The 72,089-nt window shown below is 37.4% G+C and overlaps 1 pseudogene; it reads left to right on the top strand.

Annotated features, from left to right (window-relative positions):
• Positions 1-25,432: 25,432 nt before the first annotated feature.
• On the top strand, positions 25,433-26,180 carry LOC122735326 (annotated as a pseudogene).
• Positions 26,181-72,089: the final 45,909 nt, after the last annotated feature.

The following is a 72,089-nucleotide window of genomic DNA, read 5'->3' as shown; positions in this document are numbered from 1 at the left end:
AAGTTTAAGTGAATTGGCTTTAGTCACATAGTGAATGAAATGCCTGAGGTGGGATTATGGTTTTGGATTCCATGTCCAACATCCTGTAGTATGTATGCTGCCTCAAAATTTCACCAAAATCCAATCACCAAGTGTTAATTAAGTGCTAACTATGTGCCAGGCATTGTGTTAGATGCTGAAGAAAGACACATATTCAACATGTAGTATACATTCACATTATAAAATCACAGGAATTGTAGGTTTTCAGTAAGATGTATTTTCATTTAGCCCATTATCCTATTTAGTTCAGTAGTCTAGAATGCCAGGTACCCAGTGGGTGCTCAATAAATATTAATTGATGGTAATGATGATGCCCATAACTGAGAACCACTGAATTTGCTCCAAGAAGTGATGCAAGATGTGAGCTATACTGAGTGTCAGCAGTGTTTGTTGTCTTTCACCTGAGGTGGGGGGGAAACTGGTGAGCAGAAGCAAGATGAGTTCTTTCTAGGTGAGCACCAGCTTCCACTGAGTCATAAGATGGTATTCTCTTTGGGCCATGGTGTTTTATATCTGGAGTCTCACACACTGCCCACCTCCTGTGTAAAATTTACACAAGCATTGAAAGATTGTGGAATACCCAAGGAAATCATTTTTCAGTCGATTGAGTTCTTAATGGAAAAAGCTCTCTGAATGCTATCTTACAAATTAGAAGATCCCCTGCTTTCTAAATAGTTCAATTGAAATCACCTTTGTATTTATCCTCCGGGTCATTCAGGCTGAAATGTGGTTAACTCCTGAGTCAAAAAGTCAGATTTTTAAAGGTAAAATGTCAAGTCCTTTTAGGCTTTGACTGACCTTTTAAACCAGATTAGGGATTTGAGGCATTACACGAGGATTTCTACATTTTATATCCCAGTATTTAACAAATGATCAAATACAACTCCCAAGAATACTATTTTTACAAGCTTGACATTTCAGGTCTTAAAGGAAGTAGGCTCTCTGGCTCCTCATACATAAATTTACTGATGAGGAATTCAGTGTGTGCTTTGGTCCATTCCACCACAGTTTCTTCAGGGACAGAAAGTTTTAAACTTCATGAATAATGTTATGCTGTATGCTGTGACTTTCTTCTTGATAATGATAGCCACTCACATTGACATAGAATATTACTCTCTATAAAGAGTTCTTACAAGAGCTCTATGAGATTGGTGATGTGGGTGTTATTGTTCCCATTTCACAGATGAAGGAACAGAGACTCATAGGGGTTAAATCTATGGTCACACATTTTGAAAGTCAGAACCAGATATCAAACCCAGGTCCTCCCGTTTTACATTCTTGTTCTTTCTATTATATCATGCTGTTTCTGCGAACAAGCTCTGAGAAGAGGAATGATATTGAGGAAGGGCAGGGTCTTATCATCTTCCCCAGTTAATCAACCAATCAACAGATTAACACTAGGTAATAAGGAATTTTTCCTAAAGCCTCATTATTCTTTAACTACTTAAATATTTAATTATTTAAATTTAAGACTTTTGCCTATTGGATGAGAAGCAGAAACATACTGTGATTGGTTGAGAAAATCAAGCCATACATTTTCAACTATACATAAAAGAGTAGTTAATCCAGTTTTGAGCTCAGTTAGCAGTAGGGCACTCAAGTGATTGAGAACTCCAGGCCAGGGAGGACCTTGAAAAGAATATACCTTCCACCTGTACTAGAGGGCAAAAAGATGGGGGTATAGGGAGTGAGTCCAGAGGAAATGTTCCTTCCCCATTCCATTAACCACTTAATTGAAGAAACTGGACCTGTAAGGGACAACAGAAAAACAAAAGAGAAAGACTACACCTCTGTTTTCCCATCTCTTATATGGAATGTTGTATGCCTTTGAAAGAGGAGGAAAGGTGAATTGCCTCCCATCTGGTCATGGGGGCTATGAGAATATAGCCATCTCTGCCCATTATGTTTGTTATTTCTGAATCTTAGGCAACCAGGTATCCAGAGATGGAGTCGAACAAGTTATAAACTTCTGACCTTTGCAAGGTTGGAAGATTTGGAGATGCCATCTGTATCTGTACCAGTGGCTTACAGAAGCATCTGTATTAGGAACTGAGTTGCTCTAAAGATGAATTAGACATGCTTATGAAAGGATGAGAAAAGAAGTGTTCCAGGCACTATAATAAATACTTTACAAATATTATCTCATTCGACCCTCAGAACAACCCTGCAGAGTAAATGCTACTATATCTGCCATTTTATAGTTGAAGAAACTGAGGCAAAAAAAGGTTAAGTGGCTTGCCCAGGGTCATACAGCTGGTAAATTCTTAGGTTGGATTAGGTCTTCCTGACTCCAGGCCCACCCATCTATCCATTAAGCCACTTATGATGGAGTAAAGTATTAACCATAGACTGACTCTGCGAGGTCATCGAACCTTGGAGTCTGGAAGAGAATTATACCTAAAGGGAATTGGATGAGAACTACTAAGAAAGAAAAGTACTTCTAGTAACCAGAAGCTCCCTGATACTGCTTTGACACATCTACTCATGTACATATCCACTTCACCACCTAGCTGCCCCTTCCTTCTGCATTTATCTAGAAAGCCTTTAAACTCTATGCCCTCTATGCCATCCCCTGAAGTACCTGATAAATTTTAGGCAACTCATGTCCCAACACATAACCTTTTCTGGAAAATAACTAGATATTAAACATGGGTTATAATTTCTGATTATAGACAGACCTGGGTTCAAATCCTATTCTGGCCCTTACTAGCTCTGTGCCTATGAGCAAGTCATTTAACTCGCTGAATCTCAGATTCTTCATCTTTACAATAAGGATAATGCTTAAGAGTATCTATGTGTGTCACCAGTTTGTGTTGAGCCTTAAATGAGATTAGGTAAAGTGCCTGACAAACATGAAAGTGCTATGTTAATACCAGTTAAGAAGATGAGGAGTTGAGAAGGATGAGCAGGAGGAGAGACTGAGATAATTGCAATAACTGAAATCACATTTTCTTACTCTTCACAAAACAAGACATGAAGATTTAACATGAAGTATAACTCCCTGAACAGTGTTATTGTAATAACACTATAATGTTAATTGTAATAATTGCACTTGTAGGGACCAGTTTTTAATTGTGGAGTGTTAGTTATGTGGCTCGCCGCAATATTGGGGCAAGGAAGGAAACTGACAGCCTCCCTCAAAACAGAACAGGATTTATTAACAAGAACGAACTTAAAAAACACAAGCAAAATCAGTAGAATTAGGGGAAAGGAAATAAAATGGGACAAGGGAAATGATACAACCTGACTAAACACCACTGTCCAGGAATCAGCTGAGAACACACAAGGCTGCGTCCTGTCTCCTTCCAGCTTCAAGCTAGAATGGTGAAGCTCTTCCCTTCTTCCTCCCAGCAGACCCCAGGCTGACCACACGCAGCTCCAAGACAAGTGGCTGCCAGCCATGACTGACAGTCACATGACTGCCCTCACTGGGCTTCCAGTCATTATAATTTTGCCAGGCTCATGTAGGCGTCAGAGAATGGTGATTACATGAGGTGCCAGTGCCATGGCAACGGCTACAACCAGTGGGTGGAGCATCCTGCCGTTTGCAGAGGTGCTGTGCTTCAGCCCCAGGCCAGTGCTTGCGCCGAGGTTTTTTGAATTCTCGCCAAAAGATGGGGTCATAAAAACCTCAAGTAACAATTAATTCTTTACACACTTTTTCTAGGATGTGTAATGAGGGTCTGACACATGGATAAATTCCATTAACTTGGTCAGATGACATCTCTCCACTTGGTGGATGCTGGGCACCTGGTTTGGAGAATAGTAATTATGTGTAAGGAAGGGCATTAGAAAGATTGTGAATCATGTGTGGACATTTGGTAACTGATTTGGGTTGAGTAATACATATGGAGAAGGTGAGGATCTTTGACTTTTCGGGCATTCAAAAATACCTTTCAGCTTCAGCAATTTCCTCTTAGCCCATCTTTTTCTGCACTTGAGTCTGGTAGAGTACCCTCTCCTTCTTATTTAGGTCATGGAGAAATGGAGCCTTACTGGCCATTTCATATGTTCTTTTCCATTCTAGGTGAAGGGAGTGGCATCTCAAACCTTGGTTAGGTACAAAAACCAGAGAAAGTTAGTAGTCAGAATTGCTGTTGTTGTTGTTGTTTGTCCTTTAGTCTCAAAGGGGACCATAACATCAAGGTGATGTCCTGACTTGCAGTGTATTGGATTTAAGTGAGGCAGGGCTATACAAAGACACCAGCCTCACTCCATCCTCCAAAGGTATCTGGGTCCAGTGTCAAGGTATACATTAGAATGACTGGAGATGTCCCTGGATGTTTAAGGCAATTGGGGTTAAGTGACTTACCCAGGGTCACATAGCTAGTAAGTGTCTGAGGTCAGATTTGAACTCAGGTCTTCCGAACTTCAGTGCCAGTGCTCTATCTACTGTGCCATCTAGCTGCCCCAGGAGTCAGAATCCAGGTTATACCTCAAGAAACAAACATGCAATGTATATTCTCTGATCCCACTCTCTAAGGCCAGGGAGTTACATCTATGTCTCAAAGTTTTAGGGAACTAGGTAGGTGTCTCTTTCTCTACTGCCATCCACTTGATCTCCCACCTACTATATTCCCTTCCCCTGTGATTTTAGGGCCCAGTGACCAGCAGCTCAGTTACATTTAACCACTTGACACAAATTGGATTTTAAGAGGAGATATTTACTTCACAGATCTAGCAAGAACCATTGTACAAATATTTCCCCAAATATTTTTAGGACATAATCTCTTCTATACCATGACAGTCTCTTGGTGAGTAGGCTTAAAATTTAGATCAGTTGGGGCATCCAGGTGGCACAGTGGATAGAGCACTGGCCCTGGAGTCAGGAGGAACTGAGTTTAAATTTGGCCTCAGACATTTGACACTTACTAGCTGTGTGACCTTGGGTAAGTCACTTAACCCTCATTGCCCTGAAAATTTTTTTAATGTAAACCCCTTAAGGGAAGATATAGTCCCTATGTTTATATCTGTATCTCCAAGAACTTAGTAGAATGCCTGGCACATAGGAAGAATCAAATAAATTACTTTTCATTCTTTCCTCCCTCCCCTGCTTCTTTCTCCTTCCTTCCTTCCTTCCTTCCTTCCTTCCTTCCTTCCTTCCTTCCTTCCTTCCTTCCTTCCTTCCTTCCTTCCTTCCTTCCTTCCTTCCTTCCTTCCTTCCTTCCTTCCTTCCTTCATCTTTCCCCTCTCAAACTGTGGAGCTGTTTCATTATCTTGTGGAAATAAGAGCACCTGCATGTTGTAGAATTCATTAATAACTAGGCCTGGGAAGTTCATTTAATTCTACTCTACCAGTTTGCCTACTATTAGGGGTAGGAGGCCCCAGATGGCTGGTGAATTCCATTTAACACCACATACATTCAGAGGTCAGGGGGATAACTGTAAGAGACAAAGATAGGAAATCTGATCTACTTATATGTGCTTTTATACAAATATATACTTTAAAAACAAGTAAAACAGCACATGTACAATATCTGTAATTTGACCAATTTAATATCCCAGTTAGAACAAGGGTTAAAAGCAAAACAAACTACTCCTGGTCGATTAAGCCACTCTTAACACTACTTAACTGTTCTGAGCAGCCTCTTGTGTAAACCCAAACTGCTTATCTTTCTCTCACCCACAGTGCTACCCTAGGCTTTTCTCACAGTCCAAATCTGGGCCTGTCCTGGAATATTTTTTCACAGTAAAGGTGTTAATTGCATCCTTAGCACTTTCTTAGTAATTTTTAAAACAATTATTGTTTCATAGTTTCTCCCAGGCTAGGAGGAGCCCTTGGCCAGGATAGTTGGTGGTACCTGTCTGTACAGAACAGCTTAATGACTCTCAACTCTCCTCGTGTTCTTTTTCTCAGAATCTTTCAGGTCTCATCTTAGGTCATATATAACTGAAACTTCCTCCTTTTTGGGCTCTCCCAAGCCTCCCCCCTTTTTAAATTTGCAAATGAGGACAAACTTAGATTTATTGCTATAAGACACTCTCAGGAAAACTTCCACTTCCTTCACCCTTCCTTTCCTCCCTCTGTTAGAGAGACAGAAATGGGAGGTGGGGGGAGAGACACAGAGGAGAGATGTGGAGGTGCTACCTTAACCCGTAGCTGCCTTAGCTGGCTGAACAACAGCTTCCAAGTCAAGAAATTCCAGGAAAAACACTTTTCTGTATGCATGTTGTATTGCCTAACTTCTACCCTCAAGTGGATGGAAAATTTATTTAGGGAAGGGTTGATTATTCCCAAGTAATAATAATAATAATAATAATAATAATAATAATAATAGTAATAGTAATAATTGCTAATATTTATATAGCACCTACTTGATGCCAAGCTCTGTGCTAAGTGCTTTGCAAATATTATCTCATTTGAATTGCCCAACACCCCTGGGAGGTAGGTGCTATTATTATTATTCCCATTTTACATATGAGGAAACTGAGGTAAAGAGAGGTTAAGTAACTTGTCCAGTGTCACACAGCTATTAAACATCTGAGGGTGGTTTTGAATTCCCATCTTTCTGACTCCAGCCCAGCACTCTATCTATCATGAGTTCTTTAAAACTGTTTTGGATTGTTGCACTGCTGAGAAGAGTCAAGTCTATCCCCATTGTTCATCACACAATGTTGCTGTTACTGTATACAATGTTCTCCTGGTTCTGCTCCTCTCAGTCATTATCACTTCATATAAGTCCTTCGGGATTTCTCTGAACTCCTCCTGCTCATCATTTCTTACAGCACAATAGTATTCCATTACATTCATATACCACAATTTGTTTAGCCATTCCCCTATTGATGGGCATTCCCTCGATTTCCAATTCTTTGCCACCACAAAGTGATCCAACCATTCTGGAGAGCAATTTGGAACTATGCCCCAAAGGCTATGGGACTGTTCATACCCTTTGACCCACTGGTACCACTGCTAGGTCTGTATCACAAAGAGACCATAGAAAAGGGAAAAGGACCCATATGTACAAAAATATTTATAGCAGCTCTCTTTGTGGGTGGCAAAGAATTGGAAATCAAAGTTATCTTTTAAGAAGCAGAAGACTCTCCCTTCCTGAAATTACTTTGCACATGCTTTGGTTTACTTATTAGTGTACATTCTATTAGGAAAATGTAAGCTTCTTGAGGGTAGGGGTGGTTTCCCATAGTCTGGCACCTGGTAAGCTCAATACAAATGCTTGCTTTAGTTCTATGAGCAATTATGTCTAAATGACAACAAAACCAACAAAACCAATCAGTCAATTCATTGAAGAAAAAAAAAAATGAAGACCCCCCCCACCTGCTTCCCAGCCAAATTCTTGTTTGAAGTCTTACTGAAAATAAATCTATCCAGCTATAAAATAAAATACTTTCCAACCTTCAGTATAGCCATTGTGTGAAGTTAATTAAATAATGTATGTAAAGCACCTTGAGATCCATAGATGAGAGATGTTTTAGAAGTAGTATTAATTATTTGTATTATTATCTTTGTGCAGGAGGACCTATGAGATTTTTTTTCTTGTTAATAATCCCCGTCCTTTCAAAATCATTATTGGTTCAAACATGGCGGCACCACAGGGAATGTCTCTGACCAGCTGGAAGCTCTGTTTGACTTTTCAATTCTTCTTTCTTTTAGTCTGTAAGTTTCAGTCTACACATTTCCTGCTGGTTTTGTCTGCAATTTAGTGATAAGAATTAAAAGCTTCCATTTTATTTCTCTCTTTGTTTTAATTAATGTCCTCTTTCACTTATTCTTGTGAATAGGGAGAGTAGCTATAATTAAAGTGTATTTTGTTAAATCTGTGGTATCTGCTCAGTGCTGAGAGAGTACCAGTATGGTTTCCAAAGTTCACGCTGTTTAGACCTGAAAACCTTGAACAAATTGTAACAAACTGAAGGGCAGAGCAGGGCCAGGTATGTTGGGATATCAGCCAAGCCTGATCATTAGAGAATAGAAGGTTATGCTGAAGTCAGAGAATCTTCTCTCTGCTATCTTTGCAAAATACATTTGCAAGAATCCATTTTGCAGTATACTTTCAGACAGTGACATTAAATTTGAGGTTCTTTTTGAATGAGATTATTTGTGTACTGCCAGGTATGAGGTATTCAGTGAAGTTTTGAACCCTGCAGTAAAAGGTAGCAAAATACAGTTCTAATTAGGATGGCCAGAATGGATAATTCTCAGATGATGGCTACAAGCCTCTCTTCTAATGGAATTTTAACAGCCCAGGCCCAGACTGGGAAAACTCACCCCAATTTTATTGAACACGGACATGATGCGACTAGCAAGTATTTTTGCAACCTAGTATGGATAAGGCAGGCTTATGTTAAACTTACCCAGGCTCTAACTTCATAAATGACAGTATCTCCATTCCTTGAATGCCTAAAGAATGCTCAGCTGGATTTTAGCTGCTAGCAAATTCTTATGATTTGAGAGTTTAACTATGATGGGATTTCCCTAAAACAAAGTGAGAAACATTCTTGAGGGGAAGATAGGTATAATTCAGTTGAAAATAAAAAGGGGTGGAGGCAGCTAGGTGGCACAGTGGATAAACCATCAGCCCTGGATTCAGGAGGACATGAGTTCAAATCCGGCCTCAGACACTTGACACTTAAAGCTGTGAGACCCTAGGCAAGTCACTTATCTCTCATTGCCCTGTAGAAGAAGAAGAAGAAGAAGAAGAAGAAGAAGAAGAAGAAGAAGAAGAAGAAGAAGAAGAAGAAGAAAGAGAAAGAAAGAAAGAAAGGAAAAGAAAAGGAAAAGGAATAAATAATCCAAGGCAAAGATTCCAATGCCCCATGGACTGGATCTCTACAAACCTTTTGAGTGAGCTCACTATGTCAAGGAAATGGGAAGGATTTGTATTACAAGATAACATTTATGAAACACTAAGCACTACTACACTGGTCTCAATAAATGCTTATCTCCACCTGCCCCTCCCCACTGAATTCCAGCATTCTTGGAACACAGTTTCTGCAATCATGAAATCTTGCCTCAAATGTAACTTCTGATGCTAATGGTCTTGGGTAAGTCACTTTTCTTCCCTAGGTCTCAGTTTCCCTACCTGTGAAATGGGGGAGGGGTTGGACTATATCACCTCTGAGGTCCCTTCTTTTATTTTTTTTTTACAAGTCAATGAGGGTTAAGTGACTTGCCCAAGCTCACACAGCTATTAAGTGTTAAGTGTCTGAGGCCAGATTTGGATTCAGGTACTCCTGACTCCAGGGCTGGTGCTCTATCCACTGTGCCACCTAGCTACCCCTTCTGAGGTCCTTTCTAACACTAAATGTATGACCTTTGTGGCTTTTATTCTTTATAGGGGCTAAGAATATTTTATTCTTCCTAAGGCTCTATATTGTACTATAGCTAGAAAAATATGGAAAGATAAATCCAGCGTTCGACCTACCCAGTTCTATGTAGTCATGGTGTCCATTAAAATAATGTAGAAAAGATAACAGCAAAAGATATGAAAACCTACTTTTGGGGGCAAAAGGATCAGAAGTCATGGGATCTGGGGGAAATAGAAATGGATTTGGAATCAAGAGATTTGCTTTTAAACCTTCGTTCTAATACTTAATAAATGCATGGTGTTGGGTAAATCATTTTGCCTCACTCTTCCCTCATCTGTAAAATGGGACTAATGATACTCAGATTAGACTACTCATCGCTCAAGGTTTTTGTGAGGAAAATACAGTATAAAAATTAAAGTGCTATAGAAATATGAGTTAGAGAATTTGCATTTTAAATCCTGCTTTTCCTTAATGATGCCCAAGTGCCAGATTATTATGATTGAATATGTAGCAGCTGAACATTAGGGAGATCCTGATATTTTTCTCCCTCTTTCTACTTTCTCCTGCTCTGGGCTCTCCTTATGGGGATACCCCTTGATGTCTTGATATCTTGATTTGGAGTAGACAAAGACTTGGATCTCTGATTTAATACTGTAAGTGTTGCCACTTGTTTAGGAATTCCTTCCACAGATGGAGATGTACAACTCTTAGTCTTGGTGAGCTGCTTGGACCATTGGAAGATGGTGATTTGCCCATGATCACATAGCCAGTATTTGTCAGAAGTGGAACCTGAACTTAGGTTTTCTGGCTCCAAGTCTCATTTTCTATGCACCAAGAAAAACTTCTCTCACTTCTTTGATATGCAAACAGAATACAAACATAAACCAAAGCATAAGGAAGCAATTAAACCTGGAAAATAAGGAGCTAGGGACAGGTTGAAAGGTCTTTTAAATGGGAAGACGGCCAGGAAAAAAGAAGGTGCTTTTGTACTACAGTGATAGTTATTACACTCCAGGTCAATACCTCATCCTTGTCTCTAAACTCGAGGACAAAGCTTGCTAAACCAAGTAGAAATGGTTCTTGTTACCAAGTGAATCCAGTAGCTATAGCCCACTGAGTTTTCAGATTAACTTCGAAATCCAGAATTGAAATATAAATTCTAAAAAATGCCTTAGTGTAGTCAAGCCTCAACATTACCATGGGAATCGAGAATACCATAAGAACACAGCTAACCCTATATACTTTGTCCTGGTAGGGATTAACATTCCTTAAACTTCCCTCTTCTAATATTTTCCACTATCCAACCCATCTGCCTTGATCATTCTTTCAAGTGTCTTCCTCCCCCAACAGTTCTAAGACAACCCTAATTCACAATAGCGATTGATAGATTATATTTTCAGTGGGCTCTTGTGTACCAATCCATCATGATGATGATGACAATGGTGATGATAATGAGGACAGGATGGTGGCTAAGGCTTATATAGCACGTGCCAAGCACTATGTTAAGCACTTTACAAATATTATCTCATTTGATACTCTGGGAGGTAGATGCTATTATTATTCTCTTTTTACAAATGATGATGGTAACAACCAACATTTATATAGTACTTAATATGTACCAGACATTATGCTGTGTTTTAAAAATAAATATTATCTCTTTTTTGGGGGGGGGCAATGGGGGTTAAGTGACTTGCCCAGGGTCACACAGCTAGTAAGTGTCAAGTGTCTGAGGCCAAATTTGAACTCAGGTCCTCCTGAATCCAGGGCTGGTGATTTATTCTCTGCGCCACATAGCTGCCTCCAATATTATGTCTTTTGATCCTTACAACAACCCTAGGAGGTAAGTGTTATTATTATCTGAATCTTACTGATGGAAAAACTGAAGCAGAGAGACATTGTGACTTGTCTAAGGTGATAATTTGAACTTAGGTCTTTCTAACTCCAGGCTCAATTCTTTATCCACTGTACTACCTAGCTGCCTCTAGATTTACCTATCTATCTGCTAGCTAATTACATTTATAAATGTTATCAATGTCATTTGATCTTCACAACAATCTTATGAGGTTGGTGCTATTATTAAACCCATTTTACAAATGAGGAAACTGAGGACAAAAGAAGTTAAATGACTTTGCCCAGAGTCACACAGCTAGTCCAATATCCAACAAGACAAGTTTAAACACAGGCCTTTCTGATTGCACATCCAACACAATCCACTGTTTTGAAAAGGGCTAGGTGGTTGGTCCACTAACTCAACAACTGTACCTTAAACCCTTCTCATCCTTTCAGTTTTCTAAGCAAGATCAACTCAACCTAATAGCTGTGGTCATTAAATCAGGCCACATTACATATGTATTTTCAGCTGCAGCCCATAAATCCAAATCCTATTCTCAGAGACCATCTTTTTAGAGTCAGCTATTCACTTCTAAAATCTATCTTTCTTTTCTAATCCTTTGAATGAAATGAGCAGCAATGATCAAAACATCCCTGGTGCTCCAAAGATCTTTTTGTTCTTGCCCCAAAACTTCATAATCTTTAACAGTGTTTTCTAGGTTAATGATAATACTGGCTAGCATTTATATAACACCTATTAGGTGCTGGGCACTGTGCTAAGTTATTGACAGATATTATCTCATTTAGCCCTCACAAAAACACTGGGAGGAAGGTACTATTATCATCTCCATTTTGCACATGAAGAAACTGAGGCAGATAGAGCTTACATGACTTGCTCTTGGTCACACAACTGGTAAGTGTCTGTAGATGGATGTGAACTCAGTTCTTCCTGATTTCAAGCCCACCCCTCTATCCACTACTACACCTCATACCTTGTAGCAGTATTATTTTGCCTATGTGAGTCACTGAAATTGGGTGACAGTCATCTGTTTTGACAAGTCTTAGGAGAGTCACTTTCAATCTTGGATACATTCCCCAGGAAGACAGTGTACCTCTCGTTAGTTATTATCAGTTTGACAAATAGTTGCCTCAGTTAGCAAACACCTTTGTTGGTCTCCTCTCTATAATTGGATGGCCACTCACTTGGCCTATACCATATCTCTCCTTCCAGTACAGGCAGTTGCTTTGTCTTCAGAGTGTCTTTCTTCCTTATTTCCTTCCTGAATACATGCCTCAGGAAGACAGCTGATTTCTCTATTGCTATTGTCAGGGCAATACATAGATGCCTCAGTACTCCTCCAAAGTTAAACTCTGTGATCAATATAATTACAAAAAAGCATTTATTTATCTAATTGAGTATGTATGCCTACTTCTGTGCTTGGCTCTGAACAAGTAGAGCTATGAAAATCTAACCTTTACCCTCAGGAAATTCTTACACTGACTTTTTTGGGTGACACATAAGGTTTATGTCCTTAATTAAACTATACTGTGACGAAGTTCTACTCCACTGGGTTTATCATCTGAATTTGTTAGACAAGCATATGGAAACAAGCCACAGGGGAACAAATGAGTTACAAAAAGCAAAGAGAATGAAAATTTTCAATGGGCAAGGTATTCTGCTCTTAATTGCCTCACTAGGTGGTCCCAAACCTGGATAGCCAAAGTAAAAACTATCTTTTATGAGACCTTTGCGTTTTGACACATAAGTAGCAATGTACCCTTAAAATGAATGGCAATTATGATAATTTAGCATCATACAAATAATTGTGGAAGTTCTATTCTGAGGAGATCTTCAACTGCATAGATTCTTTGGTAATCACCTGATTTCAAAATAAAAAGTCTGAAATCTATACTTATTTTTTAGGTTGGATCTGCCTGTCTCTCCCTGGCTGGAACTAGATGTACAGCACCTACTCGCAGGCTCTGTCCTCCTACTGATCTGCTCCATTTCTGAGTTGGGCCAGTTTGCCTCTTTTTAGGCAATCTGGTGGCTCCTGCTCCTGGGGGTTCACCATATTGATGTTGGGCTTAATGAAGATACCCTGTTAACTGAGCCCACTGCAGTTCACAACTGTTGTGAACAAGATATCCACTAGGCTCAACCTTCCCTAGTATCAGAGATTACAATCAGGTGCCACTATACTTAGCTGAAATCTATATGTAAAAACAGGAGTGGTCATCTGAATTTACTGCAGGCCAGAGAGTATTTTCCTTCCCTCCTACTCCTGATGCCCGTCCCCATTCTCATCTTTATGTGTAGCTTTGCCTTTATGATAATTTATTTTCTAAATTCCTAGATATAAGGTGAAAAGTACTTTTGTGGCTCAGTCATTTCAGTCATATTCAACTCTTTGTGACCCCATTTGGAGTTTTATTGGCACATGTATTGGAATGATTTGCTATTTCCTTCAGCTCATTTTATAGATGAAGAAACTGAGACAAACAGGGTTAAGTGACTTGTCCAGCATTACACAGATACTGTTGTCTGAGGTCACATTTTAATTCAGGTCTTCCTGACTCTAGGCCCTGAGCTCTATTCACTGACACCTAGCTGTCTAGAAACAGACTAAACTTAGAAGAAGAACTAATTTATTGTCTGAGCTACAGAATCAGCTAACACTAGGAAGGACTTGTATTCCTCTTTTCATGAAAAGCTGCAATGTACAAAGTTTAAATCAAGGACAGACTGTTCTTTGGAAAACACAACTCTGTAGCTGACACCAGAAAACAGCCTTCTCCATCATTTTGAAGCAAGCATAAACTCAGGTCAAACAGATCAACAGCATTCTCTTCTGAGGTATCAAGCACTATGGCAGATTTACATAAACCTGGATTTATTACCTTTCTGTCATTGAAATGAAAATGGAACAAGAAATACACAAATGATAGAAAATAGAACCCACACCACAAAATAGCATATATAGAAATCAGTAATGATGTCACCATAATTTTAACAGTAAGGAATTTAGACATTTTAAAAAGACACCTGGGGAAAAGTGCAGAAAAGGGAGAAGTCAATAGGTTCGCATCAAATTGAAATGCTCCATTCCTATTTTTCAAACTTTTCTGAAACCTTCAGCCTCAAGTTATGTACTGTCCCTTTTCCCAAAGGTTCAATCCTTGATTCCTTTCTTTCAGCAACTTCCATTCATTGAAGCTGACAAAATGGAAATGCCCTGGAGCTTCTGAACATATGGAAGGAAGTAGACAAACGCACATATACTTAGCTAAAGTCACACCCTGCATACAATTGTGGTCAACAGGGACAGTAAGAGGGAAGGGAGGCTTAAATACATGGCAGGTGAAAAGTAGTTGTACAGGAATTACAGCTGCGATTCTGAAATAGTTAACTTAAAACTATAGTAACCAGTATTGAGGATTGCCCTGATGATGGTGATCTGATGGGATCCCAGTCTTAGCCTCTTGAGAATGGTAGAATATGATCTCTACATGATTCCATGGTGGGAAGAATCATACAGAACCTTGTATTCTGAGAAATTCCATCCTGATTGTCTGGGATTTCGGAGTCTATTTCCTTGTGGGTTAAATCCTTCTGGATTGACATAAGCAAGATATTTCCTGTTCCTGTGTTACCATCAGTGTCATTCAAGACCCTTCAAAATCTATCACTGACTTCCTTTTGTAATCTTATGTAATAGCATTCCTCCATTTACTCTATGCTTCCACCAAAACCAACTATCCTCTGAACCTTAAATACTCCCTAAGCATTCTCCTCCCCTAAGCCCTTACTCATGTCCATCCCTATGGCTAGAATATTGGCCTCCTATCCCTCTTCACCTGTTAAATTCTTCTGTTCAGTTCAGTCATTTTAGACTCATGTCAGACTCTTCAGGACCCCATACAGTTTCCTTGGCAAAGATAATGAAGTAGTTTGCCATTTCCTTTACCTTATTTTTCAAATGAGGAAACTGAGGCAAAAAGGATTAAGTGACTTGCCCAGGGTTACAGAGCTAATAAGTATCTAACACCAGATTTGAATTCACAAAGAAGTTTTCCTGACTCCAAGCCTGATACTCTATTGGCTGCACCACCTAGCTGCCCTTGTCCCTTAAAGCCTATTTCAAATGCCTCAGCAAACAATACCTCAACAGCTGCTGCTTCTTGTTTCTGAAGCTAGATCTGCCTGCTATGTCTTTAATTTCCATCACAATGTCTTCTCTAAGTTATAAGTTTAGGCATAACCAAATTTTGTTCCAGAGTTTTATCAAAAAGACAACTATCACATTGCTATCACATGACAACACTTATCTTCATGACAACATTCAAAACAACTATTTGCTGATTTTTTAAAAATTCTGATCCATACACCAAGATTTTATGAACATTTTCATATATAAAACAGAACAGAAAAAGAAGATTTTATCTGAGATAGCAAATGCAAATTATGAACAGCTTACTTTTCCATTTAAGTCTATTAAAATTTCAACATGTAGCTTTCAGAGCTGTACCGTTTGACTGTGTGTCCATAGGTGTTTCCTTCTGTTCTTTTTTATTCATTTAAAAAACAATGCCTCAAAGACCCTTTTCTTTTATTTTTTTTGTTGCATCTTATGCCCTACATGTCCTCTCTATTTTAATTGAAAAAAGAAAAACAAACCCTTGTAACAAATATGCAGAGTCAAGCAAAAGAGATTCCCACCTTAACTGTGTCCAAATTGGAATCTCATTCTGAAGCATTCTGTCAGGAGTTGAGTAGTACACTTCATCATAAGTCCTCTGGAATCATAGCCAGTCAGTGATCAGAGTTCTTAAGTCTTTGAAAGGTTTTCTTTACAATGTTGTTCTTACTTTGTAAAAACTTTGGATCCCATTGGCTTGACTGTAGTTTTCAACTTCTGGCTTTTTCTATCCTGTTTGCTTGTCCCATTGGGATTTGTCTCATGGTATGCCACTTCAATTAACCTAGCTTGTTTGTTTGCTTTTTTTTTTTTGCTCCTTCCTGTTCTCTTGGATTTAATGTTTCAGCTCTCTCTTTCATTCCTTACTTTTTTCTGATCCTTTCATAGGCAGCTAGGTGGCACAAAGGATAACACGATCAACCTGGCATCAGGAAGACATTAGTTCAAATCCAACCCCAGACACTTACTAGCTGAGGGACCTTAGGCAAATCACCTCCACCTATCTCAGTTTCCTCATCTATAAAATGGGGATGATGATAATAGTACTTACCTCTCAGGATTTGTTGTAAGGATCAAATGGGATATTTGTAAAAGACATCACAAACCATAAAGCATTATATACATAAATGCTATCTATAATTATTGATGAAATGCCCACTGATCACATCTTCTCTTTGGGTGCTCCTTTAATTTTGTGAGAGTTAAATATCACCTATGTATCTATAGCAGGATATATAGGCACAGTATGGTATAGCATTATGGTAACATTACACTTGTCAAAATGATGCTCCGTCCACAATAGAGTTCATTTTGTATTTTATGGCAGCAGTAGAACATGAAATGTCTTAATATTTGGGAGCCAAATATAAAATATATACAAGTGCATATATATCTCTATATATACATATACATATATAAATCCTAATGTTATGGACCTAGGCAGATTTCAGACTTTATGAGCATATCTAATTTAGTTGTTATGAGTGAAAAGAAGTTAATTAAGTTTAACAGAAGGTCAATTTATGGAACTACATTTAAACTGTTAGATTCAAGCAGTGGCAAATGTCCATACAGATATAATTCTAGACAGTGTCCAAAATATTTGTATTGTTTTTATAGTACAGATGTTATTTTTGAATCATTTTCACTAATTCATATTATCTTGGAATGGTAGGCTTGAATCTTATACTCAACAAAGTCCTTGGTTATTTATTCACATTTAATCCAAATTTCCTCTGACTATTGTGTAGCAAGTTTTTCTGTGACATGACACTTTTGAAACATAATTTTGATGGACATGAAATATCTCATAGATGTAGGAGCTAACTATCCAATTATACTTTGGAATTTCAGTTATGACTATCCCGTCATCTACCTGGTATGCTTAGTGTGGTAACTGGGATAACTGAAAATCATAGTTTAATAGACCATTCATGAAAGAGCTGAATGGCAGCATAATACAAGGGAAGGTATACTGCCTCCAGAGGAAGGGTTCAAATCCTACCTCTGATGTTTCCTATGTCATAGGTAGGTCAAGTCATTTAACCTCTTTGGACATCAATTTCCTCATCTATAAAACAAGGAGGGTTGGACTCTCAGGCCCCTTCCAGTTCTAGATCTGTGAACCTGTGTGAATTCCAAAGTGCCCATTAGACTATTTTACACAAACTTTCCAAGCATGAAAATGCAACCGGTTTTATGCCCAACAGTGACATTTAACTGGTTATAACAACATGTGTGCCACATGGTGTAGTGGAAAGAGCATCACATTGGGAGTTAGAGGTTATGGGTTTGAATCCTGTCTCAGGCACTAAACTGTTATATAATGAGGGATAAGTTCCATCACACTTGGACCTCAGTTTCCCAAACTACAAAACAAGAGGGTTGAACTAGGTGTCAGGTCCCTAAAGTCCCTTTCAAGCTCTGTAATCTAAGATTCTAAAGAGTATGTGTCTATGAAGTCATAGTTACACTATTCACAAAATAAGTATTAAAATTAATTTTGAATCTTTGAGGCTCCATTGGATCTTTCTGTATTTTTACTGTCTGCATTCCACATATAGATAGCATGATCTCTCTTCTATGTATTTAAGAAATAAGATCATTGTTATTTTCTTTTATAATATGCATTTGTGTTTGTGTATGGAGAAAACATACAATGTGCATACAGAGCATAATTCCCTCCAAATTAAGAGTAGCACAAGGGAATGCAATCAACCAGGGAGCATGCAGAGAGTCATTAGGTATGAGTGGAATCAGCAGAGCCAGCCAGCCCTGAAGGAAACCACTGGCCCACATAGCCACTAAGAGAAATCAAAGTAGGCTTAAAGCAAATTATTTAGTAGACCTAATTAAAAATGATGATGTATCCAAAATTAAATTCAATAGGATGCTTTTTACCTTGGTTTGCTAGGAACCATACTCTTTATTGGTTTGGAGGGGGAGGCTCTGAGATCATGTCTATATAATGAAGAAAAAAAATTGAAAGATAGTAGATTTAGTAAATTTAATTATAGCTAGCACTTACATAGCATTTTACATACATTAGCACATTTTATCCTCACAACAGCCCTAAGTGGTAGGTTCTATTATTTTTCCAGTTTTAGAGATGAGGAAACTGAGGCTGAAGAGGGTAACTGATATGATTAGGGTCACATAGCTAGTAAGTATCTGAGGGCAGGTTTTGAATTCAGGTCTTCCTGATTGGAAGTTCTATATTATTTTGCCATACCACATAACTGCCCCTTTTTAGGCATTTTAATGGACAATTAGATTAATAATGCAGTACATTCAATTGACTGTGACATTTTAAAATTGCCAGGTATCACCATAGCAAGTGCAAGCCCAACAATGACCTGTTGGCTATAATAGAGAAATGTGGCAGCCACTCACTCTCCTGCCAAACTGTCAAAGGCCTTTTAGCTATCTTTACTCTGCATAGATCAAAGATTCTTAAACTATGGGTTGCAACCCAATATGGGGGTCATGTAACTGAATGTTGGGGTTGTGAAAAACTTGGCAACAAATGTTTGATTTGTATACCAATTTTATATATCTATATACCTGGGGTCATGTAAAAATTTCTGGGGCAAAAGGGGTCATGAGTGGAAAAAGTTTATGAATCGTGGCATAGATGACCAGTGTTCATGTCCACTCATTTTTCTCCTACCATCCCAGGCTAAATATTTGCATAACTCCCTGGAAAATCACTGCTTCCTGGTTTGTGACTCAACTGTATTTCACCAACAAACTTCTGATTCACCACACACTTCAGGAACTGTTTACCAACCTAGTTTGATCACTCCTTGATTTGCAATTTGGCAATGCCTCTGCCATTTATGCTCAGATGGTTTTTGTATCTCATGTCAAGCTTTAATTCTTCCTTCTTGCCCAATATCACATGTCTAGAGCCCTATGAGTCTAATTACAAACTTGGAAAACAGCTGGTATCCTCTCCCCATCTGTCTTACTCCTGGCCTCATCCGACCTGGGCCAGTTGACATTGATACTTGGTAGCTCACATTTATTTAGTGTATTAAGATTTATTAAGTCCTTTGCTCACAACAACTCTGCAAGTGAAATAGTATGAGTAGTATTATCCTCCTTTCATAGATAAGGGAATAAGCTCAGAGACCTGAAGTGACCTGTCATAGTAAACAGCTGGTAACTTTCACAGTTGGGATTTGAAACCTGGGCTTTCAATTCCTAACAAAACCTCTTTTCTCTACACTATGCAGATGGAACAGGGCATGAGAAAATCCATAACAATAACAATGATTATGATCACGATAATACCTAGGATTTATATAGTAATTTAAGGATTACAAAGAGCTTTTACATAGGTTATCTCATTTGTTCCAATACAAAATGACCTACTGAATTATGCTGTTATTTAAAATGATTATTATTGCAGTTGTCATAACTCTACATGGGTGGCAGTGTGGTAAAGTAGAAATAATGCTGGATTTTGAGTCACAGGGAGCTGAGTTCTAATCTTTTCTCTAACAATTGCTATCTATGTGAATGTTGGAAAATTCCTTATCCTCTTTGGATCTCAGTTTCCTCATCTGTAAAATGGGGATGATCCTACCTTCAATATCTAACTCAATGCATTTTCATGAGTGTCAAATGAGATATAGTATGTAAAGTACTGAATAAATGTTAGCTGTCATTATTATTAGAGGCAGTTGGGGGCATAACTGATAGAGATTTGAGCCTGCAGTAAGGAATACCTAAGTTCAAATACAGCCTTAGGTACTTACTCTGTGAACTCCAGCAAATCATTTAAGCACTGCCTCAGCTTCCTCAACTATAAAATGGGGATAATAATAGTACCTCCCTCACAGGATTATTATGAGGATCCAATAGTATAATATTTGTAAAAAGTGCTTAGCAGAGTGTACAGAACATGGTGATTGCTATGTAAATGTTTATTTCCTTTGTCTTACCCATATTATTACTCTTCAATAGTAACATTGACACAGACTGAGTTGATCACATTAGCCTTATTGGAAGAGTATGAAAAGATTACAAAGACATAGAAGGGAGAAGGAAAATGTTAGTTATGAGGGTTAAATCTATCATACGGAGATTAACATAAATTATGTAGAATGACTAGTATTTTGATTAATATATAGATTTTTGATAGTTTTTCCCATGACTAAAGTAAGAACATGTATGGAGCATATGCATACATATACATATGAAAAATATATAATAATTCTGGACTGAGCAATGCTTTTGAAGTAAGCAAATAGTTTCATAGCCTTATAATCATAGGAAACATAGAGGCAGGCTGTAATTAGATTTGATAGTTGCGGCTTGTCCTATTGTGTAATTAAATGCTGTACATAGGACTTTAATAGTCAGACATCATGATGTGAGCTTTAAAAGAAAACATTCACATGGAAAAGCCCACTTAAAGGAATTGCTATTCACAGAATGAATTTTTCATGCAAAGAACACCAAAACAAAAATATAAAAATGAATTTCCATTCACCCCAAAGTCCAAAAAAAGATTGGATTATCCTCAAAATGACATTTTAAACCACAGGGTAAAGAGAAAGGAAGATAAGCCAAATCAAAGCTTATGTAGTCAGATTGAGTGGCTCTGATGAAGCATAGAACATCAGAAATTTCTCATTGATGTTTCAAAATGATTGCATACCTGGGGAACAGGTATTCACTTCTCAAATGCTAAAGGTAAAGGGCAGATGATCATTTGACTATGAATTAAGGAGGTTTGTGAGACAAAGGTTTTTGGTAAAATTACCACAACTAATTATCTAGGAAGTTATATTCTAAAACTCAAAATGACTAGACCTTTCCTAATAACAATATAGATTTAAATGCATCATTCGAATAAACAGATGACTTAATTTGGGGTACTTGATTGGCTTCTCACATAATTTCTGACAGCTTTACTTTTACTTATAAATATCCCAGTTTATGGGTAGTATTGGTCGGCCTGATTTTCTCCTTCTGACTACACGTAGCACAATAGTGTACTCTGAGGATTTTTCATAACTAAGAAAGAGTCATTCAGTGTCTACCTTGATACAAGGAATCTGGAAAGTCTTATGACTTAATGTGCAGAGTGTGCATTGTGATAACCTGGAGTTGTTGGTCACAAACATGAGCTGCTTACCTAATTCAAGGAAAAGTCAAAATTTTCAGATAGAAGTTAGATGGGAAATTTGGCCACACACTCTGAGGTCAAAAAAGGTTACAATTGCAGGTAGGTATAAGACAGGACTAATGGTCAAATAAGTAAAAGCCAAAGCTGTACAAAGTAGACCAGGGAAGCATGGGGTGGGATCTTAGTACCAAGATACCAAGGAGAGCTCCCAGTGAACTTGTTGCTCCAACAAAAGCCTGAAGCAAATCTTTCCAACAAAAATCAGATCCATAAACATTAAGTGCCTATTAGCTATATATTATTTAATCAATTATTTCATTAATGTGGGTATTCATGCCATTGATGCAGATCTTATCCATGCCCTGTCATCTTGCACAACTTTTGTCCATGCCAGTTAGTCAATAGTCAGTGAGTATTTAGTAAGTGCTTATTATGTTTCAGGTACTCTGGTAAGTGTTGTGGATACAAAGAAAGTTAAAAACATGGTCTTGGCCATCAAGAAGTTACATTCTAATGTATAAGAAAGCATGCAAACAACTATGAACATACAGGGTTTATACAGCATAAATGATAAGTAATATTCTACATTCTATCCATTCTATTAGAGTCTTTCCTCTAGATTTCTGTATATTTTCTGTATATTTCCTGCATAATATAGTCTATGCATTTCTGTAGATAGCTATACATTTCTATTTACATTCTATATTCTATATATATATATATATTTATTCTGTATGTATTTTGTAGTGCTCAATCTACTTTCTATATTTTCCTTTTCTAACATGAATGACCCACTGGTTTTACCTAGACATGCATTTCTGGAATGAAATCCCCTATGCTGCTTCTTACATGTAACTCAATATTAGAATGTTGCAGACTTCTTGAGACTTCCTTTGGTCTTTGAGTCATAAGAATCTTAGATTCTTCAGTGATTATGGGGCTTTAAGATTTATAATAAAACTGCATTATTTTAGATATTTAAATGACAGGATACCTGATATCATTAAAAGCATTAAAGCACTTCCCAAATGTAGTCTAGACTGCCTCCCTCCTCCTTCTCCATTACATAAGGGCAGACTCCATCCTCTCTGTCCTCAAATCAGTTAGATGATTCTATTGGAGGTCTTCCATCTTGATTCTTTAACCCTCACCTGCTATAAAGAATTAACAAAATTGTGAATTAAACAAGAAATATAGATAGCAGTTTAAAAGATGCTAGAGTATTAGTTATGAATAACCAATAAAAAAGCAAGTAAGGAGACATTTTTAATCCTGAGTATTTTACAGACAACATCAGCATGGAATGCTTAAACACTTAGAAGATAGAACGGGGCAGTGAAAATGGATATATAATGGAAATGTGTTTAGCTGACAGCTTTACTTAGGGGTATCCTGTCTCATAAGATTTGGGCATTCCATGAGTCAAAAGAACGACCATCTTGCTTAGCTTTCCATAGGCAAACAAGCTGACATTACTCAGATAATCATCTGTTCAATTAAAAAAAAAATGATGCTTCCCTATTGCTCTAGGTATCTCACCTAGTTCAATTCAATTTTACATTTGTTTTTAGATGGGATTACAGATTATTCATGTGCTGAGTATTATTTAAAGACAAAATTGATATAGTACTTGCCCTCAGGGAACTTAAATTCTGGTGGGGGAATGCAACACGTCTACAGATAAGTATAAGGTTATATGAAAAAGGGGAGAATTCTAACAACTTTGAGAAAAGAAGAAAAGATTCATATAGTAGGTGGTACTTCAGCTTTGCCTAGAAGGAAGCTAAGAATCCAAGAGGCAGAAGGTCAAGAAGAAGTGAACATGGAGTTTATAAACATAAGGGATAGTCCGTGAAAGTGCATGAAGACAAAAGATGGATTGTTGAGTTGGAGGAACTACTAACCTACTTTTGCTGGAATATAGCATACATGAAGGAGAGTAATATGAAATATGTCTGGAAAAGTCAGTTGGCACTAGATTATAGAGGGAAGAATCATTGAGAAATAAAGCGTTTCGATGAATTTTGAAGGAAATGCAGAATTGCTTATTAATTGCAGATAGCTCTGGTTATATGTGGCAAAGTAGAAGCCAGATAACACAGACATTTCATCATCAGAAAAATTTCTTTTCACTGACTATTCAGCTGAACAACAGCTAGTTTATACTGGCAGACCAGTTCTGCCATTTCAGAATCTCCATTTGAGTAGTTCAGCTGGTGAGTATCCTGGCAAATAAAAGAACATTTCCTTAAGTGCCTGTTAAGGACATTTAGAAAATCTTAGGAGTGAAGAATAGAAAGGTAGCAATTGTAGAATAATTGGGACCCTTCACACTACTAAGTCCTCCAGAGAGGACCCTCCTTTGTAGTTTGTGCTTTTCAAATTATGCTGTTGTGTAGTTCTATAAAACCTGGCACATAGAACATTGGAAATTTGCCATTCTTCTGCTCACCTAAACCTGTGAAGATGCCCTTCTTTTCCCTCCCTCCATTGTACCCAAAATCCTGCTCTCTGACCTCTGGATTGAAGAAATAAGTTGATTAGCATTTTCATTTACAACTCAGTACAAATATCCTCTTAGATATAGGGGGAACTTGTTGTGACTAAAATGTGGAGTAAATGAGAAGCTGGTGGCCTGATCAGTCTGTGTCCCATAAGGCAGCAGCACATTGATGAGACACCTCAGTCCCTGGGCCCAGTGCTCAGCTTTGCAGTTTCATAAATTCCATGTTATCAGTTTAAATTTGTTCATTTAGGATTGGGGGAAGGGGAGGTAGAGAGGGACCTACGATATGATTTCACTGGTATAGGAAGTTTGTGGAAAGGAAGCCTTGGGTATTGAGAGGTTAATGTAATGCAACTATTCAACTGCAAAGCTGACTTAAAAATTCATGTTTGCCAATAAACTCATTCTCTTTCCAAAGAGGAAAGTCCAATGAGAAAATCGATGTAATAACAGATCATTGCCCACTGAGCCCTGAGTCAGATAGAAGATAGTTGTACAATTTTAATGGATATTGCGATCAAGTCACAATAACTGGATATATCCACCACTATTCACAGGATATGCCTGGTCAGATACTGTCAGCTAATTAGTGCACTCTCTTATTTCTTTTCAGTTCTCTCTTGTCACTATTTATTATCATTCATCAAAAGCTCAGTCCCTGTAAGGACGATTTCATTCTTTGTATTTGCAACTCCATTGCTCAGCACAGTGCCTGGCACATAGTAGAGACTTAATAAAAACTTGCTGACCTATTCCGTCTGACTGACTTGGGGCAATTATGGAGATTAGTCTGTCTTAGGTTAGTTACATTTGAAGCTGCTACTTACTGTCCTTTTTAAGGAAGCATCTTGGGCTCTTTCCTGGAATTCAAGAAAGTCCTTACAGACAATGACAAGCCATAGAACCAAGCAGTGGATTTCGAGTTTGAGAACCTCAATTCAAATCTCTGCTCCATTTCTTACTACCCATGTGACCTTGGAATAGTCACTTAATTTTCCTCATCTGAAAAATAAGGCAGTTGGGCAAGATGACACCTACAGTGAAATCACTTCCAAATCTAGATTTGTGATCTCTAAGGAAGCTTCTGAGTGGATACTGTGCTGGATCTCGAATCACGAAGACCTGAGTTTAAATTCTCCCTCAGACACTTACTAGCTATGTGATTCTGGACCAAGTCATTTCTCCTCTGTCTGCCTCATTTTCCTCATGTGTAAAATGGGAATAACATTACTGACCTTACAGGGTTATTGTGAGGATCTGGGGCCCTCTTCTCTTCCTTTCTACTACTTCACTTGGGGATCTCATCAGCTCCTATGGATTTAATTATCATCCCTATGCTGATGATTTTCAAAAGGTAGGCTATCTTTCTGTCTTGCCATGACCTCTTTGCTTAGTTCTGTGATGTTTAAAATCTAATGTGTGGGGAAGTCGGGGTGCGGGTTCGGCCACGGGCTCAGAGCAGCACCGGCCTGCATGGCAGCAGTGGTTCTGGGGGAAGATAAGATGGGTCCTGAGCGTATCTTCCCAAACCAGAATGAGGATCTGGGGCAGCATCAGGGCCCCACAGACGGCACAGGTGACTGGAGCAGTGAGGAACCCGAGGAAGAACCTGAAGACCTGGGGTCAGGCCCAACGGACTATTCCTACCAGCCTCTGAACCAGGACCCTGAGCTGGCCCCAGTGGAAAGTATTGAAGACGCTGTCACTGACATTCAGGAGCGTATCTAGGCCCTGGGGCTGCACCTGCCTGACCCTCCTGTGGAGAGTGAGGATGAGGAAGAGGAGGGAGCCGTAGCACTGAGCAGCAGAAGCTCCATACCCATGGACCCAGAACATGTAGAGCTGGTGAAACGGACAATGGCCGGAGTAAGTCTGCCTGCCCCGGGAGTCCCTGCTTGGGCCCAGGAGATCTCAGATGCCCAGTGGAAGGATGTGGTACAGAAGACTCTTCAGGCTCGACAGACGACCTCTACGTGGAAGTGACTACCACCGAGAACAGCCTTGTTCCTGCCCCTATTCCACACCTAATACCACCTGGCCCCAAACTATTTGTTCCTCTTCCTCCCTCCTATATCACAGGCACACTGGGACTTCTCTCCAGAGATCCACTTTATTCAGTTCTGTACATATGGGGACATCTGCCCAAGCCCAACCCACCTTAGCATGTAACACTTCGCAGAGAATAAAGCACCCTATGTACACACACACACACACAAATCTAATGTGTGGTCACCTTACTCCTGTCCCAAGTGTAGAGAAAATTAGCTAGGGTTTACTTATAAATTAGAAGCTTTAGCACCAGTTTGGGGCATTAAGTATTTATTAAAGCATGCCAGGTATTAGTAAAAAGAGAACACCTGGGTCAGAAAGATAGGTAAGCCTAGCTAGGATATATGGGAGAGAGAGAGAGAACAGAAAAAGAGCCACCTTCACCTACAAGTCTCAGACCAAAAATAGGAACTTCCTGTGCCTGTCAGAGTGGAAGCTACCTGCAGGGCTGGAAGGGAGGTGGTGTCTACACACAGCTCCAAGCTAATTGGCTGGTAGCATTCAAGTCCATTGATTCCCTGGACTTGAAGTCAAAGTCCACAGTCTCTGAGAACACACCCTCTTCAGAGTCATGCAGGTTTGGTTTCAATCAAGTCAACTTCAAATATGTTAATCAGCTAAGTCAGTCAATTCTCAGTCAATCCAATCGGTCCAAATCAATCTCAGCTGAGGTCTTTAGGAGTTGGCAAAGGACATTATTTTCTTTTGGCTCCAATCTTGCATCTCCAACTGCATGTCCAGTAAAACATCTTAAACTCAACATGTCCAAAACAGAACTCATGGTTTGTTTGTTTTTTTCCTCCCTAGACTCTTCCTCTCCTCCTACCTTCCCTACCTTTATAGAGGGCAACACCTTCCTTCCAGTCACTCAAGCTCATAATCTAAGGGGTCACCCTGGTTTTCTCATTTGCTGTCACTCCATATATGCCAAGTTCTGTTGATTTCACCTTTGCAACATTTCTCAAATACTCCTCTGACACTGCTACCACTCTGGTAGAGGTCTTTATCATGTCATGCCTGGACTATTGCAATAGCCTGCTGGTGCCTGCTTCAAGTTTCTCCCCTCTCTAGCCCATCCTCCATTCAGTCACTACTAAAGTGATTTTCTTTAAAAGCATGTCACCTTCCTATGTAATAAATTCTAGAGGTTTCTTATTGCCTCAAGCAGCAAATACAAAATGCTCTGTTTGGCATTCAAAGCTATTCATGACTTGTCTCCTACATTTCTAGTCTTCTTACATCTTACATGTACCCTTCAATCCAGTGACACCAAACTCTTGGCTCTTTTACAAACAAGACACTCCCATCTCTCAGCTCCTAGCCTTTTTTCTCTATACCCCCCATGCCTGCAATGTTCTCCTTCCTTAGCACTACCTACTGACTTCCCTGACTTCTTTTAAGTCCTATCTAAATCCTGTCTTTTACAGGAAGCTTTTTTCATGGCCTCTTAATTTGAGTGCCTTTCCTCTCTCAGTTATTTCCTATTTATCCCATAAATAACTTGCTTTGTATATATCTGCCTGCATGTTGTCTCTCCAATTAAATTGTAAGTTCCTTGAGGGTAGGTATTATCATTCACCTCTTTTTGTATCTCCAGCACTTAGTATAGTGCCTGGCACATAGTTGGTGCTTAATGTTATTAATTGATTGATTAAAATGAGATGGAATATGTAAATTCTTTGCATTTTACTTATGATTATTATTCAGGTTACTTCTAATTCAAATTCTGTGATTTTATGATCTTTTGTCTAACACCTACATATTTATTTCTCTTAGGAGATGGGTAAGAGATATTTCTATGAATGATTAGACTCACTAAATCTTTAAGGAATACTTCTGGTGATTTTTCTAACTTTATCCCAAAATTCTGGAGATGTATTCTATTTTAGTTATCTAGCCTGATGCATACAAAATTACAAGCCCTATCCTTGCTTTCCACTTCCCCAAGGCAGTAGAGCTCAAAATCATATTAATTAATATCATGTTCAACCTTTCTCCCAAATATAGTTATCAAAAGTTGTCTAAATTAAAGTCATAGAGGTACCTAAGTGGCACAGTGAGTAGAGTACCAACTTTGAAGTCAGGAGGACCTTAGTTCAAATCTGACCTCAAACATTTGACACTTACTAGCTGTGTGACCCTGGGAAAAATCACTTAACCCCTATTGTCTTGCAAAAATAATAGACAGAGGAACAAACAAACAAAGAAATAAACAGATGAATATATATATATATATATACATATATACATATATATATATATATATATATATATATATATATATATATATATATATATATAAACAGTTAAGGAAGGAAGGAAGGGATGGAGGAAGGAAAGAAGGAAGGAAGGAAGGAAAAGTCATAGACAACTAGCTTAGAGACTATAAGAAAAACTTCTGAAATAAAAACAAAACTGTCTAAAGGAAGATAATTATAAAAGTGTTATTTGAAAATCTACACCCTTTCATGATATCTCATTCCTGTAGGAATGCTCTTGACAATTGGTTTAGTTATCAGGATACTGAAGAAATGAGATAGAGGAGTGAGGCTTCTACAGGGACAGTACCAAGTTAGCCATCTACATCCCTGGAAGGAGGAGGTGCTGCATGCCTGTGGCTGTCCCATTACAAGGACACCCTCAAAACCTCGATTTCCATATGCTGCTTAATGGAAGAATTGAGGATACCTCATTTCATCACAGAGGGCAGGAGATAAAGGGCTTTTATTGGCTGGCCACTACTTTAGGTTGCCCAGTCTGTTTATAATATAAAAGTGATTTATGTAAAATGACTTGTGATCATGAATATCTGGAATAGTATATACTAAAGTTTTATCTTGAGCACACTTTGTATCAACACACTCCAGTCTTAAAGATTTATTTTTGCTTTGAGGTGTTAAGAGATGGCTATCTCTTACTATAGAGGTTTACAGCAATTGTCCAGTGTTTTTTCTGGGGTTTTGAATAAACTATTCTGTATTCACCATCTATGTGGAATTCCAGAATGTAATTATTTCTTGATTTCTAATTAGTAAGTTTCATACGAGGATGAGTTTAAACTCAAGGAAAAGAAGAAAAGAACAAATGAAGGAAAAGAATGGTAAATGAAATTGGGGGGGAGGGGATGGTGTGTGTGTGTGTGTGTGTGTGTGTGTGTATGGGTGTGTATTTAAAGCCTGGCAGATAGGTGGTGCAATGTATGGAGTGATAGGCAGTCAGAAAAACTCATCTTCCTGATTTCCAATCTGTCCTCAGAAACTAACTAGCTGAGTAATCCTGGGCAAGTAACTTAACCCTGTTTGACTCAATTTCCTCATCTGTAAAATTAGCTAGAGAGGGGAATGGCAAATCACTTCAGTATCTCTGCTAAGAAAAGCCCAAATGGGGTCAGAAAGAGTCAGAAATGACTGAACAAGGGCAGCTAGGTGGTGCAGTGGATAAAGCACTGGCCTTGGATTCAGGAGGACCTGAGTTCAAATCCAGCCTCACAGACACTTGACACTTAACTAGCTGTGTGACCCTGGGCAAGTCACTTAACCCTCATTGCCCTGCAAAAAAAAAAAGAAGAAAAAAGAAATGACTGAACAAAAATACAGTGCAAGAGAAATAATTATTTCTAGCTCTAAGCTATAATAAGTGAAATTTTGCTATTTAAGGTATGTGGGGACCAATTTTTAATTGGAGAGTGTTAGCTAAGCAGCTCGCCGCAATATTGAGGCAAGGAAGGAGACCGGCAGCCTCTCTCAAAACAGAACAGGATTTATTTTATAAGAATGAACTTAAAAAAAACAACAACAACAACACAAACAGGATCAGTAGGATCAAGGGAAAAGAAATATAATGGGGAAAGGGAAATTATACAACCTGAGAAAATACCACTGCCCAGGAATCAGCTGAGAATACACAGCAGAACACCTATCACCTTCCTGCTTCCCCCTAGAATGCCCAATTCTCCTCCCCTAATCCCAGAAAACCCCATACCGCCCCAGCCAATGGGATGGCCACTCTGACAGTCACATGACTGCCCTCAGTAGGCTTCCAATAATTATAATTCTGCCAGGCCCATGTAGGCGTTGGCGAGTGGTGATGACCTGAGGTGCCAGCGCCATGGCAACGGTTACAACCAGTGGGTGGAGCACCTTGCGGTTTGCGGAGCCCCAGGCCATGGTGCTGAGGCATAAAAACCTCAATTAACAATTAATTCTTTACAGGTAAAACCTCATGGGATTGTAGTTAATATTGTTTTGAGTTTTTAATTTAGGTTTGATTGTCTGATTGATCATTAAATCAGTAATCCACCATTGAAGAGAAATGCGGTAAGCAATTTAGAGGGAGTGTGATCTTGAACTGCTACAGGTAGATTATGTGTTTAGGAAAGGATGTGGGAATGACATTGGCATGACCAAATATACAATCCTCTTGATTCAGTTTCCCCATTGTGCTACTTCCTTTTGAATAGATATGTTTGTCACCTGATTAATCATGAGTCTGACCACTATGCCCTGTAAATGAGGTGGGATTTTACTATATGATTGACTGTTCTGAAATTTAAGTATGATACTTGCCTCTAATCAAACAGAGTTAAAGATTCTTTATCCTGGTATACATTTATTGAGTCATTCTGTGCTCTTAGAGATAGGCCTGGAGAACCACTTTTGATACTGTTATGATCACATCCTTGCTTTTTTCTTTTATAGCAAATTTCTATAATCAGGGCAGATAATCAGTAGAAGAGATGAGCATAATGAAACTATGTGAAATTTTATGTTTTCAATCTAAATTTGTAGTCATTCCATTTCCTAAGCAACTATTAGTATGTGGATTTGTCATCTACCTACTAATATTTATGTTTATGTATAAGATTAAGTTCATGAAGTAGCTCATTCTTTCAGAATGATATGGGAATAATTAGACAGAGACAAAAAAACTTGTGAAACAATGATGTGAATCTATTAATTCATGAGATTAAAGTCAGAACCTCTTCTATTTTGTTTTAAAGAATAGAATTTAACTGTAATAAGTTATCTTAGTGGAGAGTAATGTTTGTATAATATCTATTCCTTTTGAACATGGCTAAGAACTGAACATGTTTCACTATAGACTTGAGCCTGGGGGTGGAAAGAATCTACTTGCAAAGAGTATTGTTGCCTATATTTTCATGTATGGGATTAGATACTGTGTTGTTTAAAAATCTAAATGTAGGTTCTAATCTGCCCCCCCTCCCAGTTTTGGGAGGAAACTGGCTAAAATCACTGATAAATTCACCAAGAGTTTAGACTTTCAAGGTTTTATTAAAAGATATAAGATAGGGGCAGCTAGGTGGCGCAGTGGATAGAGCACTGGCCCTGGAATCAGGAGTGCCTGAGTTCAAATCCGGCCTCAGACACTTAACACTTACTAGCTGTGTGACCCTGGGCAAGTCACTTAGCCCTGGTTGCCTCACTAAAAAAAAAAAAAAAAAAAAAGATATAAGATAGTAAAGAGATTGAGAACAGATTTCTTATAGCATGGAAATCCTAGCCTTCCTAACTTCCCATGTGAAGCCCTGCCACCAAGGCAATATCTCGAACCCAAAGAGGAAGAACCCCTCCACCAGCATCTACTTCCTATTTTGTGTTCTCCTCCCAGAAATGGAAGGCTCCTCAAGTTGATTGGCTGGTAGCTTTGATAGACAGTACCCTCAAGCAAATGTAACTTCCTGATACCAAGGAACTGACCACATGGCTTGCCCTCTGAAGCCTTCTCCTCATGGCAGAGCTTTCCTAAAGTAATTCTCCAGCAGGTGGCATCACTCTGATCATTACAGTACTTATTAATATCTTGTCCTCCTAAGGAGGTAATTAAAATTAATTGGAGTAGAAAATGTTCAAAAAGGAACAAGATTAGATGATCATATATGTCAAATATAAATTATGCTAAGGGAATATGTAAAAACTTAAATTCTGTGAAGTTGCAAATGAACCATGGGCCTGAATTGATGTTCTTAAAACTATATTGTTAACAAGATCAGAAATATAAGGTTTGATCTCATTTTCGCCAAATGAACTAGTTATTGAAAAAATAAAATTTACAAGGTAATAATAAATTGTATTATGATCTTTTCCAAAAGATTTTAGCAGAAACATATAAGAATCTCTGCAAAGATTTAGAACCAGAGAAACAAATATACCAAAGAGGAGCCCCCTTCAGAGATGCCCTGAGAAAATGACATATTCCAGGATGTCCAAGTATTTCTAGAGACCAGATGACTACATGGGACATCTGGGATCTAAGTTGAAATGTGACAGTTAAATGGATATTAGAAGTGGGTTACTGAGATACGAGGAGACTTGATATTAGGTAATGTTGTTGATTATTATTGTTTTGCTTTAGGTTTTTGTTTTACACTATTTATGATTGCTGGGTTTTCTTAGATATCTTGGTGACATGTAAACCTTATCTCTAAAATTAGTCCATAGTGGGGCAGCTAGGTGGTGCAGTGGATAGAGCACCGGCCCTGGAGTCAGGAGTACCTGAGTTCGAATCCGGCCTCAAAACATTGACACTTAGTATGTTGTGTGACTGGGCAAGTCACACAACCCCAATTGCTTCACCAAAAAAAAAATTAGTCCATAGCTTTGGATATTCTTATTATGACCTTTGCTATAATTAATCAATGTTGTCATTAACTGGTCAAGGAAAATTGTGACAAGTCTCCTATTGGCAAAAAGGGGGAAATTGAGGATATCAAAACATTTTGTAATAGATGCTATTAGTATCACCCCCATTATGTTGTAAACTTTCTTAAGTCATGTTTCCTTATTTCTGAGTTAAGCTCAGGAATTCAGCTCTCCTGTAATAAGATAAGTTTAGAAATAGGGCAGCTGGCTGGTGCAGTGGATAGAGCATTGTCCCTGAAATTGGGAGGACATGAATTCAAATCTTACCTCAGATACTTACTAGCTGTGTGACTGTGGGCAAGTCACAACCCCAATTGCCTTAAAAAATCCCATCTGGTTCCATCTCCAGTCATCCTGATATATATATCTTGCCACTGGATCCAAATGGCTCTGGAGGAGAGAGTGAGGTTGGTGACCTGGCGCAGCCCTCCTTCACTTAAAAAATCCAATTTAATGCAAGTCATTACATCACCCTGATGTCATGGTCCTCTTTGAGAATGAAGGACAAAACAGCAAGAAATTTAGAAATTCAGTTCTCCCACTAATCACCAGATGTCATAGACTCTTTTTTCACTTTCCTTGGGGTTGGGTGGAAGAAAATTGTGACAGCTGTAGTAATTAACTTGGTTATGTTGTTTTTCTGCTTGTGCTTGTATTGCTGTTGTGAATTGTATCTCCAAAACAGATCATTCTTTGATTTCTCTGCTTTCTGCTCATGTTCCACTCATTGATCCTTGTGAAAGATGCTATCAAAAAATGTATGGGTGGATCACAAGGGCAGAATGTATGGTGGAAGCAAGAATAAAAGATCAGGACCTCAGCTTATTTTTATTGTAAACAACAAAACAACTCTAACTGTGTGGGTCACAATAAAATGAGGGAAGTCCTCATAGAGATGGGAGTACCAGATCATCTTACTTGTCTACAGAGGAACCTATATAAAGGTAAAAAAGCAAGAGTTAAAACTGAAAACAGAGAAACTGATTGGTTTGAGATAGGAAAAGGAGTATCATAAGGCTGTATATTGTTACCTTATTTATTTAACTTATATGTAGAGTGTATAATGAGAAATGCTAGGCTGGCTGAATCAAAAGTTCTAATTAAGGTTGCTGAGAAAAATATTGACAAGTGTCAGATGTTATATTCTTGGTCTCAAAGATCATTGTAAACAATGACTGCAGTCATGAAATTAAAAGCTACCTGTTCCTTGGAAAGAAAGCTATGGCAAATCTGGACAGAATACTAAAAAGTAGACATATCACCTTGCCAAGAAAGAAAGTCAAAGCTATATTTTTTCCAGTAGGAATGTATAGCTGTGAGAGTTGGACTACAAGGAAAGCTTAGTGCTGCAGAATCAATGCTTTCAAATTGTGATGGTGGAGAAGACTTTTGAGAGTCTCTTGGATAGCAGGGAGATCCAACCAGTCAATACTTAAAAATATAATTCAGTTTTCTCACTGAAAAGACAAATACTGAGGCTGAACCTTACCTATTTTGACCACATAATGAGGAGACAAAACTAATTAGAAAAGACTGATGATGGGAAAGATTGAAGACAAAAGGAGGATGGGAAAGGATTATATGGATAGATAGTGTCATGGAAGCAATGAACATAAGCTTGGACAGACTTTGGAAGATTAGGGAAGATAGAAAGGACTGGCATGTTATAGTCAACATGGTAATAAAGAGTCAGACACAACTGAATAACAATAAAAAATTACATCAAGTTTCTGGAGTTGAGCCCTTCTTTACTACAAAAGGAGCCTTATCCTACAAAAGGATACTTAAGTGGCTTTCCTTAAATAAAGAAAGTAAAAAATGTATTATTCATTGTATAGATAAGAAAAAATACATTATGTCACTTTCTGGCATGTTTTACAATTAATTTCATGGAATCAATTGGCCCTCGTTTCTTGATTGATTTTTTTTTTTAATTTGGGAGTTTGTTATACTAAATTTTAAAGGAGCAGTTTTCTGTTGTAACTTACTTTTTTAGGTATTTTAAACTGTTCATTTTTATCTTCCAACTTTATCAGCATTCTTATTTCCATTATATTGTCTAGTTGAAGATTTCTATCCTCCCCATATACTGTTTCCAATTTTGTGACATATACAAGTTTGACAAACATGTAATCTTTTTTTAATTCTTTGATTAATTTACTACTTTATACAAGTCACCATTTTGAATGGAACAAGGCCAGGGAGTAACATGGCATACCATAACAATTTAACTTACCTCTAGGTTGACACTGATCCTTTACTTAACACTCTTTTGGGTATGGTGACCCAAACAAGTCTAATGCTGCATTACTAAAATACAGGATAATCCTCTTCATATCTCTCTATCTTGTCCTCAAATATATCATGGGAGACTTAGCCATTGATTTGCTAAGACCTAGAAATCATGTCCATGTCATTCTCTTCATCAATTGTTCTAAAATAATGTCAGAAAAGGAAGAATTTTTACGTGGCTTTTTCTAAGTAAATCCATCCTTGCTCATACTGAACCAGTCTGTAACTTGAACTACATTCTACTTTTTTGAAACTTCTTAACACCATGTTAATGATATTTACCCCATTGTTACTAATGTCATATATACCTAAAAAAACCAGATGGTTTATTATGAAGGGAATGGCCAGGTTACTTATACTTGTTATTCTTTAGGCCATTACTGAATGTAGGACAAGACAGCAGGTATCCTTGATCTTTTATCTATGGTGCTCCAACCACTATTACTACCACTCATCCTCATTCTCTTCCCATCTCTATTGTATCTCCATAGAATAACTAACCCAAAATTCTTAGTAATATTACTGTCTTTAGCACAATGTTGCCAATTTTTCCAGTTGAGTTGATGATAAAATCTCCTACTGGAAATGTAGTGGGAGTATATAAGGAGCATTATAGCTTTCAGGGTATACCAGTGAGCTGTAGTATGGATAACATAGTACCCATAAGCTAAAGCACTATTTATTTATCACCCTCTGGGAGGTTCTGAACATTTTGAACACTTTAAAACATTAATTACTATTAATGATTTGAAATATTCTTTGGTGAGGTGAGGGACTGTGTGTGTATGATATTATATGTACTGTCCAACTCAGACGGTATTTTTATTAATTTCACAGAAATTATGTCCTTTTTTATTCTTTGTTATAAATGTAAGGAATTGCCCTTGTCACATGTCAACAGTTTTGTTAACAAAAGGGATAAAAATTAATAATATATGTGCATGGAAAACACATAAAATGAAGTTAAGAGGAAATAGGCTCTCAAGTAAAATGTTAAGGGACACAGGACCAGATAGAGAACTGTCCCATAGATGAATTTATAGAAACTCAAATAAAGATAGGGTGATAACTGAGGTAAAGGTGACTACAGCGTATTGTAATGCATCCTCTCATTTACATGAGTTTTAGAGTTTTGAAGATTATATCTGAGCAGCTACAGTTTGGAGACTTTGGAGGAATTATATAAGCACTGTTAGGTTCATATTTGACAGAAAGGTAATTGCTTGTGTTTTACCTCTTTTTTTTTCTTTTTTTTTTTTTTGCAGGGCAATGAGGGTTAAGTGACTTGCTAAGGGTCACACAGCTAGTAAGTGTCAAGTGTCTGAGGCCGGATTTGAACTCAGGTAGTCCTGAATCCAGGGCTTGTGCTTTATCCACCGCGCCACCTAGCTGCCCCCATTTTACCTCTTAAGATAAGTCACTACCTCTCCAGGGGCTCTGACATTGGGCATTCAAAGCTTTAGGGAGCCAGAGAAGAAGTTATAGGAAGAGGTGGAAGAAGCAGTAGGATAGTAAACTGAATGAAGTCACAAGATGGACAAAACAAATAGAAGGTTTCCAGCTGAGATAACTGACTCTTCAGCTGCTTTGCTGGGAACTTGCTGAATGGAAGAGAGACACTACTGTAGTGTTTGTCTGAAAAAAGGCCAGAGCAGTTGTTGAAAACTCATTCTAAGAGAGCTGAAGCCTGCTGCTATGTGAAAAACTGTTAGCTTTCTAATCCCATTGATAACCTCTCTCAGGGATGTCCATTGCTCTCTTCTGCCCTCTCTGGTTTGAGAGGGTGGAACAAAGGAGGAAAGAGGCTTTGCATTTGTTTTGCTGTTAACTGTGCTTCGTTGTGAAAAGACTTGGAGCTAATTGAACAAAGCAGAATCCCCTACTATTTGCAGGTCTGAGGAGCATGACAGTTCTCTGGTATGATGGGAGACTGGTATGGCTCTCTTACTGTCATTTACTTAAGATGAGGAGGTCACACAACTAGGCAGAACCTGCAGAATAAAACAGATATCAAATTAAAGCTCAGGTCTTAATGGGTTAGTCTGAATATTCTACCTATAACCCAGTATTTACTGATTAATTTATTATTTAACCTGATATAGCTCTTCCTCTTCTTCTATCTGTTCTTTAATGTATAAATATTTACCTTCTCCTTCCGTCTTCTACAAAATACCATTGTGCCTTTCATGTTTATGTAGCTTACCTATATAAGGGTGCTGAATACTGTGAGTCTATGCTCTGAACATATAAACTGCCCCACTCCCATATTTCTATATAGTGACAAGTATGATTGGTAGCAGTACCTATCAATAAATCCTTGGACAAGTTCTGTCTGGCTTAAAGGAATTTGCTTGTCCCTGAAAGCGTTTAATACTTTTTTTTTCTAAGTACCCCTTTAAGGGTGACTTTGGCAGAAAAGAGTCTGTCTGGAACTACTTGAAAGTCAAAGAGGCATAACTTTATCCAGAAATAGAGTGCTGAGATCCAGAAATGGAGCATCTAGGAAAGAATTGACTCATGTATTGTGGACTGTTTCTCAAAGGGACCAAGAATGTCAAAGCCTGAAATTTAGCATGTGAGTGGAACTAGGTAAGTGAGCTTCTCCACTAATGAATCTCCCTCCTAGGTTTCTATGTATATCCACAGACACTGTGTGCATTGAAGAAAGAGTGTGACTGAGGTTTAATGGATAGACTGTTCTGTTTTGATAATTCTTGGTTTTGCCTTGTTTTAAATAACTGTGTGTTTTGATTGCTCCTCCTTTGGTTGTCTAATGTTTTATGTTTGAGTCAAAGCTGTCATTGTGAATTGATTTTGTGAAAAGTAGATATACATTAATTGGGGCTCAGAAACCATAGTGGTAAATAATAGAAGTGTATCCTCCTTTTACCAGTTTTACTTTTAGGACTTTGGGAGAGAAATTTCAGAAACAAACAAAACCTAGACCTGCTAGGATAAATGAATGAGAAGGAAAAAGCAAGAGACACAGAGAGAATGAGACAAAAACAGAAGTATGGATGACATATCACATGCCACTTGCGTGGGCTACATTGCCCACATGGATGAGTTGAAGGCCATACCCTGGGCTATACAAAAGGTGTTCACTGAGTAGAAGAGGGCATAGGATAGATTCAAACTCAAAGGCAACTTAAAAGCAAGATATAGCCATATAGCCATAAATATTTAAGACAAATAAATGATTGTTTAGTAAAACACTAGTCAGACAAGGATTTCCTTTGCTGGAAAAGAAAGCCAAAAAGTAAGGAATTGATGTATTCATGAAAATTGTAGTCAGGAAATATCTAAGAGAGATTACTTAAGAAAGGAGAGGGCAGGAGGAAATCAAAGATGAGAGCAAAACAAAAAGAAAAATATAAAAAAATCAGTCACTTATTTTGCAATAAGCAAGTCAGTAAGTGATTTGAAAAGAATGGAAAAGAATGTTTCTAATAGTAATATATTGGTTAAGAAAAGATACCTATATGTAGTTTTATTTGTTTTTCTAAAGCAGAAGTTCTTAACCCCTTTTGTTTCACAGACTCCTTTGGAAGTGTGATAATGTCTATGGACCTTTTCACAGAATACTGTTTTTGGATGTAAAAAATAAAACACTTAGGACTAAAAATAAAATTAATTATATTTAAAGGCAGTTATCAATATCCATTAAAAACCTAGTTTAAGGACCCCAGAATAAGAAACCTTGCTCTAAAGTATCATGTTTTGATTTTGTAGTATTTGTTCATAAGTAAGGTTAACAATTTTAAGTAAAGAAAACTATGTTTTTAACATTTTCAACATTGAAACTCTATGGTTATGCACAATTTAGTAAAAAAATTTCTCGACCAGGAGATCTGGGTTCCTGTCTTTGTATCCCAACATCATATTTCACAGGGCTTAACTCAGCAAACACTTGTTGATCAGATTGATTGATTGATTGATTGAAGGGAGGGAAGATCTATAGTGGAATGAAGAGTGATTGAGGGAAGTGGATTATCTGCAACAAGTAGAAGGTAAATACAGTAAGGTCATATGTAGGACAAAGAAAGAAAGATAGCAAATGATCAAGAACCCACAAAATTTCTAATAATAGAAGTGAGTGAAAAGGGAAAAAAGAGAAAACTGAAAAAGATAAGATGTACAGGAAACAAAATTCTAAGAAAACCATTGGAATGGACTAATACAAGTTAAGAAAAGAGTAATTTAATATCCTGCAAATATTATGAGAAAACAGGAAAGGATTAGATATGAGATCTTTGAGAGTATGGGTTTTCCTTTACCTTTCTTTTTCATTCCAGTGATTAATACATAGTAGGTGCTAAGAAAATGTTTACTGACTGACTAAAAATGCAAACATCCTAAATGAAGGGAGGAAAGGTTATTTGTATATAGTAGTCACTCCAGCTAGAAAAATGCCTCCAGTCAGCCTGTAGCAGTTTAACATTCACATTAGGTTGGAGAAGACCAAATATATAGGGAACCTTAATCATCTCCCTGGGTGCAAAATGGTTAGGAGTCTTATATCATGGCTACTGATATACTAAAGTTTTCCAGTTTGATAACATGGGCTTGTCGATCTTAATAATAACAGAAGTAATTAATAGGATTCATTTTAGTTATATGTTCTAATTTTGCAGTTATCTTTCCAGATGGTCTTAGAACATTCATATCTCAAAAAAGTTTTAGTTTCTTAATAATGATAGGGACTTGTAACCACTTTATTTCAATTTGCTGTGAAAAAGAAAACAATATAAAACTGAATGTGAATTTATGATGTGACTTGCAAAATTTCACAGAACAGATTGAACAATATAAACATTTAATACAATGAGGTTTTTAAATGAAATATAGTTTAAATGGATGACCCTGCATAAATATAATCTGATACCATTGAAATAAATGACAATAAAATTCAATTTTCTTTAGTGCAGGCTTGGATCATTGGAAACTTTCCCAGACTAAATGGGTTGGGTAAGAATTCTCACCTCCCCCAAACTTCTGTGTTTAGCAAGTGTCTTTCCCAATTATAGCCATAGCCTGATAGTAACCAACCATTGTCCTAGCTAAATGATGTGCAAAATAGCCAAGGGCTTTGAGGCTAAAACAAATAAAGTGAAAATAATCTCATCTCAAAAATGAAACAAAGAGTATTTCTCTAAGGTTCATTCTAATTTCATTCAGTCTGATGGGCTTGTGTGGTTTGCAAGGAAGCTTTAGTATCCTCTTCAAAATAACTTAAACCTCAGTCTCTATTCTATACACAGTGAAGGTATTGACACTGTTATGTCAATTTCTTCCGTCTTCATGCATCTTAGAACATTATGAAAAGGGTCTGCTCATAGATATTTTCCTTTAGATCTTTTAATATTCTAAGGGTACTATTATTCTCTATGATTGAACTATATTATAGTTTTTATATTAAAGGTCATTAGACATATTTTGTTAAATAAATAATGACCTTAAAGATTCATCCTTTCATTTGCCTGGCAAATTTTTTAGACAATGGCATTTATGGTCACTATTTTCATCAATTTTTTTCCCATTGAATGAATTAGGACTGCTTGTCCCAAGACTTCTCTGGAGGAGAAGAAAGTAATTACTCCCCCAAGACAAATATTAAATCTTGGCTTAAAGGCCAAAAAGACATTGCTATATTACTGAAGGGTGCCTAGTTCTAAAAAGAAGAAAATCTGAATATCTCTTATTTACAGGTGATCCAAGATTCAGTCTGAGTCAAAACGCTCTTGAAGGCAGTCCAAATCAGACTAACATGTAATTGGAAAATATTTAACAAAATAAATAAAACATAACTAATATTAACAAGTGGTTTTCTAAGTCAATATGCAATCTATAGGGATGTTTGGTTTAGTGACCCCATTTCTGTTTGAGTGTAGCTCCACTGATCTAACAACTCTGTCATTTAAAGACGAAGAAATTGAAGGATAGCTAGATGGATAAATTAATAGATGAATCATTTATTAACCACATTTCCTATAGTCAGGTACTGGGCTAAGCCCTAAGCATACAAATGCAATCAGGCAAGAGGGTCTCTCCTCTAAAGGAGTTTACAGGGAGAAGATGCACATAAAATGAGGCTAGAAACCATGGCAGGGTACAGAGATATCCAGGAACTAGCTTGGATAACTGATTCTGTGAAAGATAAAGTAAAAATTCACCTATCAGTGTTGGGCAACCCAGGAATAGAACCCAAGTTTGCAGTGGTAGGTGACAAGGATGAAGGATTGAGTGTAGGCAGTATAAGGGGTAAAATTCTAGCTATACTGTCTAAAATATCTAATGAGTGGTTGCCAATAAATTATAAGCTTTAGCAAGAGTTAGACTTTCAAGCATTTATTAAGGAGAATAAGAATTTGGCAAAGAGAGAGAGAAAGGCCTAGATTCATCTATCTATTAAAGAGAGAGCGCATTTCTAGCTGCCTTCTCCACCAGAGTCCTCAGGAAAGAGAGCGAGTCAGAGCGCCAGCCTCCTCCTTCTTCCTCCCACAAGCCAACGTCACTTCCTGATGCCCAAGAAAAACCACATGGTCCTGCCCTCAGAGGCCCTAGCCTCATGTTGGAGCTTTCCTACAGTAAGTCTCCAGCAGGTGGCGTCATTCCAATCGTTACAGCAGGATCGTAAGAAAATTAAGATACATTCAGCTAGTAACCCAATGCCATACAAATAGCATGTGGAAGAGGAGGGATTGAAGGCCAGGTCCTTTGACTCCAAAGTCAGTGATATTTCCTTGATTCCACCTGAATCACTAAGTCCTTTAGCCCAGTAGTGTCACAATCAAGAGGAAAAGAGGCCACTAAACCCTACATAAGGTTCCCTGCCACTGCATATTGATTTAGGAAATCACATATTAACATTGTCTATCTTCTATTGTATTTTTATTTTGTATATTTAGATCTAGTTTAGGCCACATAGTGGAGTGTTGTAGACCACAGAAAACAGGATATGTTTAGCACCTTTGCTTTAATCTCTCAGTGGTAACTCTATAAATTGTAAATGAGTTACTGATTGGCATTGGTGAAGGGAGTTTTTTCACACTGGTAGGCCCCTGGTCAATAAAATATCATTGGTACCCTCCAAGGAGTGGGAATGCATATTATAACCGGACAATTTCTTAATCACCAAAATTTGAAAAGATACAATCAAAGACTAATAGAACTATAAAATGTTTGAGTGAGAAGGCATCTTAAAAGGTTATCTAATCCAACCCATTAATTTTCCTGAGGAATGGTGGTTTAAAGTGACTTCCCTTGGGTAACATAGCTACTTAGCTGCTGAGTTGGAATTGGAGACCAGGTCTCTTAATTTCCCAGTCACTTTATCTTTCTATCACTAGCATTGTATAAAACATTGGGAGCTTTTTTGTCAGAGAAAATGGCCAAGTTAGAAGATAACTTTGAATTACTTAATTTTTAAGTCAAAGAGACATGAGCCTCTTATGAAGAACCATAATATCATTCTGGCTCCACTTTGATGAGTAGGATTTTTGTGGACATTTTCACTATCAATACATTTAGCATTAGTCAGAATCAGATATTTCCAAACTACCATGTTATTACAAATGTTACATAGACCCTACTCTCAGTGGTAGCTGTGTGCTCCTTACCAATACCCCCTTGTTTTCCTTGAAGCTTTCTTATTATTCATCCTTCTACCATCTAGTACAAAGAAAAGAAAACTCCAAGCCAGCTCCTTAAAGAATAGGAATATATAAGGAAGTAGGATAACTGGGAGCTATAGAGAGGGGGAGGAAAGGAAACAGACATTTCTTAAGTGTCTATTATATGCCAGGCACTGCGCCAGGATTAGCACATACAAAAAAGAAAAGGCAAAAAGAGTCCTTGCCTTCAAAGAGCTCACAATCTAATGGGAGAAGACAACACATAAAAAGAAACTCAAAAGTGGAGGGGAGGATAAAGAGGGAGGACCCCACAGGGTAACAGGTAGTAGGGAGGTTGTGAGTTTCCAAATTTAATTTGACTGCAAAAGGATGAGTTTCTAGAGATAATGGAAAAGTCCAGAGAAGTGCTGTATAACATTTAATCTCATAGTCAAACATATATTATACCATTCATTCATTTCAGTTTAACCAACACTGTGGTGGGCATGGCATATTGTGAGCTCACTATCATTGTGCTGATCCCAAGTAGAATGATGGCACCAAAATGTGAAGAGGTGGATTATTTTTCTTTCTCAGTTTTTATGCAGATGAGAATGTTGTTGTTAAATGGAATAAGATAAATAAAGTGTTGTTGAAGCACTGAATTTTCCTTGTCTTTATGGTTCTAAGAACTGTTTTCAGACAGCTGCCATCCAAGGGGCATGTAAACGTTCAGTGTGGGATAATGACAAATTTGGAGGCTGCATACACAGAGAGGCAGACTGATCAGTGAGAGGATATTTTCTCCCTTTTTTCAAAGTGTGAATAATTATAACTGACATTTATATAGTTTTATAAAGTTTGCACATATGCTAGTTAAGCCTCACTATAACCCTGCGAGATAAATCCTACAAGTATTAGTAAGCCCATTTTGTTTGTTTCTTTTTGCTGGGCAATGAGGGTTAAGTGACTTACCCAGGGTCACACAGCTAGTAAATGTCAAGTGCCTGAGGCCAGATTTGAATTCAGGTCCTCCTGAATCCAGGGCCAGTGCTTTATCCACTGTGCCACCTAGTTGCCCCATTAGTAAGCCCATTTTAAGCAAACTGAGGTTCAGAGTGGTTAGATGGCTTGCCAATGGTAATACAACTAGAGAGCATCATAAGCATTATGTGAACCTGAGTCTTCCTACCTCTATTTCTAACACTCTCCCTACTAGGCCATGTAGACTCTCCAGAAGGACAGAATAGGAATACATTTTTAAAAAAAAGATTACTGATTTCTTGGTTACATCATCATATTTAAAGGAATCTGATAAAGACAGTGAAGATCAATGATTTTTGCAAACAAAGCCTCACAAATCTTTTCTACTGCAGCTTCTAATTGGAAGTCATCATTTTAGCCTGTGAAAAAATGAAATTACCTAGGCAACCTGGGGAGAGACACTGTGGACCTCATTTTATTCATCTGTAAAACAGGGAAATTTCCCTTTAAGTTAACTAGATCATGAGTTATGACAAGAAAAGAAATTTGCAAACCTTGAAGCATTAAGTAAATGGGCAGCTAGGTGGCACAGTGAATAAAATGCCAGGTTTGGTGTCAGGAAAATATCTTCCTAATTTCAAATCTGGCCTCAGATACTTACAAACTATGTGACCCTTGGCAAGTCACTTAACCCTGTTTGCCTCAGTTGCCTCATCTGTAAATGAGCTGGAGAAGGAAATGGCAAACCACTCTAGTATCTTTGCCAAGAAAACCCCAAATGGGATCATGAAGAGTTGGACATGACTGAAAAATGACAACAACATCGCCAATATGGGTAAACAGTGCAATATATTAGCCAAGAAAGCCAGTGCAATGTTAGGCTGCTCTAGGGGAGGCATGCTGACCAGAACACAGGCACTTATAGACTGTACTGTGTCCTGATCACACATTGTATGGACAACTGTGTTCATTTCTGGACATCACATATTAAGAAGAACATTGAGAAGGTGAAGAATATCCAGAGAAGGGTCACCAGGATGGAGAGAGGCCTGAAGGCCATATCACCAAAGGATTAATTAAAAGAATTAGAGATACTTATACTGGAGGAAAGAACACTGCCTGGGATAAAAATGGGGGACCAGATGATAAACTATCATCAAATATTTGAAATGTTCTCCTGTGGAAGCAGGATTCTGCTTGACCTAGACAGAACAATGTTTGGAAGCTGCAGAATCATATTGGGGTTTGTTATTAGGAAACACTTCTCAACACTGCAAACTGTCTAACAGTGAAATGGACTTACTTGGGAGATCATTTTCTGTTATCCAGATGCCTTTGTAGGAAGACTTAGATCATCAGTTTTCAGGATTTTAGAGAAAGGAGTCTGAGGTCTCTTTCAACTTATTCTGTAAGTATCAAAGGACTATTTTGGATACTGATGAGTTATCTTCTGTGGAAAGTAATTTAATAGCAAGACACATTGTTTGGTTGGATGTGCATACTTGAATCTGAGGGCTCAACAAGAATTTTTTATTCTGAAAGGGACTTGGCCCAAAGCTTGTCTGAACACCAACTAAAGCACATCATTCCAAGAGCATTTATACATGAAATCTGGATAATAATTAACAATAAAACAAATAAACAAACAAATAAAAAATAACCCAAGACTTTATGACTACCATCCATAAGAGTCTCACCTTAACGCTGCATTTCCTGGTGTTACAAGATATGGATGTGGAAATGACACTTAGGAAAAAGAATTCAGAAAATTTTGATGAACTTGGTCAAGTGAAGAAAGGAAAAATCAATGCTGCAGGTTTCACAATTTGAGAGCAGTGAGGTATCAATTTTTTAAAGATATGTGAAAGTGGAGAATATATCAAAGGGCTAGGGGTGGGGTGAAGGAATTAAAAAAATATCAATAAAGCATAGACTGTCTTTTTCATTTTTACAAATTCAGAGGGACAGAGTCAAGATGGTAGGGAGAAGCCAGGAAGTGGCCTAAGCTGTCCCAAGTTTCCCTCAAAAACAACATTAAATCAAGCCTCTAAATGTATTCTGAAACTACAAAACCTACAAAAAGACAGAGAGACACAGTCTTCCAACTTGAGATAATTTAGAAGACTTCAGAAAAGGTCTGTCTCACTTGGGCAAAAGGGGAGCACAGTGCTCCTCAGTTCAGCACAGAACAGATGAGGTCTGAGCAAGTCAGAAGGAAGCTCTTGGCCACAGTAGAGCAATTTAGGCCCCTTGATCCTGGCTCAGCAAGCTGGTGGGGCAGCTGGCCAGGTCTGAGATCCACCAACACTAACTGAGAGAGCAGGCTGCCAGCTGGAGGACCACCCATGAGACAGGCACAACTGGGCCTGACCATCCCAGCACCTGGACAAAGCACAGGGAACAAGCCCAGGGTGGAGACAAATCCACAAGCCATAGAGGCCTCAGAGTATAAAGCCAGTGACCCTATCCCCCAGCACAAGAAGCTTGAAACAGTGACCCTTGTGCCCCAGGAGCAGATCTCAACTTTAAAAAAATATGCTGCAATATGACTAAGAAACAGAAGAGGGCTCTTACCATTGAGAGCTTCTGTGTCAACCGGGAAGAGCTAAACACAAACTCAGATGAGGACAATACTCTCAAATTGCCTACATGTGAAGCCTCAAGAGGGAAGATGAATTGGTCTCAAGACCAAAAAGCCTCTTTGGAAGAGCTCAAAAAGGATTTAAAAAATCAATTGAGAGAGGTAGAAGAAAAAATGGGGAGAGAAATGAAAGCAACACAAGAAAATTATGAAAAAAGAATCAGCAGCTTGGGAAAGGAAGCACAAAGATTCACTGAAGAAAATAATTCCTTAAAAAAATTCATTTGGCCAAACTGAAAAGGAAGTACAAAAGCTTACTGAAGAAAATAATGTATTAAAAATTCGAATTGGATAGATGGAATCTAATGACTCCATGAGACACCAGGAATCAGAAATCAAAAGAATGAAAACAGAAGAAAATGTGAAATACCTTATTGGAAAGACAACTGACCTGGAAAATAGATCGAGGAGAGACAATTTGAGAATTATTGAACTGCCTGAAAGCCATGATCAGAAAAAGAGTCTAGACACCATATTTCAGGAAATTATCAAGGAGCACTGCCCTGATATTATAGAATCAGAGACTAAAATCATCATTGAAAGAATCCACTGAATCACCTCCTGAATGAGACCCCAAAAGGAAAACTCCAAGGAATATTGTAGCCAAATTCCAGAATTATCAAATGAAGGAGAAAATTCTCCAAGCAGCCAGGAAGAAGCAATTTAAGTATCATGGAGCCACAGTCAGGATTGCTCAGGACCTGACAGCTGCAACATTAAAAGATCTCAAGACTTGGAATATGATATTCCACAAGGCAAAGGAGCTTGGATTACAACCAAGGATGAACTACCCAGCAAAACTTTACATTCTCTTTCAGGGGAAAAGATGGACATTCAATTAAATAGGGGACTTTCAAAGTTTCCTGATGTAAAGCCCAGAACTGAATAGAAAATTTGATCTTAACATACAAGACTCAAGAGAAGTTTAAAAATGTAAACAGGGTGGAAAAAGTATTCAATAATGTTCTCTACATGGGAAGATAATACTTGTAACTCTTGCGAACTGTATATCTATTTGGGCAGACAAAAGGAATGTACACAGAGTGTATAAATATAAATTGTCTTTGATGTGATGATATAAAGAAAATTAATGGGAGAAAAAAGTAGTTTATGGAGAGAAGAGGAAAGGGGAGGTAGAATGGGGTTAATTACATCATAAGAAGATGTGCAAAAAACTATTATAATAGAGGGAAATAAGGGAGGGGTGATCATTGTTTCAAGGTTACTATCATCAGATTTGGTTCAAAGAGGGAATAACATAACGTTCATTTGGATAAAGAAATTTAGCTTATTCTTTAGGGACGTAAAAGGATAAGGGGTAAAGGGGAGCACTGATAGAAGAGAGGACAGAAGCAGGGGAGAAAAGGGTTAAAAAGGGAGGGGGGCTGATAAAAGGGAGATCAGATTTGGGGAGGCAGGTATAAGAAGCAAAATGTTGGTGAGGATGAATAGGATAAAAGAAGGGGGAAACTGTACAAAGGGGGAAAATAGAATGGAGGGAAATAGACAGTAATAATAACTGTGAATGTGAATGGGATGAACTCTGCCATAAAACAGAAGCAAATAGCAAAATGGATTAAAAAACAGAATCCTACAATATGCTGTTTACAAGAAACACATTTGAAGCAGAGAGATACACATAGAGTAAAGGTAAAAGGTTGGAGCAGAATATATTATGCTTCAGCTAAAATAAAAAAAGCAGGGGTAGCAATGCTTATCTCAGATAAAGCAAAGGCAAAAATAGATCTAATTAAAAGAGAAGGAAGTGTGAGAATCAGGGTGCCACACCCCTGCTGAGAAAGACATTGTGAGAACCAGCACAGTACCACCCTAAGGAGAAAGCATGTGACTAGCGTCTGGAAGTTACATCTATTCATAGAACCATTACATTTATTCATAGAACTGCCTGGAAGTCATGTCAATCAATACTACCAGCCAATTAGCTTGGAGCTGTGTGTGGGGACTGCCCCTCTTGTGGACCTGTGGGGAGCTTCCACTCAACGAGAATGGGGGAATCTTTCTTTTCAGTTGGAGGTCCTGGCAGAGTCACCAGGGTAGCTTGACTTTTTCTTTCTGAACTCCATGTGTTCTTCCTCTCTCTTTTGCTAACTTCTAATATACTTTAATAAATGCTTAATGCCCAAAGACTGGTGCTATAAGCTTCTAATTTAAGGCTACCACACATTAGATTTTTAGTCACACATTTAGATTTTAAACATAATGAAGGAAACTACATCTTGCTAAAAGGTATGATAGATAATGAAGTAATACCAATACTAAACAGGTATGCACCAAGTGGTATAGCATCCAAGTTCTTAGAGGAGAAGTTAAATGACTTATAAGAGGAAATAGCAAAACTATACTAGTGGGGGATCTGAATCTTCCCCCCTCAGAATTAGATAAATCTAGCCACAAAATAAATAAGAAAGAAGTTACAGAGGTGAATAGAATGTTAAGAAAGTTAGATATGATAGATGTCTGGGGAAAACTGAATGGGGATAGAAAGGAGTATAACTTTTTCTCAGTGGAACATGGCATATTCAACAATTGACCATGTATTAGGGCACAAAATCCTCATACTCAAATGTAGAAAGGCATTTTTACAAAATCATTAGGGGAATGACCCCCAGACACATCAAGGCTATTCTTTATTAAAATATAAATAATTGGGGCAGCTAGGTGGCAAAGTGAATAAGGCACTGGCCCTGGATTCAGGAGAACCTGAGTTCAAATCTGGCTTCAGACACTTGACACTTACTAGATATGTCATTTAACCCTCATTGCCCCACTCAAATATATATATATATATATATATATATATATATAATAATTGGTAGACTTTTGCAAATGACAGGTGACCACATCTTCACAATAAGTTAGTCAACAAGTGCTTATTAAAGTCTTAAGTACCAGACTGGGGAAACAAAGAATGGAGCCTTGAAGGTGCATATCATCTAATGGAAGAGTCAACATGCAAATGAGTAGGTACATACAAGACATATACAGTGTATGGAAAGTAATCTGAAAAGGGAAGCCACTTTTGCTGGGAGGGATTGAGAAATGCCTCCTGCAAAAGGAGGGGCTTAAATTGAGTCTTTTTTTAAAAAATTTTTTATCGAGGCAATTGGGGTTATGTGACTTGCCCAGGGTCACACAGCTAGTAAGTGTAAAGTGTCTGAGGCCAGATTTGAACTCAGGTACTCCTGACTCCAGGGCCAGTGGTCTATTCACTGCGCCATCTAGCTGCCCCTTAAGCTGAGTCTTAAAGGAAGCCAGACAAACCAATAGATGATTTCATAATTGATAAAAGTTATAAAGAATACAATATCCTTTTGTGTTTATTGTTTTGGGGTAAAACACACTTGACAAGTAAAGTAAAATTATTATTATTCTAAATTATAACTTCCCTTTATGACAACTCACTTATTATATATTACTCCTTTTTATGAACTCTAAGTCAAATCAAACTAGTGTTCTTACTTTCCTTATGTACAGTATTCAGTTTTCTCTGTATGTATCTCTGTCTCTGTCTCTGCCTTTGAACTGATTGTCCCCCATGCCTGGAATTAATTTTCTCCTTACTCTTTTCACTTTGACCCCTTAGTTTCCTTCATGACTCAACTAGTGCCACCTTCTATGAAATTTTTACTAATATTCCAGCTACTAGTGACCTCCATGCCAAATGAATTTATTTCTACTATTTCTGTACTATCTAGTATAGAAATAGCATATATATATATATATATATATATACACACATATATATATATACACACACATATATATATATATATATACACACACATACACACACACATATAATGTGTGGATACATATATATATATACATATATTATATATACTACACACACATACACATATACATATATACATATATATGTACATATGTATACCCACAACTGTGAGGGCCTAAAATTCTAGCTGTGATGTCTAAAATCTAATGAGTGGTTGCCTTAAATTAGAAGCTTTAGCAAGAATTTAGTCTTTTAGGTATTTATTAAAGTATATTAGAAATTAGTGGAGAGAGAGAGAGAGAGAGAGAGAGATTAAGAACAGATTCCTTATAGCATGGAAAATCCTAGTTTAGATCTATTCGGTATAGCCAGAGAGAAAAAACTTCCTTTCCTAGCAGCCACGTGAAGTCCCTCACCATGCCAAAGTCCTGGACAAAAAGAGGCATTCTCTTTTTCTCTGTCTCTGCTGCCACATACCAGTTCCTCGACAAAAATCCAAGAAACTAACCTTCGCTTCCAAGTTCCTATCTCCCTCCCCAAAGGGGGAGGTCCTTCAAGCTAATTGGTTGAGAGTGGTCTCCTGCTGACATCAGTAGTCCACAGCTTCTGAGAACACTCAGGTCCAGTGTCAGTGAGATTTTCCCCATCCCTTAGTTATAAGGGATTTACCACAGTTATAAGTGAATTAATTAAGGTAATAATCAATATATTAACTAAAATTGTGATTTATTATATTTAGATATTATTATTACAATTATATTAATAGGTTAAATTTCTCTTCTGACTAACATTCAAATGTCAAGCATTAAGTAATATCAGAAGATACAGTAATCAGCAATATTTTATTTTAGAAGCCATGAGGCTCATGCAGCTTATTGGTGTCATGCTTGACTCAAGGAGTTCACGCAGCTCACCAGTGGCATGCTTGATTAATAGAAGGGGGTCATGCAGCATGACTATGACCCACCCTGTTTTCATCATAAGACATGAATTATTTGATATGAGAAATAAAAAATGGGGATGGAGTAGCACTGTATATTAAGAAATTATCCAATCCTTGGCTACCAAGGGCTTCTGACCCGTTTTGTTTCTGCAACTTCATGTATTGCTAAATAAATCATTACCTGGATGTACCTATTTGTTTTTTTTTTAATTCCACCACAACAGTTATGGCAACCATGAAGGGATTGAGACTGTGAGTCTCCCTTTGACTAGCAGACCTTTCCTGAAGGGACACTCTAGAACTCTCTGATAAGAGTTTTATTTGTGGACTTTCCTGGGAAAGACCACCTGTCCCTGGACATCCACATCTTCCCAAACTAGGTCCAGATGGACCTCCTTACAAGTGAGTAGTCCCCCATTGAGGGTACCATTAGCTCTAATACGCTGATGGACACCCCTTTGGAGAAGTTCTTATTGGCCTGGGAACATTCAGAAGTGGATCACTAAAAATAGAGCTCTCAAATTGTGTAAAGACTGATTTAAAATATATAAAAACTCAGATGTGTCTCCTGAATTGGCCTGAAGAGGGGAACTTCCATTACTACAAATTAAATACTTTGAGATTGTTTTTAGAAAATTGTGCATGCTGACTTTTTGATTAAACTTACAGTGGAAGAGACGAGGGAAAAACTTTGCTGGCAAGTAAATCTATGTGTTGATCTTATATTATCTATTTTTTGTTTCTTAGGGGGAAAAACCCTATTCATATGAGGATATTGAGGAGCAAGGACAGCTGCAAGGCCCAGAACATTTGGGTGAAGATAAGCAGAGAATCAGAAGAAATATTATCATTGAGGTTTACTATAGATGACCTAGAAAGAAAGAGGAAATAGCTGAATATTTGGATGTCCCATTACAATCTGGAGCAGAGACATGATTTAGTAAGTGATCAAAATTATATGGTAATATGCTTGAACTCTCTCTGCTAAAAGCATAATAGCTAATAGTTTTTGATTTGCCTAATGAGAATTGACTTTTACACCATAAGTAATATCCATAAGGGCAGGGATTATTTTGCATTGTCTTTGTATGTTCAGTGCATAGAGTAGTAACCATAGTCAGGTATTTCATTAATATTTTTGAGTTCAATTGAATTGAAAAGTAAAAGAACCAAATTGGTACACTTTTAGTCTGAATCTCATATTCATCAACAGAATTACTTCTGGGGTAGAAATGATGGGGGCATTAGAGGAAGTGATCATTCTATATTAGAATTTTTTTTTTAAAACCAGACCTAATCTCACAGGCAACTTAGTTTTTGGAAGAAAAGATTTCAAAGATTTCACACATGGGATAAGTAATATCACATGGCCTAAAATTACATAGGGAATCAGCTCAAGAGGGATGGGAAAGGATGAAGAATGAAATTCAGAAACAATTCTAATGAGAAGAGGTTTTGTAAAGTAAAGGATGTGGCTACTTAGGGGACTTATCAAATAACATATTTTCAAATATCATGTACAGGAGATAAAAATAAAGAATGAATTAAAAAGAGAAGCATAGTCCTATAAGTATGGTGTCAGGGTGGATGGGTTGTTGTATGCACAATAGGATGGAATCCACACATTGAGATCATTGATTCCTTAGTACTGAAGAAAGGACAGAGTCAAATTTGTAGAGGAAATTGTGTTCAGAGAAGACCCCAAGACTATCAATTTCACATCTAATAGGACAAAATGACATGGCTGAAAGGCCTAACTTCAAAACTGTTTACTTGAAGTATCATATGCAAAACTGTGTCATTTAAAATATTGGGAGAAAGCCTATCTCTGTACTGTTATTGGGGAACTTAGCTGGGTTTTCTAATATATTGTTATTTATAAATTAATGGCTATTGCACCAGTTTTGGCATCAAGCATTTATTATTAAATCATATTAAATGTTAGTAAAGAGTTGACTGCATTTAACACAAGTGGTAAACCCTCAGCACCACAGAGAGAGAGCACATGGCTCCAGAGTTCAGAAGGTCTCCATTACCTAGAGAGAGAGAGCCAAGAACATGTGGCTGGTCCCCTCGGGCTTCCCAGCAGAAGGCAACATCAGCCTCCTGCAGACCAGAGGAGAGGTGGCCCTTACACACTCCACAAAGCTAATTGGCTAGCATCATTCAATTCCCATTGGTTGATATAACTTTGGGGTGGTCCATATCAAAATGAGCAGTACTGTGCTGAACTCGGGGTCATGCCCTCTGACGCAAAGCCTTTCTTTCAGGTAGGTGTGATTTTAGTCTCTACTGAGAGTCTGATCTCTAATGCATCTTTGGGTCTGGTTCTGAGAAACCAGTTAGAGTTCCTGAGTGGGGTTAGGGTCACTGGGTCTCCCCCAAAACCCATGATTAATAATTATTTTCTCACAAAATACTTTGTTTTGTTCATCAGCTAGGTCTCAAGGGATGTTAATCTGATTATTTGCTTCAGTATAGCCCTTTGTCATGACATGCAATTCCTATATTACTACTTTGTGACTGTGAACAAAGCACTTTATTACTACATTTTTATTTCTCCATTTCTTTGTTTAAAGAGATTGAAATATATATGTACATATATGTGTGTATATACATTTATGCCTTTATATGTGTTGTATATATGTGTGTGCATATATGCTATCTCTAGCATGTAGCACAATGCCACACACTCAGTAAGCACTTAATTTTTGTTAACTAAGTATGCATAGAATAGATATAGACATAGAAATAGATAATTGTCTATATTTATATGAAAAACCCTGTATTCCTTAAATAATTTATAATATATTTTTATAATTTTACAAGAAGATATTTTTATGAGAATAGTGTCTTTTAGTTACATAGACTTAAAATGTTTAAGCTTAATTTAACACATATTAAAATCTTTAGGGGGCAGCTAGGTGGCGCAGTAGATAGAGCACTGGCCCTGGAGTCAGGAGTACCTGAGTTCAAATCCAGCCTCAGACACTTAACACTTGCTAGCTGTGTGACCCTGGGCAAGTCACTTAACCCCAACTGCCTCACTTAAAAAAAAAAATCTTTACCTGATCCTTCTCTCTATATTTTTTCCATCTCCAAGCACCAGCATCTTTCTCACTCTGTAGATGGTGAATGCCTAGCTGCATCACAATTTCAGGAGGGTGCTATGTCCTCCATGCTCTCTTCCTTCCTGGTGCCTTCCCCAACCCCAACCTTCAGTTTCCTTTTACATGTTTTCTTTCCCCTTTAAAATGCAAGCTCAATGAGTGAAAGGACTGTCTTTTTGCTTGTATCTGTGTTCTGAATGCTTAGGACAGTTCCTAGCAAATAATAAATAGTAAGTGATTAATAAATGCTTTCTTTTTCTCCCTCTCCTCTGTGTGTGTGTTTGTCTTTGTGTCTGCTTCTTTCTCTCTGGCTCTTTCAGATTACTGAGAAAAAGTGGAGCAGTCTAGGATTGGAGAATAAAGGGGAAAATACCCCAAATGGGAGAGAAGGAATGGTCGTGGGCTCTTGCAGTGGTCCAAAACTCTAAGGCTTAGTTCTAAGAAAATTCCTTTTCTGGAATTTCCTCTTGGAACTGAGTCAATTTGCAGATTAGTAAGAGCAAGATCTCTACACTTATTGTTCCCAAAGTCTCATCTGGTCCCAGAGAGAAAAGAGAACATGTTTAAGCAAAAGTCCTTTTTGGTTTTGGTAACTGATATGAGAATGTTTTGTAAATATATTCTAAGCATTGCAGATCACTCCATGTATGTAAACCTCTCAAATCTGTGCATATCTGAACTATTATTATATACAAGGGATTATTGATAATAATAATGATTAAGAAGAAGAAGAATTGTATCAATGGACCCAAGTAGTGATTATGGTAGTTTCCAAGAATATTGGTGATTCAGCATTTTGCTTCTTTATCAGAGGAAAACTGTTAAGTACTCTGTAGAAATGGTAAGTAATGAATCAAAATAAAAGGAGAGAATTAAAACAGTGGGGAAAGTCAACATTTGGTTGTTCCATGAATTCCTAGGAGGCAAAACAACAACACAGAAAGCCAGAAGGGACGAAGAATCACTGAAGAAATTGCTAAAGGAAATTTTAAAAATTAAGAGGCAGGAGTATGAGAATAGTGATTTTGCCATTGAATAATGTGTGAGAGCTTTCTTCACACACAGCTGCCATGTGTTTGGTGTGTGTGTGTGTGTGTGTGTGTGTGTGTGTGTGTGTGTGTGTGTGTTGGGGGGTGTTCTAATGTCACAGAGAGCTGAGGCTGTCAAAGGACTTAGAGCATATTTCTCAGTATGTCCTTGAAACAGACAGACAGACAGAGAAAGAGACAGAATGGATAGTTGTGAGTGTGTAGGAGGTGGTGGATATGCGAGTGCTGAGCACAGAATATGTGTGATGTGTTCAGGACAGCAGAAGTAGAAAGAAGACCCTTGAGTAATTTTCACAGAGTCCAACTGTAAGTCACTGACTCAGGGGCAAGCCATTATTTGGCAGTGCCAGGAATGGAGCTGAGTAAATGGGGAAAAGAGAATACAAAAAAAAAATAATCACTTCTGGGAAATATAGCAATCTAATAAATGTTTGTTGAATGATATTAAAGGTTGATGGAGAAAAATGAAAAGTGAGCCCAACACCCTCCAAAAAATTACATAAAATCAAATAAACATTCACCAGGCTCTATAATACAGGGGCTCTCAACCTGGAGTCCATGGATGAATCTCAAGGTAAATGTGAAATTGAATGGGGGAAAAAATACACCTTCATTTCAATATAGTTTGCTTTGTGATCTTGTGCATTTTTTTCATTCATTTAAAACATTATTCCGAGAGAGGGTCTATAGACTTTACCAGACTGCCAAAGGTGTCCAACACACACACACACACACACACACACACACACACACACACACACACACACACACAAAAGGTTCAGAACCCCTACTATGGCAGCTAACTGAACAGTTAGACTCGGTGATATGGAATTAAATGGGGAGGCAACTATGGAGGAGCTCAGCTTGGGGGAAGTTGCCACACCCTTCACTATTTTCTCCTAGTTATTGAGCTTCCTGTCTTCTATTTTAGCCACTGTGTTCTTGCAGCCTACATAATTTCTAAAGAAAGGAATGGCTTCTGTCCAAAGAGGGTTGGAGTTTTGTGGTTTGTTTTGTTTTATGTTTCTTTTTGCTCAGATCTCACATTTGTTCCACATTTGAATTTCTTTCAGATTTTAATGGGAAATTAGCATTTAGAAACTCAGGCACACAAACAACAAACAATAGCACTTATATAAATAGCATGGCTTAAGGAAAGTTGGGAAGGTCAAAATGCTGGGTTTGCCATCAGAGGACATGACATCTAATCTTAGATGACTTACTTGGTACCTTTGTTATCCTTAGATCTTAACTCTCTGGGCTTCAGTTAACTTCACATGTAAAATGAAGGGTCTGGACAAGATGATATTTAAAGTTTGCAGTTCTGAATTTTTTTCTCATTGTAAAAATGCAAAATTAAAACAACTTTTAAGTACCACCTCACACCTATCAGATTGGCTAATATGACAAAAAAGGAAAATAATAAATGTTGGAGAAGCTGTGGAAAAATTAGAACACTAATGCATTGTTGGTAGAGCTGTCAACTGATCCAACCATTATGGAGAGCAATTTGGAACTAGCTCAAAGGGCTATGGGACTGTTCATAACCTTTGACCCAGTGGTAGGTCTGTATCCCAAAGAGACCAAAGAAAACGGGAAAGGACTCACATGTACAAAAATATTTATAGCAGCTCTCTTTGTGGTGGCAAAGAATTGGAAATCAAAGGAATGACCATCAATAAGGGAATGGCTAAACAAGTTTTGGTATATGAATGTAATGGAATACTATTGTTCTGTAAGAAACATTGAGCAGGACGAGTTCAGAGAAACCTGGAAGGACTTACATGAACTGATGCTGACTGAGAGGAGCAGAACCAGGAGAACACTGTACATAGTAATAACAACACTGTATGATAAACAATGGGGATAGACTTGGCTCTTCTCAGCAGTGCAACAATCCAAAACAGTTTCAAAGAACATGTGATAGAAAATGTTCTCAACATCCTCTAAGGGGCTAAAATTCTAGCTATGATGTCTAAAATCTACTAAAATCTAATGAGTGGTCACCTTAAATTAGAAGCTTTAGCATGAGTTTAGACTTTTAAGTATTTATTAAAATATATTAGGGGTTAATAAAGAGAAACACGTGGATAAAACATTAGATCTGCCTGCTCTCTCCCTAATCTCCTTCCCCTGCTCTGAAGTCTCCAATCCACAAGAGACCCCTCTTCAGGGGCTTCTTCCTGAAGCCTCCTGTGAAACAGGAAACAGGGCTGTCCACACACACACAGCTCCATGCTAATTGGCTGGTAACACTGATTGACACAACCAACAGGAGTTTCTATAGATGTAAGTTCTGGATGCCAAGCAACTTCCAGATGCTAAAGTCACATGGTGTTTTTATCGCATGCTTTCTCCTCATGACAGAGCTTCCCTGCAATATCTCTCCAGCAGAGGGGTCATTCTAATTCTCACAATCCAGAAAAAAGAACTGTGAATTATGAATGCAGATTGAATCATACTGTTTTTACTTTTGTCCTTTTTTTCCCTTCTTGTTTGAGGTTTTTGCTTTGTGCTCTGATTCTTCTTTCACAAGATGACTAATGTAGAAATGTGTTTGATGTGATTGTACATATACAACCTATATCAGACTGCTTTCCATCTTGGGGAGGAGGGAGGCAAGGGGGGCAGAGAAAAGAAAAATTTGGAACTGAAAATTCAGTGAAAACAAATGTTGAAAACTATTCTTATATGTAATATGTAACTAGAAAATAATAAAATTAAATTTAAAAAATTTGGAAGAGGTACTAATTGACTTTCTCTTAAATTGTTTTTATTATTTTATCATGTACTTATCAACAAACATGAACATTACAATATGAAAAAATTGAGGATGATGTATGAAGTTATGAATTTATATATTTAATATATGCAATACATATATTATTAACTATATATTTTATACATATATAAACTAAAACACATTAGCGATGAATTTGCCACATTTGCTTGTGTCCCCTTCTGAATTCCCTTTTGTTTCTCTGTATTTTCAAATGTTCTATCACTTCTCTTTTTATTCTGTTTTTTAAAAATCTGTCACTATCCATTTACTACTTGCCCCACCCATAATATCCCGCTTATATAATAAACATAGTCAAACAAATCAAATGAATGCATTAATTGTCAATATGTGAGTGCTTTCTTATCAGAGACTGTTTTTGCCTTTGTTTTTGGTTTTGTTTGGTTTTGGTTTTGGCATGGCTGGTATTTAGTAAAGTTCTTAGCACACATTGTAAGTGTTAATACTTGTTACCTGACTGAAAACATGTCTTATTCTGTAGTTCTAGATGATAACTCTCTGCCAAGAAAGTCTTCTGAGGTAATGATCAGAGTTCTAAAAAGTTTCTGCTGTTCTTCTTGATGTTGCTGTGGTTGTATTTCTTTTGCTTTTACTCCTTTAATTCAGCATCAGTTGGATTTTATGAAATCCATTATGTTTGTCTTTTTTTGTGGCAACAATAGTCCACTCATTCATAATCCAAAATTTGTTCAGTAAAACAGTGTAATAGATTTGGTATGTCAATTAAACCATGACACCCCTCCCCAATTCAGGTAGAAATGCCACTTGGTTATTTTATTAAATGATTATTTTAGCTTCTCTAATCTTTGTTTTCTTCACCTATAATAGTCAGTGTAATACTAAACTATCATCTATGGGTTTTGTGACAGATAAATATGTAACTGTATATGTCTCCATTCATTCAATAAATATTTATTGAATACTCATTTTATACATGGACTTTTTCTAGGTACCATGCAGTAAATGAAGTTGCACCAAACTGCCCTTGGCCTCAAGATTTTACAATCTAATAGATTATAAACTTTTTTTGGTGTTCTGTTAAAAATTCTGATAATTATAATGTAAAAATAGTCACAATGACATAAAAAACATAGAATATAATATATACACTCTATATATCCCTGATGTATCTATTCCTCTTCATTTGGGGCGGGGGACAGTTATCTAAAGAGAGAGCTAATTAACTTAGTGCTTCTCATTAGTCATGTTAGACACATCAGAATTTCTTCCAATGAATAGAACATTCCAAATGCCAACAGTTTTTCCATGTTGATTGTCCCCTTCCATCCTGTGCCTGGTGACCATGTGTGGTTCTTGAGTGATATTCTCTATTACATCATGGTTTCAAATAGTCTTTTTTTTCATATTGCTAACTGACTGCAGCTTTTACACAGAAACCAGGAAAGATCAAGTCTGAATGATCTGATGGAAAAAAAACATCCTTCCTAGTACTTGGTCTAGTTATTCTTGAGAAAATAAATTCAAGAGTACACATTTATATATGTACACAAGTTTTTATATATGTACTTTTGAGTTTATTTCTCAAAAATGATTAGACCAAGTGCCAAGAAGAATATTTTTATTTGATCAGGTCATTCAGACTTGATCTTTCCTGGTTTCTGCGTCAAGGCTGTAGTTAGCAATATGAAAAGGGAAACTATTTGAAATGATGTAATAGAAAATATTACTCAAGGACATGGTAGCCACGTTTATATGTGTGTGTGTGTTTGTGACATGAATCTTACCTGAAAACTTTTCTGATCCCCTCAAATGTTAGCTGATGCCTTCCTCCCATCCAATAACATGCATTATAAGGTAAATATTGTATAAATTGTGTATACATGTAATTACGTACCTACATCCCCCCATAAGATAAAAATTCCTTGGTGCAAGATGTTCTTTCTTTTTTTGTTTTTATATCCTTAGTATCTAGCACAGAAGCTGTGATAGGGTAGGCACTTGAGAAATCCTTTTTTTTTTTTTTTTTTTTTTTTTTTCAGGCAATGGGGGTTAAGTGACTTGCCCAGGGTCACGCAGCTAGTAAGTGTCAAGTGTCTGAGACTGGATTTGAACTCAGGTAGTCCTGAATCCAGGGCCGGTGCTTTAACCACTGCACCATCTTGCTGTCCCTGAGAAATACTTTTTTAATTGATTGATTGACTTAGGGAGTACCCTCTTTATTCAATCAATTAATCAAAGAACAATCATTCCTTAAATGTCTACTATATGACATTCCCTGAGCTAGGCACTGGAAACACAAATACAGAAACAAACAAAAAATAAGTCCCTGCACTCTAGAGGCTAAGATTCTATTGGGGGAGATAGCATGTTACATGTGTAAGTATGTACAAAGTATATTAAAGACTAATGAAAGGTATTGATGGGGGGGCAGCTAGGTGGTGCAGTGGATAGAGCACTGGCCCTGGAGTCAGGAGGACCTGAGTTCAAATCAGGCCTTAGACACTTAACACTTACTAGCTGTGAAACCCTAGGCAAGTCACTTAACCCCAATTTCCTCACCCCCCCCAAAAAAAGGTATTAGTGGGGTAAGGGAGGCATAACAGGTAGAGGAGCATGAAAGGTCTCATTTAATTACTGAATATATCTTTAAAGGATAGTAGAACACTAGATTAGGAGTAGGGAGAACTGCAATTTGGTCCCAGCTCTGCCACTAACTGTGTGAACTTGAACTTGAAGTGTTGTTTTTTTTCCTTAGACCTTAGTTTCCTCATCTATAAAATGGGGGTATTATACTGGATGATGTCAAAGTTCCCATTAAGATTCAATGTGTGAGGCTTTAAAAAATTTCCAGTGAAATTTTTTTAATGTCTTTATTACTCATGGATAAATCTATGGCAAGTTTTTTTTTTCCATTTGTAAGTTAGAGAGTATCCAGAGGAGAGCAATCAGGATGGTGAAGGGTCTCAACTTCATGCTGTTAGAGCATCAGTACAAGTCATTTGGTGCGGTTAATCTAGGAAAAAAGTTAAGTCATGATAGGCGTTTTCTTACATTTGAAAAGTCAGTCATGTGAAAATGGATTAAACTTGTTCTGTTTGGTCCCAGAGGGCAGAACTGGGAGGAGGGGGCAGATGTTACAAACACATTTTTAGAGTTGATGTAAAGAAAAAAAAAACTTCCTAATGTTCGGAGTTATCCAAGATACAAAGGTCTTGGGAGTCTGTTTAGACTCTGTGCAGACCTCAGTAGAGGTCTTTAGTGAAAGACTAACTGCATGATCATTTATCAAGTATGTTGAAGTGAGGATTTCTATTCCAAGTTTAGATTAAATGAAGTGGCTTCTTGACATCAAACTTTGAGATTCTGCGATACCGTGTATCCTGTCCTTACACACCAAAATGACCATAACTTTTCTGAATTCTGAATTACTACATTTTAAAACTCATAAAACTGTTTTGTTGTTGTTGTTGTTCAGTCACTTTTCAGTTTTGTCCGACTCTTTATGACCCCATTTGGGGTTTTCTTGGCAAAGATACTGGAGTGGTTTGTTATTTCTTTCTCCAGCTCATTTTTACAGATGACTAAAATGAGACAAGTAGGTGATTTGCTCAGGGTCACACAATAATAAGTGTCTGAGGTCAGATTTGAACTCAGGAAGATAAATCTTCCTGACTCCAGATCCAGTGCTCTATCCACTGTGCCACCTAGCTGCCCCAAAGTATTTTACCCTTCTTTGTATTCCATGAAGTTCATTTTCTTGGTCTTTGAGGGTTCAAAAATGTTTTCCTTAAACTAAATATTTCTTTGGGGTAAAACAAAGAAACAAACCAAAACAAACAAAACCCCAAACCCAAACCCTTCTCTTCATCACCTCTGTATCCAGAAACTTGAGTGCCAAGGGATAAGTGGTAACTAATAATTAACAAAAGTGATTGTGAAGCATTTTGCAGATATAGGTTTAATTTATAAATATTTAAATAGTTATTAAATTAATATTAATATTACATAGATGCCAGTTTGATTTTGGATTCTATTTCACTGCTACAAAATAATTCATTGTTATCAACAATTATATTATTATCACTTTTCTTCATTTTAAGAGTTTAGCTTTTAGAAGTATATGGTCCAGGTAAGAAGGGTTGCATGAGTGTCTAAAGTGGTCACCAAAATGACTACTATTAGGGTGAAAAAAAAATAAGCCACTTAGACTCTAGAGTTGGCAGGGATTCTAGAGCTTATCTTGCTTAGCACTCTCACTTAACATATGAAGAAACTGGGGCCTAGGAGTGTAAAGTATTTTCTACAAGGTCACAGCATCAGTGACAGAGCCAGGTCTAATAACTTCCACTCCAATGGTCATTATAATGAAAATGTATTTGTGTCTGAGGTTTGAGTCGATTAAGCACCTCCTTTACTGGCTTTTCTTTTCTCCTACATTCAAGATTATACTGAACTCTATGTTCTCTCATATATATATATATATATATATATATATATATATATATATATATATATATATGTATTTTAGTGAGGCAATTAGGGTTAAGTGACTTGCCCAAGGTCACAGAGCTAGTAAGTGTTAAGTGTCTGAGGCTGGATTTGAACTCAGGTACTCCTGACTGCAGGGCCAGTGCTCTATCCACTGCGCCACCTAGCCGCCCCGCTCTCTCATATTTAGAGGACCATATAAATTCAGTAGAGTAAAAGTTGTGTTTGGTATATACTTGTCAGTATATGATACCAATAATATTTATCATAAATATACTATCACACTATTATCCCTGTGTGTTTGTGTGTATATATACATATATGCATACTTGCACATGTGCAGATATATAGATGCCTATATGTATACATGTATATGTATGAACATATGTATATGCAAACGTATATTGAATACATGTATATAAAGTACAGGTATGCATAGAAATATGTACATGTGCATATATCCCTGTATACATATAGTAAATACACATGTATTTAGTGTATACAAATACTAACTATGCAAGTAGAAACACATGCATATATACATAATTCCTAAGTCTTCCTTTAGAGTAAAAAAGAACCAAACTTCTCTTCGGTCCTTCTGAATCTGGAACATTGAGTGCCAAGGGACAAGTAGTATCTAATAATTAATAAAAGTGATTGTGAAGCATTTTACACATATAAAGTAGAAAATAATTTATAAATATTTAAATAGGTATTAAATTGATATTAATATTACATAAATTATATTTTGATTTTCCATGATATTTCACTCATTCAAAATGCCTTACTATTATTAATTATATTATTACTACTTTTCTTGGTCTGTGATATACACACATACACATACACAGCAATCACCTATCTATCATCTATGTGTGTGTTTTATATACACATATAAACATGCATACACACATGTAATATACAGACATACATATACCCAGCTATGTATATCTTGTGCTGTGCATATATGCCCACATGCAAATGTCTTTATGTATGCATGCTCATGTTTTACATGTATACCAATACATATGAATCTATGTATATCTATGCTATGTATACACATATATGCATATATATACACATAGATACATATAGTCTTGCTTTGTGCATATGTATATATGTAGAGATTCTAAGACAATAGTATATTACTTATTAAGAATAATCTCATAAAGATTATATGTGTGCATGTGTGTATATATACATTACACACATACATGTATATCTGTGCTAATAGATGTATACACACACATAACTATACATCTATGTGTCTGTGTATATTCTTGGAAAGTATTATAAGACTTCATATTTTTATATACTTCTACTGCTTAACTCTGACTGGAATGATGATATATACTCTTCTCTGCTTTTTATTTTTTAAAGCTTTCCCCCATTGCCCTAGTTACCTTTCTCTTCTTCACCTCACAGTGGGATTCAGATTAAAGGCTGATTTGCATCTGCTGTGTGTTCTAATTTCCCAAGTGTACATGAATGAATTCACAACAAAAGAGCTCTCCTCTATTTTTTGCCACAATTTTGATGTGAGTGGTGTCATTCAGAAACAAGTTCCATGTGGGTTGGTGATAATAAGGTCTTGTCTTCTTAAATAATTAGTGGACCAATGTTTAAACATTCTTCCTATTCAAATGAATTCAGATATTGAAATGATATTGTAGATCATCTGCATTCTTTAAGTGCAAAAACATCCCCATTTAATATAATAGTAACAAGAGTCAACATTTTCCATTGTGGTCTCTCTGAAATGCAGAATACTTAGCTGGCACATTAAAGGTTAAAGAAATGAAAAAAATATATATCTTTTCACCACAGTTTCCTTTCAAATGGGATTTGTTTCTTTAGGTAAGGATTAATGCCATTAGCTGCATTTGTTCAATATCTCCTAATATTTATCCTAGGGCTGCTGAGAGAAAAGACATATTTTTTATGGTTTTATACTGGAGGTATCTGTTGATGTAAAATAACATCATAGAATTCCCAGTGCAAAGGGATATTTGAAATCATCTGGTTAAACTTCACTTTTAGATGAAAAAATGGAAGTTTAAAGAAATGGAGAGGTTCAAGGTCTGTTTTTATTTGTTAGTTAGTTTGTTTGTTTTTGTCTGTTTTTTCAGGGCAATGGGGGTTAAGCGACTTGCCCAGGGTCACACCTAGTAAGTGTCAAGTGTCTGAGGCCATATTAAACTCAGGTCCTCCTGAATCAAGGGCTGGTGCTTTATTCACTGTGCCACCTAGCTGCCACCCCCCGAGTCTGTTTTTAAAGGTATTTTCTTCAGTGTTTTTTGTGTTTCCTTTAGCAAGCTGTTGACTTTTTTCATTATTTTCTTACATCACACTCACTTCTCTTTCCAGTTTTACTCTATCTCATTTTATTTTCAAAGTTCTTTTTGAGCCCTTCCAAGTCCTGAGACCAATTCATATTTTTCTTCAAAGCTTTAGATGTAGGAGTTTTGACTTTGTTATCTTCTTCTGAGGGTATATTTTGATCTTACTTGTCACCATAGAAACTTTCTAGGGTCAGCATTTTTTTCTATTTGCTCATTTCCCCAGTCTATTTCTTGACTTTTAACTCTATGTTAAAGTGGGGCACTGCTTCCAGGGTGGAGGGCATACTGTCCCAGGCTTCAGGAGGTTTGTACAGTTGTTTTCAGAGATACTTCTTGGCATTTGGAAGTTTTTAGTCCTTCCAAGGTAATATGATTTAAGGATAGGTATGTTCACTACTCTCCTGGCCTGTGCTCTGGTCTGCAAGCAACCACAGGCCTGCTTTTCTGTCCTGGAACCATAAGGAATGTCCCCATTCCATTGTGGCTGAAAGTTCTTGTGTGCTTGTGCTCCTCCCCTGCCTGGGACAACCACCCAAATCTGTGACCTGAATGGAAGTATGGCCAAAACAACGTGGTCCTGCCTCAGTTCTAGCAAAGAGATCCCTGTAATCTCTTTCTGGCCAATTGTTCAATGTCCTTACCTTCTGTGGGCTAGGATGCAGAAGCAGTTGCTACTGCTGATGATTCAGACACTCATAAGGCCTGCTCTTACTTTGCTGTGGATATGGCTGGGTCTGTGCTTGGGCTAGGGCTGTGCTGGCATGGCCTGTACTAGGCTGAGCTCCACTCTCACCCTGGCACAGCAGACCTTTCCTGCTGACCTTCTAAGTTGTCTTTGGCTGGGAAATTTTTTCACCCTGTTTTTTTTTTGGGGTGGGGTTCTACTGCTCCAGGAATTGTCTTGTGACATTATTTGAAGGTATTTAGAGGGTCTTGAGGAGAGCTCAGGCAAGTCACTGACTTTCTTCCACCATCTTGGCTCCACCCCAACATTCCGATCTTAAAGAAGGGCAATGTCAAAGAACATTCAAATTACTGAATAGTTGCACTCTTTTTAGACACCAGCAAGTTTATGTTTAAGATTCTGCAAAGTAGACTTCAGAATTATGTAAACTAAGAATTACCAGAAATATATAAACTGAGAATTACCACAAGAGCAGGTTGGTTTTCAGAGAGGCAGAGGAACTAGAAACCAAATTACCACCATTCTCTGGATTGTGGAGAAAGCAATGGAGTTCCAGAAAAAAAAAACCATCTACTTCTGCTTTATTGACCATACTGAAGTCTTTGTGTGCATCACAACCAAATGTGTGAAGTCCTAAAAGAATTGAAAGTACCAGATCATCCTAGTTGTCTACAGAGGAACCTTTATGTGGGTCAAGAAGCAACAGTTAGAACAGAACATGGAACTGCTGATTAGTTTAATATTGGAAAAGAATACATATTGTTACCCTATTTATTTAACTTATATGCAGAATACATCTTGGGAAATGCCAGGTTGGATAAATCAAAAGCTGGAATTAAGGTTATCAGGAGCAACAGTCTCACATATGCAGATGATACCACTCTGATTGCAGAAAGTGAAGAAGAATTAGGAAGCATTTTGATGAGATTGTAAGTAAAGAGAATAGAAGCTGGCTTGAAGTTTAACGTAAAAAATATCTTGGCAATTATTCCCATCTCTTCCTGGTAAATAGAGGGAGAAGAAACGGAAGCAGTGTCAGATTTTATATTCTAGTGCTCAAAAATCACTGCAGACAGCAACTGTAGCCTGGAAGGAAAACTATGACTAATCTAGACATGATAATAAAAAGCAGAGATATCACCTTGTCAACAAAGGTCCATATACTCAAAGCAATGATTTTTGCAGTCGTAATGTATGGCTGTGAGAGCTGGATAGCTGGGTGCTACAGAATTGATGCTTTCAAAGTCTGTTACTAGAGAGGAATTTTTAGAGTCCCTTGGACAACAAGTAGATCAAATCAGTCAATGAAGAAATTAATTTTGACTATTCATTGGAAGAACAAGTACCAAAGGTAAAGCTCACCTACTTTGGCCACATAATGGGAGAACAGGCCTCATGAGAAAAGACCCTGATGTTGGAAAATATCAAAGGCAAAAGGAGAAGGGGATGGCACAGGATGAGATGGAGATAGTGTCATGCTGGTAACAAACATGTGTTTAGACAGACTTTGAGAGATAGTGAAGGATAGAAAATCTTAGAGTTTTATAGTCCATGTGGTTACAAAGAGTCAGACATGACTGAACAAATGAAAAACAAAGGGACATAGTGCATTTTGTTGATTGGATAGCACTAGAAGAAAAAGCTAGAGCCATACTAAATGAAGGCGACATGCAGACACATCCATCAATTACAACCAAAAAAAATGTCTTTCTAATGAATTGTTCCAAGACAGAGAGTCTGACATAGGTCACATGTTTTCTTAGCCCATCCCCTCCTCCAAACTGTAGCAAAAGCAAAAATAAAACCCAAACCCAAATTCTGCCATCATACTTGATGTATACAATCCATTTCTTCAGGGCAGTTGAATCCTTGGCACATGACTTAGTTGGATTATTGGGACCTGGCTGGCCTTACTGTTCTTGTTATATATCACCTCATTTAAGAGGAAGATTAGTTGGGGGAATTATAGAAAGCCTCTTCTTTGCCAGTAATAACAGCCATCTAAAATTTTCACCATCAAGAATGTTCACCGCTGTCTATTTAGTATTTCTTTCACTGATTATATATTCTTATATATTATCCCCACCCCTTCTTCCCCTATTAAGATACAACAAACTCCTTGTGTGCAGAGATGGCTCATTTTTTGTCTTTATATCCTAAGACCCAAACAAAATCAGTCCATCAGTATACAAGCACGTGCCAAATAGTAGTTGTTGTTCAGTCATATCAGTTGTGTCTGACTCTTTGCGAGTCAATTTGGGGTTTTCTTGTAAAAAATATTGGAGTGGTTTGCCATTTCCTTCTCCAGCTCATTTTACATATAAGGAAACTGGGATAAATAAGATTAGTTGACTTACACAGGGTTACATATCTAGTAAGTGTCTAAGACCAGATTTGAATTCGTCTTCCTGACTCCAGGCCCAGTACTCTATCCACTGCATCAACTATCTGCCCACCGAACATATAGTAAAGACTTAATTCATGATGTAGAATTGACTTGTTGAATGGATCTGATTGTAAGGACTTGTAGGAGTATTGCTGAGGAGACCAAGGAATCTAACTCTCCTATCGTTATGATTCTTAACTCTTTTGCTTATTTCCTCTTTCTTTTATGCTTTCCAATGTTTTCTATATTATTCTCCCTATTTTGTTCTTTTTCATTATCATTCTTTCTCTCCATATTTTTTTCTTTTCCTCTGGATCTCTCCTTCTTAATGGACTTTAATACAGAGCTAGATACTAATTGTATTATCTGAATCATTAAAGTATCTTTATCATACAAAGTTTTCTTTTTCCTGTTAATTGCAAAATTGGTTGCCTATATTTTTGATATGGGTGCACCTATGTGGGACAGTGCATAGGATGCCATCTCTAGAGTAAGGAACACTCATCTTCAGAAGTTCAAATCCAGCCTCAGATGCTTATTAGCTTTTTGACCCTAGGCAAGACACTTAACCCTGTTTGCCTCTGTTTCTCATCAGTAAAATGAGCTGGAGAAGGAAATGTCAAACCACTCCATTATCTCTACCAAGAAAATCTCCAAAAACAGGGTCACAGGGAGTTGGACATGAGTCAAATGGCTGAACAACAAAATATATGTTTGATATACTTTTTTGTCTCTGAAAAATGATCAGGGATTGTAGATAGCTTTCTTTAAGTGTTTTTTTTTAACTCATCCAAGTGGCTAATGACTAAATTTTCTCTCCTATGGATAAATGGACCCTAATAAATACTGAGTTCCCCTTGAACCAGAGTAAGAAGGGAAATAGTCCCTGGCAACTACTGTATTTTTCTCTCCATTGTCTTGAATGGTTGATACCTTAGTGGGCCCTGAATTTTGTTAATTTAATAGTTAACAACAAATCAGGAGGCACATTCCAATATTTTGTCTTGCTTGTTGCAAATGTATATTTGTGTTCACTCACATTGGGGCCTTGAGGGAGGCACTGATGGTAGAAGTTTTAGTGTCCTATTTTTCCTTCAAAATACCTTTCTCTGCCTAATAGGGATTTGAAAGCATGCTAAACATTGCCAATTCTCTTTAGGTTATTGCTATTGCCAAAAAGAAAGAACCTCTGATTCTCTCAAATAAATTTCCTTGAGATTCAGGTGAAAATACTCAAGGATAAGTCAGGATGAGTCTCAAACTCCTGAAGACACTAAAGAGTAACATCTCTTTCTATCCCAGTGAGACTTTTGAAAATATGAATAAAACATAATGTTCTAATCTTAAGGCATTACTGGAGGTCAAGTGGACTTGAAGCTGTGTGACAGTTTCATGTTGGGTTATTTTTTTAATAGAATTTCACTTCTCTCAAGAAGGATAAAAAATTCTGCATCCCTTATTATTTTCAGACAAGGGACAATCATTTGAATTAATATCAAGATGCATCCCACACAGATTTTTTTTTAAATCATCAATCTGCCATCTTAACCACATTATTTTGTACCTTCAGGCCCTTGATGTAGTTTTTATGAACAGGATTCAAATAAATTGGCTCTTTTTCCTTGGTGGTTTCTTTAATTACTTTGTTATTATCCAAGGAACTGGTTTAATTTAAATGAACACAGTGTTCCTGCTACTACTATCCTGAGAAAACATAGGCTCAGAACATGCTGTTTTTTAGTTAAAGTGTACATCTCAGTCTGTGGATGCCAAGATAGGGCTGCTCTGTGGCATGCAAGGAGCTGCTAGTGATGATCTAAGAGAGGCTAACCAGCCCAGCCTAATCAGTGATCCCAAAGAATTTCCTTTTCTCCTTGCAACAGACAAAGAACAAAAGGTAATTAGACAATTTATTTTTAGTAAATTTGATAGCGATGTAATTACTTTAGGTTAAAAAAAATGCATCAAGTTTAGGAGTCACTTCTTTCAATATAGGTCATACAGGTGAGGCACATTTTAAAGACTGAATATAGACAAAAGCTTAATTGTGAAATAATTTCAAATTATAACAAGCACACATTCTCACACTACAAACCGTCTTTTGCAAAGGTATAGGATAGCCCTACCCTCCTATAATGTCAATCCAAATAAAATATATTAAAATTTTCAAAGGAATTTTAAAAAACAATAAATACAATATCATGAAATATTTTATAGACCCATGAAAATGCAAAATTGTATTTCATTTCCTGAAATAGTTACCATTTCCAAGCTTAGCTATATGTTTCAAACTGAAGCCATATGTGAACTTAATCTTTGGAAACCCTCTATTTTTGAATATCCAGGGACTTTTTTTAACAGAAGGCTTAGTTAGGCTCCTACTGTGGCAAATAAGGGTATTGAAAAGATCCTGGAAAGAGTGAGGTGGAAAATGTTACCTATTAGAGTACCCTTTCTCTCATCTTAGCAAACACTAGGTTCAGCACACCATACAAATGATTATACTTTGGACTACAGTCTTACAGTTGGGAGGGGATTCAGGCCACCTAACCCAGCCCCATAGCAGATGCATGAAACTTCTCTACTATTTCACCAGCTTGCTTTTGAGTAATATAAATACAATGTAGACAACACATACCCTGAGATTTATCCAGCAGACATCATTCCTAAGTACACTGGGAGGTAAGGGTTGTTTCTTTCACCAGTGAACAAAATGATTACAGTTTCTTGACCAAAATTTTTCCTGTTAATGAATGTTACTAATGTGTTTGAACTTTCTCCATAAAGGGGGTGTGATGAATTCCTATGATCTCAAGATACAGAGTTTCCATTATTACTGTGGGGTTTTGGTCCCAAACTCTCAATGAAGGTTATTCCTTGACTCACTGGCTAAAGTAGTCTAACCCCTGGCCACAAGGAATTCTAACAACTCAAAATTTTATACCATGTACATTACTTATGAGATGAAGAAAATTGCTGGATTTGTAAAGTTCATAGGATCACAGATTTATCTGGCTTTCTTGTGAAGACATACACTTCTACTACTGTCAGTGTTGGTGTTTTTTTCAAATGCCCTCCCTAATCCCTACCCACTTCCCTCAAACTGAGAAAGACAGAAGGAAGAATCAGTATATTCCATTCTCTACTTTTTTAATAGGGCTTCTGACTTTATCATTCAAGCAAAATTTCTCTTGAAGATCGCTCATGATCTCTTAATTGCCAGATCTAGTGGCCTTTCCTCAGTCCTTATCTTTTTTTTTTAACCTCTCTGCAGCCTTTGACACTATTGATTATCCTCAGCTCCTGGATAATCTCACTTCTTGTTTGGTTCTCCTCCTACATCTAAGACCATTCTTTCTTAGTCTGCTTTGCTGCATCTTCATCTAGGTTCCATCTGCTAGCTGTGTATGTCCCCCCAAGGCTCTGTCCTGGATGTTCTACTCTCTCTCAATACTATCTCTATTAATGGTCTCATCAGCTTCCATGGAAATCAACTACTGTCTCTATGTAGATGATTCCTAGATCTATATATCCATCCCTGTTATCTCTTCTGTCCTCCAGTTCTGAATCACCAATCACCTTTCGAACATCTTGAATTGGGTATACAATGGGAATCTCAAACTCAACATGTCTAACACAGAAATTTATCTTTTTCCCAAATTCTCTTCTCTTCTTATCTTCTCTATTACTGTCAAGGGAATCATTATCCTCTCAGTAACTCAGGCTGGCAATCTTGGTGTCTTCCTCTACTCCTCCCCTCACTCAACCCAACATCCATTGAGTTGTCAAATGTTGCCATTTTTACCTTTACTTCAGCATCTCTCATATAAATACTTTCCTCTCTTTTTACACAACCACCACCCTCATGCAGGTGTTCTCCTGGACTATTATAACAGTCTTCTAAGTGACTTCCCTGCTTTAAGTCTCTCACTACACAGTTCCATGTTCCACTCATTTGCCAAAATGATTTTCTTAAAGCATATATATGGCCATGTTAACTCTTCCAATCCTTGGTGGATAAGCTCCAATAGGTGCATATTACCTCCAGGATCGAATATAAAAATCTTCTGTTTGTAATTTGAAACCTTTCATGGGGGCAGCTAGGTGGCGCAGTGGACCTGGATTCAGGAGGACCTGAGTTCAAATCCAGAATCAGACCCTTGACACTTACTAGCTGTGTGACCCCGGGCAAGTCATTTAACCCCAATTGCCTCACTAAAAAACAAACAAACAAACAACAACAACAAAACCCTTTCATGACCTAGCTCTTTCCTACCTTTCCAGTCTTTCTCAGATTTAACTCTTTTTTAGATTTTACACTTTTCAACATATTTTATTATCCAACTACATTGGCCT

The sequence above is a fragment of the Dromiciops gliroides genome, chromosome 1 (genome assembly GCF_019393635.1).
Source record: "Dromiciops gliroides isolate mDroGli1 chromosome 1, mDroGli1.pri, whole genome shotgun sequence".
Lineage (NCBI taxonomy): Eukaryota > Metazoa > Chordata > Mammalia > Microbiotheria > Microbiotheriidae > Dromiciops > Dromiciops gliroides.
This window is presented reverse-complemented; position numbering and strand designations above follow the sequence as displayed.